At 36.7% G+C, this 72089-nt stretch overlaps 7 protein-coding genes across 8 annotated transcripts; 2 read left to right on the top strand and 5 right to left on the bottom strand.

Moving 5' to 3' along the window:
• The first annotated feature begins 8911 nt into the window (after positions 1–8911).
• LOC139119821 (uncharacterized) lies at positions 8912–13589 on the top strand. The gene is made up of 4 exons (XM_070683731.1): positions 8912–9066; positions 9480–9584; positions 10431–10580; positions 11830–13589. Exons 2-4 carry the CDS (start codon positions 9483–9485, stop codon positions 12316–12318), a joined length of 741 nt encoding a protein of 246 aa, XP_070539832.1. The 5' UTR covers positions 8912–9066; positions 9480–9482; the 3' UTR covers positions 12319–13589.
• Positions 13590–15929: 2340 nt separating this feature from the next.
• On the bottom strand, positions 15930–22303 carry LOC139119820 (uncharacterized). Of its 2 annotated transcripts, none has more exons than XM_070683728.1 (4): positions 22116–22303; positions 21413–21517; positions 19465–19611; positions 15930–18320 (listed from the first exon to the last, which is right to left on the bottom strand). In XM_070683728.1, the coding sequence occupies exons 1-4, from the start codon at positions 22275–22277 to the stop codon at positions 17985–17987; spliced, it is 750 nt and encodes a 249-aa protein (XP_070539829.1). In that variant the 5' UTR covers positions 22278–22303; the 3' UTR covers positions 15930–17984. The 2 variants fall into 2 exon arrangements, with proteins under 2 accessions (XP_070539829.1, XP_070539830.1); XM_070683729.1 differs by lacking the exon at positions 22116–22303 and adding an exon at positions 21676–21853.
• Positions 22304–34647: 12344 nt separating this feature from the next.
• On the bottom strand, positions 34648–35302 carry LOC139120595 (alpha-1A adrenergic receptor-like). The gene has a single exon (XM_070685103.1). The coding sequence runs from the start codon at positions 35275–35277 to the stop codon at positions 34648–34650; it is 630 nt and encodes a 209-aa protein (XP_070541204.1). The 5' UTR covers positions 35278–35302.
• Positions 35303–36859: 1557 nt separating this feature from the next.
• LOC139120594 (adenosine receptor A3-like) lies at positions 36860–37852 on the bottom strand. Its single transcript, XM_070685101.1, has one exon. The coding sequence runs from the start codon at positions 37850–37852 to the stop codon at positions 36860–36862; it is 993 nt and encodes a 330-aa protein (XP_070541202.1).
• Positions 37853–46439: 8587 nt separating this feature from the next.
• Positions 46440–47594, bottom strand: LOC139120593 (adenosine receptor A2b-like). The gene has a single exon (XM_070685100.1). It carries the CDS (start codon positions 47490–47492, stop codon positions 46440–46442), a length of 1053 nt encoding a protein of 350 aa, XP_070541201.1. The 5' UTR covers positions 47493–47594.
• Positions 47595–49677: 2083 nt separating this feature from the next.
• Positions 49678–62337, bottom strand: LOC139119819 (plasminogen-like). The gene is made up of 9 exons (XM_070683727.1): positions 62183–62337; positions 61210–61343; positions 58490–58727; positions 57862–57987; positions 57269–57372; positions 55409–55497; positions 52605–52876; positions 52171–52316; positions 49678–50223 (listed from the first exon to the last, which is right to left on the bottom strand). The coding sequence occupies exons 1-9, from the start codon at positions 62238–62240 to the stop codon at positions 50053–50055; spliced, it is 1338 nt and encodes a 445-aa protein (XP_070539828.1). The 5' UTR covers positions 62241–62337; the 3' UTR covers positions 49678–50052.
• A 6239-nt stretch (positions 62338–68576) lies between these two features.
• LOC139119817 (uncharacterized) lies at positions 68577–70818 on the top strand. Its single transcript, XM_070683726.1, has 2 exons — positions 68577–69363; positions 70334–70818. Exons 1-2 carry the CDS (start codon positions 68851–68853, stop codon positions 70532–70534), a joined length of 714 nt encoding a protein of 237 aa, XP_070539827.1. The 5' UTR covers positions 68577–68850; the 3' UTR covers positions 70535–70818.
• The last annotated feature ends 1271 nt before the right edge of the window (positions 70819–72089 follow it).

The following is a 72089-nucleotide window of genomic DNA, read 5'->3' as shown; positions in this document are numbered from 1 at the left end:
CTTGCACAAATTCGTATGACTCATTGTTAATCCAAGATCTGCTTCCGGGTTATGATATCATTCTGTCTTTTATTTTGACGTCAGCATTGAAATGAAAGCATTTCGTAAAAATAACCATTTACATTAGGACCGAAAATAACGTTTGATCATTTGTATGTAATATCTCTTAAGGCATTGATATTGTTTTTTTGGCATCAATATTCGTAAAATATGAAAATGCAGTAAAAAATACACTTAACCATAGATATTTGTACTTCAGGGTTCAGGAATTCGCGTGTGAGTGTTCGGATCATTGTTCATTACTTTTTTACTTCAGTGTTTTTGAATTCTTGCAATTTACATGACCTTGACCTTTGGCTTTGCTGAAAGTAGATCAAACTATTAAAATCGGTGTTTAAAAAGATAAAATAGAAAGACCAAACATGAAAGAAATCAGTACGTAACATGAACTTTACCCTTCCAGTTAGACTAAATGTATTGAATATTTTTGGATCTATCGGAAAATTGAATATAGAGACATGACCTGTTCCAAGTTTTACTGTTGAAGGATGGTTCAAAACGTGAACATGGCCATTTTTACCTTTCTGTTATGCCATTAAGGAAGAACCTTTATAGCATAGCTTTCCCTGTACATTTTTCTTAAATTTTATACTGATCATCCTTTCTGCCTCACTGTTGATGGTTACAGATGCCAGGCATCTCTATGAAGGGTAGCATTAAAGCAGAATTCTAAATTAGTGAATCGTTTTCCTGCGTTCTTTACACTGTACGAAATCTATTACGGCTCGATGTAAAACTATATTCAAGTTTCGCCCTCCTGTGATTGGAATATTAAATAATATGTTTGTGTATTTTCTGAGCTTCTAATCAGCAATGATATCAACATAGTTCACTTTCCTAACCTGTACCTTCGTATCATTGAGTAATTCACGAGTGATGTCAAAGTAAAATGCGCCTCGTGGGGCAGATATTCGAACTCTCAAACTTTTACAATATCTTTTTGCCTTTTTGGGCTTATTTGCAGCTACCGGAGTTAAAGTTTTCACCAGTTTAGTTTTGTGCGTATTGGGAATTTCCCCCAGTAGAGACAACACAGGGATGGCGGCCATTTTGAATTTCAAATATCGGTAAATATTCGGTAATTTATTTCTCTAATACCAAACTTTGTACAGTGACGTAAAGGTTCTATTATTGATTTTGAAAAAGAATGTTTTAAAGTTTGCTTCAGGAAAGTTTGAGAAACATTTTAGGTCTTTCACTTTCGAGGTGCAAACTACTCTAATCTATGGGCCTCGTTTCAGAATGTTGTGCCTAGTTTCAATGCAATGTTGATACACGTGTATTAGCACAACTGCACCCACCGTCAATAAAGCGGTGCAAATTGATGTTCCTCTAGTGGATGCATCAAATCACGTCTTTTCTCCAGAAATCCAATTTTATAGTCGACAAAACCGCTGAATATGACATAAATGATGTTGTCATGGACGAGATCGGGAGACATCGGAAAACACTCGGCAAACTGTAACCTTTACAACACTCGGTCGCATTCTACTCACGGAAGAAACAAGTACATGTCTCTCATAGCAGTTAGTTGTTGATATATATATATATATATATATATATATATATATATATATATATATATATATATATATATATATATATATATATATATATATATATATATACGTGCATACCTCCTAAGATATTGTTGAATTGCACCACATCACAGCTTAAGTTATAAAATGTCTCATTTTACTCCTTTAATTTTGAGACGCAGACGGTGTCATTGTGGGCCTACATCAGGTTAGAGTTAAATAGAGTTCGATATTGAAGTTCAGAACGATCAATAGATCTATGTATACCGGTAGCTGGACTTTAATTATTCCTAAAATTCTATTCCAGGAGCTGACCAAAATTACTAAACTGCCAATAGGTTGATACCACTCAGGGATATCGATACATGTTCTCTTAGTGTTGAGTATGCGCTATCAGTACTATTGTACTCTCAACACTCCCAACCCCCGTAGTGTCAATGACGTCATCACAATAATACAAAGCCCAAATGATGCCGCACACATCTTCGATAGTGAGACACTATGATCAATATTTCCAAAAATTAATTTCGTGATATTTATACTGGCTTAATTTTCCATCAGTGAGCCATATGTTTATGAATTATTGAAATCAATATTGTAACGATTAGTAGCCCTTACCCTCCCATGGCTGTGTTGTGTTGTGTTGTGTTGTGTTGTGTTGTGTTGTGTTGTGTTGTGTTGTGTTGTGTTGTGTTGTGTTGTGTTGTGTTGTGTTGTGTTGTGTTGTGTTGTGTTGTGTTGTGTTGTTTTGTGTTGTGTCGTGTACAGTTGTGTTAGCTTGGCAACGTACAATTAGGTGCTTCACGTCTTGAAAAACTTGTAGTGGAAAATATTTTAATTTCACAGTTATGAAATATCCCATAAAATCATTTTGATGTGTCATCATGGTTTAGGTTCTTTTTTCAACCCCATAATGAGGAAATCACTGAATTGGTCAAATTTGGCACAGCTCCCTATGACCGCGTGTCTGAATATAGCATGTGCCCCTGGCTTTAGGGTATTATACTATGTTCATATTGATGTTTATTATATTGAAATAATTTTCTGGCATATTTCCCAAAATATTGAACATATTAAATATTGATTATATTATTATAATGCACCCATGGATGGCAGGGCTGTGATATGCACAGATCTTAAAATATTTCCGTCACTCCACAACATGACCATGCTATAACGTACAACGTTTGCTGGTTAATAATTAACCTACACACCATTTTAGAATAATTCCGTGACAGCTGTCAGTCCAGTGCGTATGAAATGTATGGTTTAGGTTTAGACAATGTCTCCGCATATATGATTGGACATTCCACTGTATATTTGAATTTACGAAGCAATCTTGGTCTCTCCACCATTCGGCTTTCATTTTCGTTTTTGTTGAGTTGGTTATGAATTGCCACAGTAGCCAGTACTATTATTATAGCTAATTGGCTACTTAAGACTTTCCTTTAATAAGATATTTTGTTATTTCTAGCGCTATATATATATATATATATATATATATATATATATATATATATATATGTATATATGTATGTATGTATGTATATACAGATAATGTTAAAGTAAGTTGTGTAATTATATTTATATAGTATTGTATATATTGCATACACGCATGCACACGTACACACACACACACATATATATATATATATATATATATATATATATATATATATATATATATATATATATATATATATATATATATATATATATATCAATGGATATAAATATACCTAAATCTATGTATACCTCTCTATCTACCAATCTTACAATCTTCAAACACACACTCACAAACAAACACCCACAAACACACACTCACAAACACACACCCACATATGTACACCCACAAATACACGTGAAGTGTATGTCATCGTTGCAACATATCCTGTCTCATGACGAGTGTTTCATAACGATAAAGTAAACAAAGGGATGAACCATTAAATTATCGTATCTCAAGAACATCTTCCGGATCGACGTCATACTTCACTGCCGTTATGCAATTTTTTAGATAGTGTCTGGCAGATCAATTTAATTTTATTATGTTCTGCCAATAGTATCTATTTCTGCGTGTTGCCATTGGCAATTTGAAAGCCAGTCTCTATTTTGTAAATTTTGACGACGAATCCGATTATTTCTTTCAACAGCGAGTCTTTTCTCAGTGTAAAGAAAAACATTTGTGTTCCAATTTGGTGTTTTATCCGCTTTGGTAAAAAAATGAGAAAATATCCTGCCTTTGGTTACAAAAAGAGGCTACTCTGACGGTTTTCCGACTTTGTTATCTTGAATTTATTTAAGGTAGAAGGCGCCTCGGAGACTGATATTCGGACGCTCAAAGTTTATAATGCTTTGCTGATCTACAACCTGTTTGGGTTCATTTTAAAGTTCTTTGGGTAAGAAAGGTTTAACCTTGGTAGTTTTTCGAATATCGAAAATTGCTTTCCCCATAGAGTTAACACAGGTATGGCAGCCATTTTAAGTTTCACATATCAATAAATTTTGAGTATCTTGATTCTCTTATACAAAGCTTTGCACAGTGACCCCTGATTGTTATTCTTGATTTGCTATGAGAATTGTTGAAAGTTTGAAATTCATTATGGAATATTTGTGCAAAAGTTCCAGTCTTTCTGTTTCGTGACGCACACTACCTTACGTAGAAACTAAAACTAATTCAAAGCTTTGTTTTGATCATAAAATGATTCTAGTTTAATTTTACTCAAATGATACGAAGTTTAGTGAAAAGAGCGAAGCGGTCAAAGCATAGCTGAGAATTAAACCATGTTTCTCTTAATACTCAAGCTATTTACATTATGGTTTAGAATGGTGGTTTGCTCTCGGCGTCCAAATAGGCAAACGGAAATCATAAAAAACGGCCTAGCAGTTCCTGCAATGTGGGCTTCAGAAAATATTTCGAAGACTATAATAGCCTACCTTCAAAAAGTAAAATGAAACAATGATGAATTTATAGTTTGCTGGTATAAATGTTGCACTTCATGATGTCATATCGAACGAAAGCCTATAAAATTGTAGTACATAAATTATATCTTGCAACCTTAACTCCAAAAGAAATTACCAGAATTTCAAACGACTCATTTTTATTTTACCACTAAAAATGATAATTATACTTATTAACAATGTCGGAAACCCTTATTAGTCATGAACCAACTAGTTGCATTACTGTAATGACACCACTGTTAACAAGATCGACGATTTTACAGTTGACCTGATGACCTCAATGTTAACCTATCGACTTCAGATTAGATGGGGAAGTAGAACTATCTTAATGTTTTGCGTCGAAAGTCCAGTTTCTTATCACTTGTCTGCTGGTTTGTTTGATTTCATTTTTACAAATTTAAAATAGTACATTGAAAATAGAGCATTTGACGAAAGACAAACATTGTGAAACAAAAACATGTGGATGGTTCGGTGATTTCATGCAAAATACTGAACAAGTTTGCGTACTTCGATTCCAACTAAAACGGAAATTACATAAGAAATTGTCAATTTCATTTTCTATTTAAGTGAGATAATTTTACACACATTTAGATATCAGAAACGTGATCATGCGTTATATTTTATGAAACTATGCAAAAAGTATCAAGATTCATTAAATAATTCAAAAGTGACTCTTCTTTTAAATTAGCTGGGATCAGGTAATTTTAAACTAATGATGCTTGCACTGCCAATCTGAATGTTTTTATTTGTTCAAATTGATTATCAATTCCAGGTTCAGTGTCACGTTGAATGACAACAGTTAGATGTTTCTTGGGGTTGTCTTTCAGCATATGGCAGGTTTATAGGAAAGTCTCTTTGCCGTGTGATCTCAGTTTAGGACACATCCTGAATTACGTTATAGTATTATTACTCATTTGCATAAGACAATAACATTTTATCGTGATACGGACCCATGTGACCTTTCTTTCAGGCGACCTACAACTCAGTCAACCCACAACGACCATTAAAACGAAAATAGGCACAACGAGATTGATAAAGCGCCCACGCTACTGTATTTGCGCTTGTTATATTTCAAGAGATATGATTAAAGTGTGTTTTAAGTCGCTGACCATTAAGCCAATATAGCTGATATTCTTTATGTTTTTTACATGGTATTGGTGACAGATTTCAATATCCTTCTTTATTAGGTCCATCATTATTCGCTGGTTCCAAACGTGCCCACATCGTTGAGGGCAGTTACTCCTCTCTTGCCGACCAAAATATCAAACTGACTCTTAAGAAATCCGGGTTCACACCAAGGTATAACAAAATCAAGGGGTCAAACTTTATCTCGACATAACTTTGTAAACCGTATCCTTATTCAACGTGAGGATGTATAGCTACTTTATTTGTCAGTACACAGACTAATATAAGGTAGACTGATTCACCTCGGGTACAGTTAGACTCTTGAACTTTCACAAAACTTTCCTCGTCTACAGCTTGTGTGGGTCCATTTTGAACCTCGAGGAACAAATAAAATAGTAAATGTAACATTTTTTTTGAAAATCGAAAATTTAGTTTGTTTCTGATAGATGTCATTTTGCATTTCAAGAATTGCTGATTAGTGGTGAATTTGTTTCTGCCGTACCAAATCTTGCATGGTGTTCTGTGATTTGTATTCTTGACTTTGAACGGAAGATAAACTAGTGTGAAGTTTCCTTGAGGAATTTGTGTAAACGTTCGAGGAACGTACCACGTTATTGCTTGTTGTTTGTCACAATGTATGTTTTCAATTTATTGTTAATGATGTGTAGGTGATATGTATTCACGGATATGTTGAGAGATTTTTATTAAAAGTTTTTCTGGGCCTAGTATTGACATTCGTTTCTGAAATGATTAATAAGTGCTTTAAATTATTCATTAATTCATTTTAGAAGTAAACACTCTCACTAGTTAATTAAAATCCGATGACACTTCGTTTTTTTTGCATGGCGAGAGATTATTGTGATGGACTTCGTTCGCTTTCTTGACGTTCATCAACATAATGACACCAATGATTAAACGCAGTTTTAGATGTCATTTACGTAATAGCGTCGTTACCTTTGAATCATTCTCATGAAGTGAGATATACTCCTGTCGTAAATAATTCTTTTATTTCATAATAATAATCTTTATTTATATCCTTTGCATGATATATTCAAGTGTTTCTTGACGTTCACCAACACAATCACACCAATGATTCAACGCAGTTTCAGATGTCATTGACGTAATAGCGTCGTTACCTTTGAACCATTCTCATGGCGTGAGATATAATCCAGTAGTAACCAATTCTTTTATTTCATAATAATCATCTTTATTTATATCCTTTGCATGAAGTCTTCAGGTGTTTTCAAAGATAACATAAATTAAATGTTCAGGCATCTAGCCTTTATTTAACTTAGGATAACAAGTTAGAAAGCAGCTACCATAGTTAGGAGTGGCAACGAGGCCGAGCCACGACGTTTCCAGGTACATGGTAGTACGAATAGAGAAATGATAGACACAGTCCCATTTTGGAGGTACTGTTGTCTGAACAAAATTGTTTTGCCCAGAGACACAGCATCAGATTAATAGAATCTATTCACTCGAAAGTCATCAAAGAAATTTTGTGTACATATAAGTTTGAAGATGTTTTTACACTGATAATTTGCCATAATTTATTTTTTTCCAATTTTATGAATTTGAATTTGTATATGGAAGTCGAGCCCTTTCAAGTGACTTTCATTATTTCGTGAAGTTGCCGCAGCTTTATTTCATTGAGATCAAGACAACACTTTTGGTAATTATTCATTTTGGACATTTTACATTGTGTCACTAATTTTAATATCAGTATTTTCACGATGAACAGCAGTATGGCTCGAATACCGGCCAAGGAACAATTCTAACAATGACAGGCTAGTAATAGAAGTGAAGGACACATAATTTTACAAGGATCAACCACCATAACAATGAGAAGAGGGACTTGGAAGAAAACCATCGGCTTTTCCTAAAACTGTCATGGTTCACCAACTTCATGCCAGGTAAGGATATTTCATCTAATTACTAACGTTCAGGTAAGTATATGACATAAACTTCACAAACAGAAAGCAAAAACAAAAGTGTGGTTTCCAACCCACGTCAATCTCAAATCAGAGAACATAGTAGACAGAGTTTCCATCTCCTTCCGCCGGTGTAAAAACAAAAACCGAACTGACGGAGTGGTTTGTAGCCAGGTTATGACCGAATCTGCGTCATCGTACATACCCTAGCGGAGAGTGCTGGCAACTCACTGAACTGCTTATGAAAATGCTCGGACATCTACATTTACCTTCTGTCATGTCGAAAACTCTTTTTTTTTTGTATTTCAGTGAATACAGGGAATAAGATATCACACATGAATAGTAACTTGTGAAAATAATCGGGTGAATGGTAACATGAGTAGAATGCTGGTCTCCTCAATTTATTTTGTGGACATCCGTCAATGGTGCTTCCCCTCGGAGCCTGACGTACTGCTGCCACACCAGGTCACAATAAGATGTATTTCCGGATTACATAGTCTTTTTTTGGAACTAGGAGTGACCGAATGCGGTAAAATCCTTAGTTCAACTTGCATCCAATTTAAAACTTTTGAAAATTGGAGTTGTCCCTGGCATAAAGTTTGTATATAACAGAGCGATCGCGGTCTAACTCATTAATATCTCGAAAGCAACTAATCACAGCTGAATAAGTTACCTGTAGACGTATAACACCAAAACTAAGCATGAACCCAGTCATGATTGGTAAGAAAATGCAGCTTCTATATACACTTCGTATTGAGTGAAAATCAAAGAGATGCTAGCAATTGCCCAGGCAAGATATTGGTTGCTGGCAATTAAATCTCCACACATTTTTGCTTCTGTCGTTAACCTTACACTTCATCGCTTCATAGTTCGCACATCTCTCGATCACTATATTTAAATTGACAAATAATATAATCTGCATGTTCGTCTTTCCTCACAGCACCTGTATTGTTAGCTGTTGTTACTCTACTACTAGAGGCATCAGCTCGGCCGGCGGTAGTAAATTTTGAAACGGATGTCTCAAAATCAGCAACAGAAGCAAAAAAGGATGGTAAACGACTAGTAATGGAAGTAAAGTCACTCCAAAGTGCAACAAATGTACAATATTTGAAATATCGGGTTAGTGGTTTAATTCTAAATTTCGCTTCGAGTGACTTTGGTTACTGTTGATACAGATTAGAAATTCACACATGCATGTATGCATGTATGCATACACACCTACCCTATGTCCTAAAAATAGATAGGTGACGTCATTGCGACCCTTTTCGATGGTCATTCATTGTTATGTAAATCAGAGCAAATACCTCTCAGTTGACACATTAAAAACCCGGAATTCACGAGTGTCTGCACTGCCAACCGTCTTCAAAACATGTACATGTACGCGCTTACCCCTGCCTGTCATATCCACATGTATAGTTCCTCCACAGCGCGTCGTATCAGAATTCCTACAGTAGGTGAGTTTCCCAACTGAACGCCATTCGGTTCATGGCTCAGCAGACTGGTGTGGTCACTCAGAGGGGCGCGCCATTGCCTGGAGCATGGCATCCTGAAAGATTCATTGGTGCATGTATGGGTGTTTCACTATCTCCGGGTTGGTGGGAGGCGTACCCATACACGACTGGAATTTTAACTCTATTAGAGCATTGAGACAGAAGTAATGTAGCTCCGCGTTGCAGAGCTTTGTCTTACCGGTTACCCAGGTAACATACAGCTCTGCCGCGCAGAGCGAGAGGCGAGGACATTGAGAGTCCCCCACGCCCATAGCGATGACATAACTTCTTTTTTGAATCATAAAATCCTATATAATTAGGTGATTTTATGATTTTAACAAACATGATATTAACAAACAGTTCATGATCATTTACAGGAGATGTATGGTGGCCGCCAAAATTTTAGTCTTTCTATGGATGGCATAAGGATAATATTGCCCGTCGGTGGCCGTGAGCGGTATGATTTGATTAAAACTCACGAGGTAGGTCCAAACAGCTTGTACAAAGGTCACCACCAGCTCAAATATCGCAGCTGACATGTTTCTTCCGAAAATTGATGTTTAAATCATAGTCAATTGCCAGGTCTCAGGTTACAGAAAACACTTTTATTGATCAATTGAACAGTTGGCAAATTCAAGGCGTGGTATAGCAACAAACCGATGACGTCAATGGAAGCACGCACAAGTCCTGAGTTTTGTCTGTGTCTCACTGCCTTTCTAGGGTACCATGGTTAGCCTAAGCACGATCCCTCCACGTGGCGTAAGGCCCTACTACTTCTGGAACATTGTGTATTGCAATCAAAGGCAGCTTCGCTTTTCTTTTGAAATGAATCAATACTTTATTCAACGACATTACCAGACAAACCCATACGCATACGTAAGATGATGTATGATTGCATTCGTAGTATATTCAGCCAGGACATGAATTGTTTGCCATTGATCACGTTTTCCCCTTTGACCTGTTTGACCCACTTTAATCTTCAAGGAATTACTCGTTTCTTTTCCGTCGTGCCCAACACTTTATTTACATCCCACGCATTTGTGCTCAAGTAAGTCGTGTAAGACACCACGTGCAGTGGTAAAGATCAAATACCACACCTTAGAAACACGTGGTAATACATATACTCGAGATTTAACCATGTGCTTATTACGAATGAAAAGCAGAGTAAAGGAATTCAAATGCTTTCCAAACAAGGAAATGAGACCCATGTAGCAACCAGGATGTAGATTGTAAATCACCGTGTTACCATAGCAACAAGAAATACTCTGACAAAACCAAGGGTTTTATGAATCTTAGATTTGATAACTTTGCTTTTATTCGTGCTACAGGAAATCATCTTACTATTCGAGCAACTACTACGAGATTTTAGTCGTTTTCATCGATTCATCGATGACGTAATGGGAGATGACGACGATGATGAAGACCTTCAGGCAATCAAGACACACATTGCACGAATCAAAACTAAGTTGTTATCCCTGGTAAGTTTGAACATTTCCCTTTCCACAACACCTCGGAAATTTATTGACTTGCGTCATCTTTTGTATTCACACAGATCTAGAATTGAAAGTGTTATTACGATCAAACGACGGTGCATTAAAGGGATATAGTCGTCGGAACTGCGCTCAAAGGTCGTATGGGACCCATACGACCCATGGCAACAATGTATCTAAGGCACAATGGTGACTGATGACAGTTAAAACATGTCTGTCATAATCTATCATCGTATAATTTAAACGTTGCAGCTATGATGATGAGATGCATCTAGATATCGTGCACGAAATACATTGTTTGTAAACAAGACTCGCACAGGCGCAGTTCCGACGATTATATCCCTTTAACTGAATATGTTAAACAAACACACATCATATATATTGCGTACGACAAACCGGAAAATACAAATAAAGAAAAATTGAAAGTATTTTTTACGCCAAATACCTTACGGGTAATTTGATTTTTATTTATCAAAGAAAGTTGAAAGCTTTATAATAGTATTTGAAACAACATTTGTAGTTGACATCGTACAAATTGTATACTTGGTCTGAAACAACATTTGTAGTTGACATCGTACAAATTGCATACTTGGTCTACGTGAGACCGATGTTTTCATATTCGTTCAAGTTCGTGTCCGTTACGTTTCTATCGCCTCGTGCGCATGTCACAATTGGACTTATGTAAAGACGTGAAACAAAATTAAAAACCTCTGATCACTTTTTTAATAATTGTCAGAGTCAATGAAATTTAAATGTGATATTTTGAAAGCAAACGCATAGCATTCGTTTTTCTTCGTGTTGCTTGGTATTCTGTTTTCTTCATGAATATCGTTACATATTGGAATTCATTCTAAATTTCTCGATGTAAGCTTATGTATTAGATATGTAAAAGAAATGAAACACCGATTTCAAAATACCCTTCAATAGAAGGACAGTCGTGCTTTGTTACGTCGTTCTCGGAAGGGCAATGAAAAACTTGAGTACTTTATTCTAATAATGACTTGACAATCATGCATGGGAGGTCAAGTTGGGAACGGTGTCAGTCCTCTACGATCGTCTTCGGAGAGACCTTGGTTGTCTTCGTTATGAAAGAAGACAACCACGTTTGCAAAGGCTAACCAAAGAATTGTTTTATTTTTTTGTTACCATTTAATGAACTGAGACAGACGTCGATAAAGAACTTAATAACTCCCGTATGGCAATGCAACTAAACAATCGTTTGCTTTCACTTTAACAGTTGAGTCAACTGGATGGAAAGTTGGAAGAGCCTGAAGATTGGACTGGACAAGATGAAGATGCGCTAGATGATTATGAACCAGCTGAACTGAAGGGCAAGTTTATCCTTATGCTTCATCTTTACTTATCAAAAGCCAAGAGAGAAGTGGAAAAGGCTAAGGACACTTTGGAAACTTCTCCATGGGAAATTGAAAAGCTGGAGGACAATGCAAAGGATGACGTTAGCGATGATGGTGATGATGATGATGATGATGATGATGATGATGATGATGATGATGATGATTTGAAGGAAAACGAAAAAGATGAAGAAGACAAAGAAGAAAAGAAAAGAAAAAAGAAAGAAAGAAAGGCAAACCGAAAAGGAAAGAAAGGAAACAGGGGCAGAAGGGACAGACAACCGAGGAAAGACAGAAAAAAATCCAAAAAGGGGAAAAATGGTAACCCAAAGAAAGATAGGAGTTCTAAACGTAATAAGAACAAAGACAATTAGACGAAAGATGAAGGGTAAAGTGTACATGGGTGTTATTTCTATCCCGTCTACATTTTCTAAATAGATTGTAGCATATCTCCTATGGAGGTCTATCCAGTGTATTTTATGTGAAAAAAAAACACTGAGAAAGAGTGCAACTTAAAATCGGGAAACAATTTACTGCGAGTAACAACGTTCTCTACAAGGTCAAGGAGACGTTGGTATGGAACAGTGCATGTGTTCTATGGTTTTGTAGGTCTTAAGTCACACTCTCTGTCATTGTTTGGTTACACATTAGTATCTGGGTCTGTGCTAATGGATTTTTTTATCTTTACTGTGTCAGTGTTCCATGACACTCGTTAATGTAGGCTCATGAAGCCTTAAACGTAAACCGATACAAGTCGGTCTTTAGACTTATATTCAATCTTTTAGTTTAGCTTCCTATTTATTATGTCACCCGGGTAGTGTTTATCTATATATTAGTCTAAACATTGTAATTTAAATTTGTTTTAATGTTTACTTTTTAAAAAAGGTCATGATAAGGAATAGCCTCAGTGTTAGCAAGATGTGGCTGATCTAGTTATAAATAATTGGTCACTGGTAGAGTTTGAAAGCGATGGGCATATTTATCAAAAGTGATTTTCTAAAGTGTACCTGTACATGAATAACTGTACAGTTTTTGCTGGTGAATATTCGTAGATTTCATTTAGCTTGTTTAAATATTTATGTATTATTTTATTTATTTTATTTATCAACTATATTATCCTAATTACATATTTATTTGATTGAAATCAATGTCCAAGAAATTTAAAACTCCACAGACAAACGTTGTCAAAAAGATGTTCCATGACTTGACGAAAACATAGAAATACTGAAATATTGTTCTGGTATGCTGGAGACAGCACGCAATGCATTTTATCAGCCGTCAATTTTGTAATGTTTGACTAGATAAGGTTATTTTATTTTATTTTTATCCATAATCCATAGCATTTACGGGTCACGTCCATACAATGTAGTTTCTAATGATGCTCAGTCTTTTAAGAGCGTCTTCATAAAACTTATTTGTTGTTTATGTTTATTCATGGATAACTGTCGATATTTATTCGTTGATGTAACTTATATGAAAGTCGGTGTAATATTTAAAGAATTCGCACTATTTATCTTTTCAAGTCATCTTAAGTCATTTTTCTCTAAATTTCAAAGATTTTTTGAGCTTTATTTTCAGAAATACAGTAGTACTTATCAGCTGATTTTCTGTCACAAAATATAACTTGTGTAATAAAATGCATGATGAAAAGCAAATAATGAGTTGTATTAAACATTGCATAACTATCTCAGGGTTGAATTCAGACTTTAATTTTCATGTAAGATGGAAATGTCTCTATTAGTCAAGGTCATTTCCCAAAGCCAATTTCACCCTTGTGGTTTCTCAATGAGGCCACCCACGTTTTGATCAGGTGCAAAAGTTCTTTCTAGTGGTCTCTTTACGTCACTTGACGTTGTCATCGTCCTTGGTCATTTCCACAGCTCCCGGCAGTTGCCATGGTTTCTTACTTTTGTCACAGTACCTTTCCATGTAACAACTCTTTGGACAAACCTTTATTAAGGTTCCAATACAAGAAATTGACCTTTTTATACTAACAATTCTCTAGTGGTTAATAAGCTCAAAAACCCTGTAAATTATATATTTTCGGAAAGCCTAGATATAGAGGAACATTTTTGTTACAATAGTGTCACCATTGTTTACATAACTATCACGTGACAGGTAATTTGCATAACCTTTCAAAAATCGGTTTTCCGCATGTTTTGTTTCAATGCTTTGAGATATGTGGCTGAAATTTTTGTGAGTGCAAGCTGTTTTCAGGATTTTCCAAAGTGTGTCTCAGAATTTTTTAAACTTTCTCCAACAATTTTTATGCCAGAAAAACTTCCAGAGGGGCAAATTTAACCCTAGTTGATTTCTTTAAATTTGTGCTCAAATAAAAAACTAAGCAAGATATAATAAATCTGAGACACAACTTTGAAGAGCGTTGTAACAGCTTGCAATTCAGCAAGTTTTAGTCACATATTTTGAAGTATTGAGACAAAACATAGGTAAAACCGATTTTTGAAAGGTTATGCAAATTACCTGTCACGTGATGGTTATGTAAACAATGGTGACACTGCGGTTACCAAAATGTTCCCCTATATCTAGGCTCTCAGAAAATGTATAATGTGCGGGGGTTCTGAGCTTATTAACCACCAGAGAATTGTTAGATTAAAGGGGTCAATTTCTTGTCTTGGAATCTTAAGACGGAAGCAAGTCTACAAATTCAAAGACTTTGGTTCGACAAAACATGAGAGGGCACAATTTCGCCTGATGAGGCTTTACAGCCCTGCGCCAATATTCATTCACGACCCCTCCCCCTCCCCCGGCAGAGATCAAAACAGAGTGACAGTGGTAGAGGATCTCGGCAAAAATACTGTGGCAATGGTAAAAAGGGAACATAGCTATGTCTAGGTGATACATCAAGGCACGGTTACTATGACAAGTGACTGTAATATTGATGAGGAGATAGTGCAATGACAAGAGGATGTGACAGTGACAAGGAATGTTATGATATCAAGAAACTGTGACGATGACAAGGGACTGTGACAATGACAAGTGTGACAATGACAAAGGACTGTGACAATGAAAAGGAGATGTTTCTGGTGGAACGAGCAGAGATTATTTACTCATATCAAATGCTGCATTGACGTCGCTGCCTGACCCATATAGGAACATGGGGTTGAACTAACACGTGCTTCGTATTATGAATAGATTTAAGGTAGAATGCGCCTCGGGGATAGATATTCCGACTCTCAAACTTTTACAATTCTTTCTTATCTATAACTTGTGGAGGGGGGCGCTCATTTTAAAGCTCTTGGTACATGGTGTAAGAAAACTTTTCACCATCGTAGTTTCTCGAAAATCGGAAATTTTATTTTTCCCAACAGAGCTAACACACAGGGATGGCGGCCGTTTTGAATTTCAAATATAGGTAAATCTTGGGTAATTTGTTGTTCTAGTACTGAAATTTGCATGGTGACCCCGATTTTTATTCGAGATTTTGAAAGAGAATGGTTGAAAGATTCCGTGAGGAGAGTTTATGATTAAAAGTTTAAGTCTTTCACTTTCGAGATGCATACGACCTTATCAGCAAGAATTACTAAAAACTTCTTGGCAATTTCTCGCAGTCAAGTAACTCTGTGTCTTGTAAGGGGTTCTTGTAAAGAGGCAACTTAGAGTTGGCGTGTTAGGTTTTCTCTGATAACCTCTCGATATGGTTTCATGTGTCCTGTATGAAAATTGATCTAATATTTAAAGAATTCACGTTTTTATCTGTTTTTCTGACAGGTTTTATTGAGAAGAAATGGACGGAATGCCGTTATGCTCCCCTGACGATTCACTGATGTTGGTCGTTTCCATGGTGAAATTAAGGTACCTTGTCAAAGTCACTCTATTACCATCTACTGACAGAGTTCAATTGGAATCAAGGTCACAATAACCAATTAGTATAATTATTCTATAATAATTGATAAATAGTTGATTGATAGATTGACCGTTAATGATAAGAGATCCGGAAAAAAGAAAGAAGGGAAGAAAGAAAAGATCTGTTATCATTTATGGTATTCATAAACCAATATTTAATCAGTAAAACGGCACCAATGCAGAGAACGATAAGTAAATAATAAACAGTATGGTTGCATATCAAAAATATCATTTTATGATTAATGTAACAATATTCATTTTTTTAAATGTAATAAATATAATATTTATAATTCATAATTGGTTCATTTTTTTAAAATACACAACAACAACAACAACAACAACAACAATAATAATAATAATAATAACAATAATAATAATAATAATTTTGTCATTAATACGACATAATTATTGAGGACGTTTTGATTGTACAATAAATAATAAATAAGAATATATTACATCGTCTGCTACATTCGTTTTACAAATCTCTGTAACTCTGTAAATCTCCCAATATACATCTAATAATAACCAATACAATGTGACAGTGTTCTTTTTAAAATTACATTTGACCATGTAAAAGGCCACATTGGGACTGAAATTTCAAAGTGTAAAACTACTACAGATTATGAAACTGTCTTAATAAAACTTTTTAAAACTGCTACTAACTATCAAACTCTCCTCATTGAATTGTTCAATTGCATGTATAACGAATTACAACACGTCACATGCTCATTCCGCGTTGCCATTCGCCAGAATACGTCAGTGGAGTGTCGTCAGACGGTATTTTTGAATAGTTTTTTTTTTACCAAATTTGCATAGGTGCCCGGTCACGTGACCATACGCGTAGTGTCATCTGCAGCTTTGAAACAATGGCGGGTGACTACAACTTGATGAGCGCCCTGGATGAGTGACGATCCTCTCTCTAAAATAGCAAGATTTCCAATTCCAATAGCGTTTGAACATGAACAGTTCATGGACGACAAAGATTCAAGTGCAATTAAGGATCTTTCTATGCATTCTTGGGATTTTCTTGTGAAAAAATTGGTAATACTGTTGCAGCTGTGGATAAATCACCAAGTAAACTTGTCGCAATGGATTGTTGCAGTGTATAATATAAAAACACTGTGCATGAAAAATTATAAATAAACAACATGAGCGTGTGACGTGTTATAAAACACCTATAGCCTGGTCTCAATTCGGGCTTTAGCACCTATTAATTGGCCATCGTGGCCATGCGTTAACAGAAACACATCGCTATACCTATCACTGAGGCTACGACCTCGGAGAACAGCGATGTGGCCCCTCAGAGTAATAAACATACGCTATAGCCCTCATGACCAGGTAAAGGTGTTTACCTTGAAACTGCCCTCATAAAACTGAATACTTATCAATGAATTTCAAACGAATCTTGTTTTTAGTGATTTTTCAAAGGAAATCACCAGTAATGTACTCACGAAAAAACATTCTGGTATAATATAATTTACATTTATACAATAACAAATCTAGAATTAAACATATCTTACTGTTCTCAGAGTAGATGATTTCAAAGCAGTATTACTACAAACTTGAAACAAAGAAAATAAAACGTATAAAACACATGATACAAACATTTTTATACGTTTTCGTTCACAGATACCATACACTGACCTTTAAAATATTAATTTTAATTTATTGAAATAAATATTAATGCAATGTCAAAATTTCGAAATAATTCATTTTAAATTCGTTACTTTTTATCTTCATATTGATGTAAATTTTATCAGGAAGATTTAGATTTAGAATATCTGAATATAGCAAACCGACTTTTATCGGTCAACACTTGATAATTTGCATAACAAATACCGGAAAGGTCTAGGACCTTATTTAAATCATAGGCAGACATGAAACATACAATTGTATGTCACACGCCGCGGGTAAGAACAATAAAAGATCACAGAAGCTAAAAGTGTCACGTGACCAAAGTATTTTTGGCAGAATAGTTTTATCGACTTTATAGTATAACAGTGCCCTTCTCTTACGTGGGATATTAGCCAAACCTTGCGCGGTTTGACCTTTGACCCCAGCCAATAACTTTGATCACGTAACCTATTTATGCATACGAATTTCCATAGGAATCCGTCTGTAATCAAAAAGTACTGACATGCGTACACATATCAGCAATTTGAACTCTACAAGCCCCTTAGTCCATGTTGTCCACTTTCTTTGGTCTTTTTCGTCCACTTTTGCTTTTTTTATTCTTCCTTGTTCTGCCGTCTTTCTTATTTTTCTTGTTTTTCCTATCTTTCTTCTTTCTTCCCTTCCTATTCCCCTTTTCTTTTCTTTCTGTTTTTTCCATGTTGTTTTCCATGAAATCCAGCACCTTTTCAAGATCCTGTTTGGCTAATGAGTTGTACATGTTGAGTTCGAACAAGTACTTTTCTGATGACAGGTCGTCTGGTCTAGTTGCTAGATCCGTTTCGAATTCGTCTGATTCCTCATTTTCTTCTGAGTCCATGTCTAAGTGGACAACGCTCAACTGTAAATAAAAGAAAAACATTCTGAAAAAAATAGTCTTGCTAAACTATATTAACAACTTTTCATGGCAAAGGTCAAGGACGATCATAATCTTGCCCCCGTTAACGAGTCACGAGTTAATATATAACGAGTAACAGTGTTGTCAAAGCAAGGTTGATAAAGGTTTATCACCTCAAACATTGGCGTTATCAATTTGTTCAAAAAGGTGATCTGCCTGTGATTAAATTCTTATCAGAATTTAACACAACTACCGTCACCAAACGTAAACTGTAACTGTAACTTCGAAGTCAGGTAATAACTGTAGGATAGAGCCGAATGTCAAGTGAGGGGTTGCACTGACTTCAAAAATACATGAAGGGAGAGTCTGAGAGATCTGAATTGTAAGCCTGCTTTTCAAGGAATCAAAATAAACATGAAGTGGCGGATCAACATCTCTAAATGCTTCAGTGAAATTATTACTGAAAATAAAACAGACTCATATTTGAGCGTCATGCATGAGATATATGAATTCACCTTAAGAATAAATGTGAGCGGTCAAAGTTGTTTTGCAAGGACTCGACCGTTCTATGAATATCAAGCGAACAAGGGAACAAACAAACAAACAAATTAATTGATGGTGCTTGGACAGTAACCCTCAGAATTAAATGTGGTTATCCAATCAAGTGGCGGTGATTTTTATCCAGATACGGCGACAGCAACTATCAGTTTTTATTATTTTTGTTTTAGAAAGCAAGACAAGTATTGGCCTTGTAGACATAACTCATCATGTACAATATGCAGTACAGTCCAGACTGAAATACAATAGTTAAGTCTGACAAAAATAGTTGTCAACAATATTGTTGGATATTACAACCATCAAAGAATATATTTATAAGTTTTATATAGGGTATTTTGACAAGATTTGGGGAGTATGAAGAAAAATTGTACAAGTATGTCACAAACAGAATACACATGATTGAAATCAAAAGACCTCATGGGTTGCAGCTAAAGCTGTTTAAATCTTGAAATTAGACTTACAAGAAGTCTACAACTTGACTGCGTTTTCATATTTTTCTGGAAAAAAAAGCACAATGAAGATGTGGAAAGCACGAATATTTGACCAGGTCCGAAATAAATTACCGAGGTAATCAAATTCGTTCACTTACCATCGATTTGAACCGAGTAATAGTTTGTCTTACTCTTTTATCAACGGTTCTAATGTCATCATCAGATTCGTATTCTATCAAAATCCCTCCAACAGTTCTGTAGATTTCAAGATCATGGAGAATTCTACGAATTATTGAAATGCTCTCCTGTAACAGAAAAGATAAAATATATTGGTTTTCAAAATATCGTCACATATGGCGTCAATATTTTCAACTAGTTGGCATATTTACCTCACTTGACATTCAGAAATACAGTATGTATATGCAATGATCTGATATTCCGATTGTACATAGATAACTTATATATATATATATATATATATATATATATATATATATATATATATATATATAGTTTGTCTATTGATTTTTATATATATGCATATATATATATATATATATATATATATATATATATATATATATATATATATATATATATATATATATATATATATATATATTTACAGATAGCCTTTTGGGAAATTACAATCCCTTATGCTAAAAGCAGAGCGTTATAAATAATAATACATATTACTTCAAGTACAAAGTAACTTAGAATTATATCTGTTACTTAAGTTTCATGTCTGATGATCGCAACATGCATGAAATTTAAGTAACAGTTCGAAAGTAACTTATATATATATATATATATATATATATATATATATATATATATATATATATATATATATATATATATATATATATTAAGTTATATATGCGCACGCCATGAAAATGGCGTCTCTATCTAAAGTGAGAAAACTAGTGACCTAAAATTGACATATGAGGAATTCGTCAAGCGTTCTAGACGTTCTCAGTTAAGTCATCCTTACAAATTTGAAAGCTATTAATCGAGCTTTTATTGAGCTAATGATGTTTTGACCAAAAGCGATAAATTTTAAAATAACGAATATAGAAATCTGTATGCGCAAATTCTTAAATCATTAAACCGATCTGCGTAGAGGTGTGTTGACCCACAAAATGGAAAAAATCTCCACATATTCTTATTTACATTTCACGATTTCAAGATGTGCCATTATGTATTCAAACTGCTATTTGCAGGGAGTTTACAATCAATATGATTTGTAGACCTCTGTGCATGAATTCCCGCCACGTCATTTTGAAAGACAACTTCCCTCACACCATTGACTCATTTCTTTCTGTGTGAGAGTACCATGTGTTATTTACGAATGAGTCAACGTTCGCAATACGATTGGTGTAAACGATGTCTCCGCCTTGCTTTCAGTATGTCAATGAAATTTTGTCAATAGTCTACGTAAGGGTCTTACTCTCGGTGTTATTTTAGGGTTGTGAAATCTATTGATCGTGTTTTATCCCAGGCGCTCTTTATCTTTCGACGTGAATCAATTATTTAAGAATGTGTAATCTTACTCAGAGGGGCACATGTTCCGTCTTCTATTTTGTAAACAAATACTTCAGTAACTAAACAGAAGTACGAGGACCATTCGTCACGTGACATACAAAAATATCATCAGTATTCCAAAATTAATACATGACCTCTGTTCCTCCATCATGTCGAAGGTACAGTGTTACATTGACGTAATTCAGACACCATTACAGCCACGTAGAGTGACTACCATTATACCACAGTTCCTCCACGTGGGTGGAGGGCGTGTGCAATACAATGAAACAGCCCGCTCAACAGCCCGGAGGTTTGTCTAGCCATGGTAAGATAGCTAGTGGAGCGTGTTCCGTGTGAAATTATTCATACCCAGGGCCTACAATACTCTGCTTTAATCTGGAGTTACCGTTGCTGCCTTAATCAAAAACGTAAAACGAAAGAGGGAACCACCTTAATGAATACTGCAATCGTAAGATGTTTACTCTATTGGACCATAGACGGACTATGGTTGTTATTTCAATAACAATGTGCTGGGTTATTTGGTTGACGCGAGTGAGATCACAGAATTACCGATTGACCTACCTCAAAACTTTTAACTGACTCAGACCGTCTTCTCTCAGGATGGGGGAGTCCCATATCGTCAAGTTCAATCATTTCTGCTATAAAATCATCCTCGCTGTCGTAATCCTGTTGCATGAAACATGCAAAGAAGAGAATTACTCCGTGTTTGTACTATTGTAGGTGTAAACTTCAGATCTGGGTCGCCGTATTAGCGACAACGTAAAACACTATACTCGACGGTACATACTGTATATAGAAAAACAAAGAGGGCATAACACACTTACATTTAGTTCTTCAAGGATGACGTAATATCGATAACCATGAAAATGCCGCCGCCATTAACATTACATCAATCCTTCGAAGAAAACGCGAGATTTGAATGCCCTGACACAGATCGACTTTGCGTGGCTTTCAAACTACGCCCGTGTATCAACCTCATCCTCAGGCAGTATACATAAAGGTAGGACGGTGACCTTTGAACCTAACGTCATCATAATGGTTCGAGTGACGTCAACGTGTGCACGTTCCACTTGCATAGTATGGTCGCCAAGGGTACGAGACTAAAGAGTAAAATATTGTTGATTGCTATGAGTGAGGGATTATTTACGGACTGAAGGTGGGTTTGTCAGGGAAAAGATGTCAACATGTACATGCGAACACATCTTTAAGGAAGACATGACTAAAATGACATCGTGATTTTCTATGGCAGAACTGTTAAGCTTACCTCAACAAGCATATCATATTGCTGGTTTGTATCATCTTGTAAGACCAAAACGCTTCGCAGTAAAGTTTGGACTTCATTCATCATTTCGGCGTTAAGTTGATCGGAGTTTTTCCGCTTAGCTGGTCGAGCGGAAACATTGTCTAACGTCGTCGAAATTATCATTAACAACACAGACTGTAATACAACTCTGAAAGCTTGAATGAAACAAAAATACATGAATATCCATTATTTTATGAGCTGAAATAAATAAACGGCCATAAACTATGTCATTAATAATTTTTGATTTCTCTTTTTTCGCTGTCTTTATAGTTATCATTTTTTACATCCTAGAGAAGTTTTCTGAGCTGAAACCGTTATAAGATTTCATTCATATTTTTTCAATTCCAATTTTAGACTTTCAATTAATCTGATCTGGAAAGGATTTGCATTATCAGAATTTTCAAAAAGTCTTCAGTTTTGACATTGTTCCAGAATTCTATCAATTATGGTCGACACTTACCCATGCTTGTGAGTTTAACCTTGAGCTGAATTGAAATTCAGTGCCCTGTGTTAGAGAGCCGAACGTGTTCTGTAAGACGGCGAGTCACCGCTGATTTAAAAGGCAGCTCAAATTGGATTCGTGCAATAAGGGTTTTACCTGCATTAAAACATTTCCTAGAAAAAGGGAACATCAATTGCAAGTACGCCAATGTAAAATTAAATACCTTAACACCCCCGCCTACATTGGAAGATCCTCTATTCAACAAGTACGGCATTGCAACGCTGCTCAGTGCAGGAAACCCCAAGACTTGCTTTGGAGTATACCTAATTTACATATCAAAAGGATCATGACACAGTTTCTTTTTATGGCGCTGCAATACCAACTTACACGTTATGAATCATGTAAACAGGCACAATGTGCTTTCATTCGCTTCTTCGATTAATTTTAACAGTTCAATGATTTTGGCTTAAATTTTAAGACACTGAGTGTAAAGGATGACGACATCAATAGAGTAGTACGCTTTTCTGTAGTGTCTGTATAAATGTATTTCACGGATATGTCTGTCCAAGAAGGGACAATCGCCAATATCATGGACGGTAGAAGTGATTGTCACTTCTATGCCCACTATACCTGCACGCTACGGTAGTACACTAGAGATTTTTTCGGGAATGCCGCTGATAATGGATTAATAGGTTGGTGACTTGTCAAAGAAGCCCAGGTTATTTCCTGCGGATGCCCGGATGTTGTTACTAGGGTTGACGTAATTTCGTAGAATCTTCGCACACCGTTAAATATTATAGTTTGTTTGAGGCTGATTTGATCAAAGTCACTTTGTCATCAATGAAATATGAAATGTTAATAACATGCTGTCAAGTTCACTTTGTTTCTATCGTTGCTGTGGGTCTATCTGTGTGTATACGTGTGTATGTATGTATGAGAGAGAGAGAGAGAGAGAGAGAGAGAGAGAGAGAGAGAGAGAGAGAGAGAGAGAGAGAGAGAGAGGACATTTAGATAGCTGTGACTTTTGATGAATTCCTCATCGTTTATTTCTACTCCTAAACCATGCCGAACTTTCTCAACGCTGTCGTTTTATCTTATGTGTGCTGTAGCGATATTAAAGGTATACTGTCACCCGTTCCAATTTTGCCACAGTTACCATGGAAAGAGATAATCTAACCAATAACAGATTTTAAGCGGGTGCCCGCTTTTTAAAAACAGCGCCCTCACATGGGCATTTTGAATACCAAGGAACGCCCATTCGCCCATATATGGGCATATGTAGATTACAGGTGACTGTATACCTTTAACAACTGAATTTTCCTCTGGACTAAACCTAATAGCGTCCATGTGTCAACGTCAACACTCTAGTTGCATATTGTACATATTTCGTTGTCTTGAAAGGCCAACACATGGGTCTGATCTTGCACGAGGGAGAAGAAAGAGGAAAGAGAAAAATATTGTCACGGAATTTGCGTTTTTTCGACAGCCACTGGGTGCGCAACAAGCACCCGACGTGAATAGAACGTCACATCGATTCTGTCTTGGTAACACAAAACTGACAGCTAAATTCTTGATGCAATGGATTCCTAAAAGAAATAATGAAAAGTAAAATAATAAAATACAGGACACAAGAAACGTCACTTGAAAAGTTGATGTATTGCGGAACAGCTGCGTACAGAGGTCGACAAGACGTCCAGACAGTAAATTACTTACCATAAAACTTGAACAACTGAAGTTAAATTCTCACTTAGAATAAACAGATCATGCGCACAGCCAAAAATCAATTAGAACAAGCCCACAACGTGTACCTAAAAAGTAAGATTGTGTACAACAGGGTAATAAAATGTGAAATTTCCATCACAATAATTTCTTTTTTGAATTGATCACCCAAAGTTACAGCTATTGTTCATTTGACTATCATCAATTACTGCCCAGCAAGTGAAAGACTTCAATTTGCAGACATGTCTGCCCAGGAAGTAAAATATGTCAATTTGCTCATATCTAAACTATTTTCTATCTCCATCTGCAATACCTTTGCCCATTATTAAATCTTGAAAATCCGATTATTTGCTTAACACATCAACGTTTAACATTGTCACTTGGGCAGTCAGTCTGCCATCATAATTACGAATGAATTTCTTTCGATTTAGGATTTTGTTGTCCTGACATCGGATTTATTTCGTGTGGTTTCGGACTTACTCGGTGATTGTTAGCTGGAACACACACCATTCCCTTCCGCATTATGAAAACCTTCTTAATTGTGATGATTATTGCAGTTGGATTTTACTGAATTGTAAAATGTACAAAGTTAAAACAACACATTTTACAGGAGACAGGATAAGACTGAATTCAGTTATCGCCCTGTACATGGCAGTGAGTATTACAAGAGTATTACAAGAAATACAAGTCATTCTCTCAAAGTATGCCTTGTGTATCAAGTGACTCCATGATATGAAGGCGTCGTCACTTCTCTTTGTGTCAACTTTATATTTTCATATTAGGTTTCACTCGTTATTTTATTGCCTTATGCAGCTACTACATAGGCATTGAAACCGAGCAACACGATGGGTTTGTGGTAACTACGGAAGCAAACAACGGCATCATTAGTACAACATCTGCAATTTCTCGTTATATGTGATTTTGTCACGACGTTTTGATAACTATGAAAAGCATTGCAAATGATGAGCTATTTGAACCAGGTCATGTTCCCTTTCTAAAATTGTCGAAGGAACAGATTCTGTGATGAGAATAGATAGGTGTGTTCCTGGAATCAAAAGTCAAGTCTTCTTTTTTGTTCTCTTCAAACGGAAAGGGAAGACTGTAGAAACAGGAAGTAAAGTCACAGACACTATTCAATTTTATCAGTATTTGAAATTTTACTTTGTACCAGGTTTCGGACTTGCCTAAAATAACCACTAGTATTTTATCCAATCAAATTTTATTCAAATACTACAACGGTAATATGTTAACGGTAATATGTTAATTTTACACCTCTGCCAACTCAAGTTTGGTATGTATCGGTGTTTGAACTGTTTTGAATAAAATGGTTTTCGCTTCCCATTTACTTTATTTGTGAAATAACAAGTTTGATGGTTTTGCTATTTTCTGACTTTTACCATAATATTGAGGTAGACGGGAGAAATCAGGCTTGAAAAACCCGTCATAAAATGCCGTGCGTTAGAGCATCAGATTGAGATGCGATGTGATATTTATTCTGTATCTTTTCCCCTCCCTTTCACCGAAGAGAACTACCGTTTATTTATAGTGGATGTTTGGACTTGGTTCCTCCGAGTGTCGACTAAAGAACAATTTAATAATATTCAAGCTGCCCTTGCAGTGAAATTCGTAATGTTTCTGAAAATATCTACGCCTATTAGGATTTCACCGCCTCGAACTTGGACGTGATGGAATTAGGAAGTATCGCTCGATGAATTCATCACTAAATAATTTGCCTTTCTTCTTGTGAAATAACCGATTGATTTGAAATTCCTAACAGCAGGCACAATAGACAGAAAAAGCTAGGTTGGGATGAGGATAAGACTTATTAAAATGATCTTCTTGGGAAGTATCCCTTTCAACGGATAAGGAATTAACATACAGGGTAGTCGCTTTTGACAAAATGTCTGACTGAGCTTAAGTTAACAATAGATTTTACACATTTTCTTCCCGTGCGGTAGTTTCACAGGTGAGCCTCGTTATCGTGGGGCTCTGTAATCCATGTGCTAAGAAAGCTTTGGATGTGACGTCACAGAATACCGATCTTTTGTAAAAAGAGAACGTAAAAAAGGACCGGTATGATAATTTAAATAATTATTATGAAATATTATTATAGCAGTTGACATACATACGTAGGCATGCATCGACTTTTGATCGAATTATATTTCAATTTTTCATTTTGTGTTCAAAGACAAGCTTTACAAAACAGAATTAAATGATTCATCTTTTGTAAATAATAGATCAAAAGGCATTTAACGTTATAAATATACTACAATGATTCATCTTTGGTAAAGAATAGATCAAAAGGCATTTAACGTTATAAATATACTATCTCTTATCTACCCTTCTCTGTTTCGCGTCCGCTCATATGTCTGTTTGTCTATCAATTAATTTAAGCATTTCCATCTTCTGTTATCACTAGGTTATTTATCATGTTATCCCAACATAATGACTTATTTCCTGAAAAAATAAAACACTTCGTTTAATTTGATTCATTTAGCGGAATTATATTTACATGATGTAGCAACATCTCCTTAAGTTTAATTTGTACAGTTATATTGACATAGATATTCGGACACTCGAAATTTTACTATTCTATTCTGGTCTACCGCTTGTTAGGGATCATCTTGAAAATCTTGGAGTAGGTAAAGTGTTCACAGTCTTTATTTTGTGAAAATCAAAAATGCTTAACATTAGGGAAAGACTGCATTAACTTGCATGGTACCTGAAACCCTAGTCCTTGCCTGACCAACTCGGGTGACAAACAGAAGACTTTTAATCCCCCAAGGTGTTAATGTTCCATTATATTACCATGCCCAGCCCGTCGCATTTTGATTGGCCGAGCTGAACCACGTGACTGACCACAAATACAAAGTAATGGTCTGTTTACATGCCCGTGAATATGAGTAATAACATTAACAACTCAAAGTATTGTAACTTTACAGCTCAAACGTAAATCATAATCAATCACAAAATGAAATGGAGCACTTGTAGGTCAAGTTGAGATACATTTTTCTAAAAACATCTCCGGATTTGCCAAATTTTTACAGCGCGCGTGAATGTTCGTCGCGTATTGCTCAGTTTCTGGGGCCCAGTTGTCGTTCGCTCCTGAAATTTTCGGAAATTTTGACGGTTTTCTTGGGTTCGCTGATAATATAATGGAAATAACAGACTCCGCTCTGACCATTAACGTTTATTTGTGGGCGCGGGCTCGAGGAAAGCCAAATTAACGGGCTTAATAGGGGTTGGATCTGTTATCTGAAATGAGATGTCACGGGGAATTCGAAATGAGTAATGATGTCCGTTCAGATATTTAAACCTATATGCACTGTCCCTCAACGCTACCCACAGAGATGTGCATATTTACGCACACAATAATGGCATATTTGATATGATGTATGTCTACTTTAAGAGTATTATGACTAAGATTAAAATAATTTTCCAAAAGATTGATTGTCTCATGGAGGGTAAATAAAAGGATCTGTTGATATTAATTCTCAACCATATTGAAAAACATATTAAACATTATTCAATATTTAGTAATAATTTCATAATATGTTTAGAATAATTCTGTCTCGGGAGTACCGGTGACTTGTTGTTTGTTTAAAACAATCCAATGGATGATGGTCTGATACCAATGTATTTTACTCGTAAAGAAAATCAAGCTGTAAATTTAAAATATCACTTCCAATGTGCCCACTTCTGAGGAATATAATGTAAACTTGCAATCAAGGAAACACCTCCGTGAAATTCTAGTATCCAATGTAAGAAAAAAAATCATATCATTTTGGAAATGTTTCACACAACCTTTGACCGGGTAAAAAACAGTAACACTTTGAAATAGTGACGAGCACTTTAAGCCATCGACGAACATCCCTTTAACTCTTGAATTGGAGCCAGTGGCGAACATTTTGAGAAAGTGACGAATGATGTAATACTGAGCTACTTGCGGACACTTTGAGACAGTGACAATCATTTTGAGACAGTGACGAAATCTTTGAGACAGTGACGAAATCTTTGAGACAGTGAAGAATTCTTTGAGAAGTAACGAACACTGTTGCACTTTGAGACAGTGAAGAATTCTTTGAGACAGTGACTAATACTTTGAACTAGTTACGATAACTTCGAGACAGTGGCGAACATTTTGGACCAGTGACGAACATTTTGAGACAATGGCGAACACTTTGAGATAGTGAGATAGAGGCGAACACTTTGAGACAGTGAAAAATTCTTTGAGACAGTGACAAACACTTTAAGACAGTGGCGAAAACTTTGAGACAGTGGCGAACACTTCTCGAATGCACACATTTCTTAAACCAGGAATGAATTCTCATTGCTGCAATATCTGACAATTACAGACTTCAAGAACATTATACATCTATTGGATTGTGGAACATTATTATGTTTTAGATTTACGTTTTAAGTTGGCAGACCGTTTAGCTCCATCGTGCAGTTCTATCAGAAATGTCACAAGACAATATACAAGTTGTTAATTGGTCTCCTGAATAGCCATGGGCTGTTCAAGTTCATTTCGTCCCAGCTCAAAAGTCTGATGTATTCGATACAAATCATGGTGAAAAGACAGTGCGCCCAGCTCACTCAGACCGTTGAGGGCACATCTTTTATGGTATGGCGACTTTTCATGAATTGTACCAGCAGAAGGGAAATGTTCGTTTTGTGCTGGGTTTCTGTACTGTTTATACGTAACAGTTATTCAAAACATTATTTAAAAATTCATCCTTGGATATATAAACTGGGGAGTATATATGAAAAATACCTTTGACTTTGTGTAATGTCAATATGTTATCAATATTGGCACATGACGAGTAAGGTATATACAAAGGTGTAACGCTTTTATATTGTAACTCTCTTTAATATCAAATAAATAAATAAATATCACTCAATATGTATCCCGATGAAGTGGTCAGAGTACCCGCTACTTTACGAAGCTTAGCAATCACACATCATGCGGCAGATCTGGAAGATAGACGGTATACTGTATGCTCTAGATCTGGAAGACAGACGGCATACTGTATACGGTAGATCTGGAAGATAGACGGTATACTGTACACGGCAGATCTGGAAGATAGACGGCATACTGTATACGACAGATCTGGAAGATAGACGGTATACTGTATGCTCTAGATCTGGAAGATAGACGGTATACTGTATACGGCAGATCTGGAAGATAGACGGCATACTGTATGCTCTAGATCTGGAAGATAGACGGTATACTGTACTGTACTGTACTAGAACGTACTGGAATAAGAGCAGCGTTTTGGCAAAAAACCTCTTTGCTGTTACTGTTATTGTCAACACAAGGATTATAAGTGTTTTTTGTATCTGGAAGTGACTATTTTCATCGTTTAAAATCCAATCCCATTATTTGGTTTCAACATGTGTACAGACAGTTATGATCAGCCAATCACATATACACCTGACCGCTTCACGAACACAAAGCAGTATTAGACGTATATCATTTACATGTAAGACATAAATTTGTGTCCTAAACCCCAGCGTCGCTCACGTTGATTGGTAGATTTTATGTCCCTATGCCCCATTTGCGTTCATTCATTGGCTGCCTATATGTCCTCATGTCTCATTAATATTTACTGTTCCGAATGCAACTCGTTCATTGGCCGCCATATGTTCTTGTCCTTGCCTCACTTTCGAATGTTCCTTGTCTCGTTCTGCCATGTACTCATTACTGTAAGCTGTAACGCATCTGCGAGCATAGCCAATCATTACCAGACAGCTAGAGCGTAGTCGCAACATTTGTGAAGACAAATTTGTCTTCACAAACGTTGCCACTACGCTCTAGCTGTCTGGTAATGATTGCCTAGGCGCGCAGATGCGTTACAGTAATGAGCACATGGCAAAACGTGACAAGGAACACTCGAAAGTGAGGCAAGGACAAGACGTATATCATTTAGGACATAAATTTAAGTCCTAAACCACAGCGTCGCTCAAGTTGATTGGTAGGTTTTATGTCCCTATGCCCCATTTGCGTTCATTCATTGGCTGCCTATATGTCCTGAAATCTCATTAATATTTACTTTTCCGAATGCAACTCATTCATTGGCCGCCATATGTTCTGCGAAACACCTCAGACTTACCTTGCTCATTTCGATGATATATGTACACCAACATTGGATCTGTAGACGATTGCGAAAATAATCATCAACAGACGTGAATGTACGAACAAACTGAAGACCTAGTCTAATTAAAGATGCTGACTACCTTATACATGGATCATCTGGAATCAATGATGCAGTCCTTTATTATCAATTCCAGTATATGTGTAATGACCATTGTTATTGTTGATAAATGGATTCTAATTCGGACTTGAATACAGTTTTCAACAATAATGCCTAATTATATCCATTTAGACTGCATCGACCAGTTTGTATTTTAATACTTCATCATAGCCCAGGGATTAACACCAGAAACGAGTCAAAACGGAGAACAATACTGAAAAAAGCTAAATAGGACAGCTAATGGAGCTTTAATACATAATCCGATGGCAAGCATTTTGTTGTACAAATAAACCTGTAGGTGAAGAGTGTAACTCCAAAGTTGTATACTTTTCATTTGGTAAGAAACAGCATATTTTTACTGACAGAAATATTTACATCTAATAAGGCCAATATTTCCACGTGTTAGGGTAATGCAGACAACTTTGATGCCGGAGCTTCCTGACAATGAGACTAAGTGCAGTGCAGGTGCAAAGACAAATTTGTCTCCACAAAAGTTGCGACTACGCTCTAGCTGTCCGGTAATAATTGGCTAGGCTCGCAGACGCGTTACAGTAATGAGCACATGGCAGAACGTGACAAGGAACACTCGAAAGTGAGGCAAGGACAAGAACATATGGCGGCCAATGAATAAGTTGCATTCGGAACAGTAAATATTAATGAGACTTCAGGACATAAATGCAGCCAATGAATAAACGCATATGGGACATAGGGACATAAGACCGACCAATCAACGTGAGCGACGCTGGGGTTCAGGACACAAATTTATGTCCTAAATGTTATACGTCTATTAGGACTTACACCAAGAATATAATCAAATTTGAAATGGAATTGATCTAACTGACAACGTAAATGGCAAAGTTAATTACAGCTTAAATGGCAACGTAAATGACAATGTATATGACAGCGTAAATGACAATGTAAATGACAACGTAAATGACAACGTAAATGACAATGTATATGACAGCGTAAATGACAACGTAAATGACAACATTAATGACAGCGTAAATGACAACGTAAGTGACAGTGTAAATGGCAACATAAATGACAGCGTAAATGACAATGTAAATGACTAAGTTAATGACAGCGTAAATGACAGCGTAAATGACAGCGCAAATGACAGTGGAAATGACAGCGTAAATGACACTGTAAATGACAGCGTTAATGACAATGTAAATGACAACTTAAATGACAGTGGAAATGACAACGTAAATGACAACATGTATGATAACGTAAATGACAGCGTAAATGACAACGTAATTGACAACGTGATTGCCAAGCGTAATTGACAACGTAAATGACCGCATAAATGACCGCGTAAATGACAACGTTAATGACAACGTAAATGACAACGTAAATGACAGCGCAAATGACAACGTAAATGACAGCGTAAATGACAACGTAAATGACAACGTAATTGACAACGTAATTGCCAAACGTAATTGACAACGTAAATGACCGCGTAAATGACCGCGTAAATGACAACGTAATTGACAACGTAAATGACAACGTAAATGAGAGCGTAAATGACAACGTAATTGACAAAGTGTTAGGGATCGAAAAAAGGGGATATTACTCGATGGCTGAAGAATTATCATTGTACATATCAAAACGAAGACCAAGAAACCGAATTATTGCTTTACTACGCACTTACAACTTGCTATTCACGAAGTTATTTGAGGACTGAAAATCCTGGAGAAACTGTCATGGTCGTTGAGGGCGCATGATATGTTTTGCTACTGCTCGACAAAAATCTCATTTGAACTAATATCAAGTTTAATTGTACAAGTGGCATCACTTTGTTTTGTGTGGTTTTTTTTGCCATTGATTACAATGTACCGAATGTACGGACGAAAAATAACATGCACCACGTAATGGTTATATTCTGAAGGAAAATGTATCAAAGTTGTGTGAAATTGAGATTGAGAACTGGTTAACTTTTCTTCTACTCATTGTATCAGTTGAATTGTGGATACTTTGATGGTTCAAGTTATTGCTCGAGATCACGTCATTGGCAGTAACCATCGCAACGAATAACTCATTTTATTGATTCGCTTAATTATGTCGAGTAAACTTTGTTGTTCAGCTTGTCTGTCTGTTAACTTACGACTTCAATCTTTATGTATTGGCGGGAACTGACCTTTGCATCTGTTTGATAATTGCATCAATTTATGGTACAACAGCACCCTCTATCGCATGATAGAAACGTTAGAAACGTCAATCAAAGTTTTTTGTGATCAGTTTCTCCATTATAAATAGACAAGAGAAGATGAAAATTCAAAATTTTTCAAAGTAACCATGGGAAAATCAAAGCCTGGCTACAAACTTAAAAGAGTGAGCAGCACTTAAAGAGAGACAGTCTTCGGAACTGCGCGTGCGGGACTTTTTTGTTTACAAACAATGTATTTCATGCATGGTATCTAGATGCATCAAGTCAACATAGCTGCAACATAAATTTGAAATTTTACGATATTCATTGTTAACAAACATGTTTTAACTTTCATCAATCGCCAACGTACCCGAAGATGCAGTTTTCACATCGGTCATGGGGTGGTCCCTGGCAACCTTTGAGCAGAGTTCCGACGACTGCCTCCCTTTAATCTAGGGTGAAAATGGTATGCCGAGGATTTTTGATACATGTCTGCCGCTACTCACTGAAAATCTTTCGTAGAATACTTTAGAGACGTAAGACTCGCTTTTGTTGTGCGGTAAAAAACCGTCAAGACATGTAAAAGTGACATGGAATTCAAGTATAAAGAACAAAAATATCGACAGAGTCATCAAAATTTTTCTTGCAATGGTACGTGATTCTCACAGAAGTGGTGATCACGAACTTTTAGTTTTCCCACCTACTTATAGGGGGGGGGGGGGGTCGTCATTTTTTTTCATGCAGGAAAGATTCACATATTTCGATAGAAGCAAAAGAAGGAAATGACGGTCATAATAACTAAAACGCTTCCGATAATGCTTATCTATACTAATGATTAATAATGTTGTAGATAAAATCATGTGGTAGATAAAATCATGTGGTAGATTTAATCATGGGGTAGATCAAATCATGTGGTAGATAAAATCATGGGGTAGATTAAATCATATGGGGGATTCAGACTTGTATGTATTCGATTTAATAGGATAGCAGTCTGGTTCAGATTGGTTTGTTTTTATCAATGATGGTTTTAATGTCAGCTATCAGAATGCATTAAACACTGTTCAGTTAAAGACTTTTATTCTTCAAATTCTAGCTTCAGATTACATGACAGTTTTTATTTTGAAAATAATATTAGTTTTTGAATTAGGAAAGAAAAATATTCTTTACTGTAAATTTGCTCCGAGGCAAACATTCTATCAACACAAAAACACGAATTAGTTGACATGGAATCCTTTCAAGCCATTTCTTTGCAAGATGTAAATGATTGAAAGCCGTGACATTTTGAAAGAATGGTGCGATCAAATCCCATTATCGGTGATCTATCTATACATACATGTATTGTCCGGAGCATTTGTGTTCAGTTCAACTCCAAAAATTCCATTTGTATAAAAACACAGTGATTTAAACGTACCACATTGTTGAAAATACGAATTAATTAATGTTTGCAATGATTTCTTCTTTGAAGTGATGCCAATCACTGGCTGCAGTGAAAATGACTGATTTAAACAACTAATATATGAATATGTATATAGTAAGGAATCAAAATACAAAACAATATCATCGAATTTTAATATTGGTGAAAGAATTGTAATAGTTGTTTATCAAAGTGACGAGACAGAAACTTTTGAATACATAGACAATGAAAGAATAAATACATGACAAATTGTCCGTATATGTGTCGACAGTACATTGAAACAGATATATCGCTTGTAGGCCTAGACCATTCGTGAAGAGTACTTCCAAAACCACTATAATATACATTTGATCAATACTCCAGCACAGCGCCCTCAATCTACTACTCAGTTTGACCAAGATCATCCACGCAGCGAACCATCGAAAATTCGACGTTGTGCAATCACTTGCGGTTTTACAGTTTCATTTGAACGCGTATTGGTTTCTAGAAAGGTACCATAAAAATAATTCAGTAGTCACTTAACTATTTGAGCATTTCGGCCAAAATGAATGTATGATTTTCTTGAATGCCAATTTAAACTCTGCATTTCTACATCCATAAATGATTGGATTCATCGCTGAGTTACTTATAGCTATCATATACACGTATCTTTCCATGTAATAAAGGGTACAGCTCTGAGAAAACTTCTCCCTTTGACTTCCTACGGTAACGAAACAGACAGTTGGAATCCAGCACACAGCAAAGACGCCAACGATAACCAGAACAGTTTTCACAGCTTTCAGTTCTCTCTTGGCGGGAACATTGCTTGATGTATTTGAGTCGCGCTGTTGTGACGAAATCTGCCGTGTTGTTCTGTATGCTTGCATAAATAGTAACAAGTATAAAACGACGAGCAAGCTGCATGCAGGAACGAAGCCGGCAAATAAGAGGAACCAAGCGTAGGTCGGTTCAAAAAGCTCACCGTACACGCAGATGAACGAAACGGCATTTTCTGGCCTGTCTTTGCGCCAACCAAATATAGGCAGAAGCAACAGAAATGATCCATAGATCCAGCAAAAAGCTATCATTGCTTGGCCTTGTCTTGGTGTCATGATCTGATGATATCGGAGAGGTCGACTGATAGCTATGAATCGATCGAAGGCAATCATGGTGAGATGAAGTACCGACACGAAGGTTGGAATAGCAATCAGTGTGTAACGAATTAAACACAAATAAAATGGATGAATATGGAAATTAATAATCTTTTCTAGCTGTAATAACGCACTGATAAATAAAGTCAGTGCAACCATAAGGTCCGCGCAAGACAAACCGACCAGCATCCAATTATTCGTTGTTTGCAGTCTTACATTTCTACGAACGGCGACGATGACAAGGGTGTTACCGATTAAGATGGCAAGTCCCACAAACAGTACCGCGATGTTTATGAATAATAAATGCATCTTCTGTGATAGGTCGACATGTGATGCCTCGTATGCAGCACATGGTAGGGAGGTCCAAAATGTGCTATTAGAAGAATTCCTGGTCAGATGTGACAGTGTACCCATGGCAAGATGCTGAGATATCTTCGATTGACTGCTTATGTTCTCAGTGCAGCAAAAACCGTGTTTTATATATCATCAAAAACTTAAAAACTAGCATATACAAGATGAATACCGCATGCATTTATTTTGAATGTTTCCATGGTAACGGGTAATAACACACAGGTTGAATATGTGTCAGCATTATCGGGTAAATAGAAACTTAAAAAGAAGACTACTTTCTGTTTAGATTGTTTGCGCTTAAATCTGACCATGGCAACCATATAAATAGCGGACTGTACCAATTTTTGTAACCGCCGGAAAATTGATAATTTAATAAAAAATGTTAAATGTACACATATTTTCTTCATTTTGAGGCACAATAACAGATTTCATTGTGAGCGATACATGTAGCATAGTACAAGGTAATTTCGCGAAGGAAGTATGTAAAATCAATAACTATCTTCAGGGCCAAATTTCGATGATTAAAGAAATTACTTAGACGATGGATAAAGTGTACTGACTCATTTATACAAATTATCTATATCAGAAGGAAGTCAGATTACTCAAATATTTTGGCTGTCTTTAAGTAATTTGTTTTCTTCTTATTCAGAGGGTCACACATACACATCTTAATACGAGACATTGGGAATATAAATAGGGAAGATTAATTTGAAAATTGTGTTTGTGGTTGATCAGGAATAAGAAAGCGTATATAATAGTTAAAATGCTCCTTGAGACATCGTCAATCATTAAGATGGAAATATTGGTTTGTTGTAACGAAGACTGTTCAAGCTAATTCTCATGGTGAATGAATAGCCTGGCCTTTCAAAAGAAAGTTATGATCGAATCACACTATTGTTATCTGTGATGATAATGTCAGCGCAGTTTGTAGGACTTCATTCTGCAGATAAAACGAAGCAAACAACGGCAGGAGAAAATATATCCATCAATTCTTACGCGGAAGTCTAGTTCATTATTACCTGACATGAAGTTATTGTGAACAATTGACTTACAAGAAAACAATAATGCAAGCGATCAATTCGAAGAAGCAAGATTTATCATTTCCTTCCTTGTCAACGGTTTTAGAAGTATTGATAACAGAGAAGTCATATTCACATGTAAATGCATTGAGTACAAATGCACCACAGTACGTATACATACGCGCACACATCCAATACAAACTATTTTCTTGTGTAGTAATTTCGTTACCTCAGCATTTTCTACACAACGAACCTATGATTTTTTTAAATGCCATTCTAAATTCTGCATTTCTGAATCCATAAATTATAGGATTCACCGCTGAGTTACTTACGGCAACCATATACACAAACTGTTCTATGTAATAACTCGTACAGTCGTAATCAAACTTTTTCTTTCGACTTTCAAAGAAGATGAGACACGCTGTTGGAGTCCAACACACAGCGAAGACACCGACGATAACCAGAACAGTTTTCACAGCTTTCAGTTCTCTCTTGGCGGGAACATTGGTTGATGTATTTGGATTGCGCTGTTGTGACGAAATCTTCCGTGTTGTTCTGTATGCTTGCATAAATAGTAACAAATAAAAAACGACGAGCAAGCCACATGCAGGAAAGAAGCCGGCAAATAAGAGAAACCAGACATAGCTTGGTGTGTACACTTCTGCGTAAAAGCAGATGAACGAATCTACAGTTTCCGGTCTGTCTTTGCGCCAGCCGAATATGGGTAGTAGCATTAGGAATGAACCATAGATCCAGCAAAAAGCTATCATTACTTGGCCTTGTCTTGGTGTCATGATCTGATGATATCGGAGAGGTCGACTGATAGCTATAAATCGATCGAAGGCAATCATGGTGAGATGAAGTACCGACACGAAGGTCGGGATGGCCATCAGTGTGGAACGAATCAAACACATGTAGAATGGGTCAAGATAAAAATGAATAACCATATCTGGATGGAAAAATGTGGCAAGAAATGTAATCAGTCCTACCATTAAGTCAGCGACAGACAAACCAACTAACATGCAGTTACTCGTCGTCTGCATTTGCGTGTTTCTATGAACGGCAACGATGACGAGGGTGTTACCGATTAAGATAGCGAATCCAACAAGCAGTACCGTGGTGTGGATGAAAACTAAATAAAGCATCCGAGTCCCGTTGTACTGTGATGCTTCTTCTGCGACACATGGTAGAGACATAAAAAATGTACCGTTTGAAGAATTCATTTCTACACGAAAAGGAATCAGATTGCCTGTCTTCGATTCACCAGACCAGAGTTGCACTCAAAGAAGATGAAGCTCTAAATTATATTTTAAAGTTGCTTATTATGGAAATACCGCCCATTTATTCTAACGAATTACTCAAAATATTAGTCTAAGAATGACCACAAGCATTCCTTAATGCTTTCAAGAAATGACGCTGTCAGTAAATGTTTAATTTTATGGAAATCTGAAAACAAAATACATTTTAATAGTTTCAGTTTTTACTATGGCCAATACATGCTGCAAGTACAATGCCAATATAAAATTTAAATGCCATATAAATGTTTTTTCTTGTAGGTAACACACCAAAATCTCGTTGGAACAAATTTATAGAACTGCTGACGCAGTTGAATGCGGCAAAATCATGGGAAGGGCGGACTGCCAAGAATAAAATCGCTTAAAGCTTATGTTTTCACTTACGCGAGTCATTTTATTACGAATGTCTGTGTGTTTGTCTGCACGATGTCTAAAGAACGTATCATCGGATGGGAATCAAATCTTGCCCATAGATTCGGTTCTGGAATACCAGGAAGCAATTAAGTTACTTAGGTGTGGCTTTTGTAATGAATACTAATTTGCATAGATTATTTCAGAAAGTATGCATTCTTAAGATGACATGTATCTTATATGTCTTTTGTATCTTCTTACATAATTTATATTAATCAAGGAATCATGTGATAGATTTCAAGGTACTTGAGAAAATTTATGATGATGGGATTGGTTATTTGCATATCAACCATTTTCCCAATTCGGAATTATCTTCATTGACTCGACCTAAATTGACGAATCCAGCTACGTACATTGAAGGTAGTAAGATGTAACAGTTCTGAAAAGTCATTTTGCACTTTTACGTTGAGCTTATTAATAAGTTGCACACACACACACACACACACACACACACACACACACACACACACACACACATATATATATATATATATATATATATATATATATATATATATATATATATATATATATATATATATATATATATATATATATATATATATATATATATCACTGATGAACACTTGGGAGATTTTAATGATGTTATTTCTTTGCTGTATATTAATTGTTATAAACTAATCCTGTTGATGTCATTGATGTCATATCTTCATCATTCATATGACACAATCATAGAGAACTCATAATGATCTATTGCTTGCACTTGCATGACGTTACTTTACATCATTGGTGTATTTATTTCCATCCGAGTGAATTTAAACTGTTTAACTACTTTTGACTATATATATATATATATATATATATATATATATATATATATATATATATATATATATATATATATATATATATATATATATGAATACTCATATATTATACAGTGCGTTTCACCTAGGTACCGCTACTCAGCGTATGAGACGGACACAATCCAAGCACAAAACAAACGATTAGCTTGTGTATCATGACACATTTGAAAGTCACCGACTCATTGATTAATTGCAGTTAACCAGCATGGGGCAGCCGCTCTGTCTAGACTGATAGATACACTTTATCTACAATGTGTGGTTTTTTAGTTAGATTATGTTAAGAATACCTTCACCTCAAGCCGGCAAATAAGATGAACCAAACGTAGCTTGATTGGTATACCTCTGCATACAAACAGATGAACGAAGATGTATCGCTGGGTCAGTCTTGCGCCAACCAAATATGGGCAGAAAGATCAGAAATGAACCATAGATCCAGCAGGAAGCTATCATTGCTTGGCCTCGTCTTGGCGTCATGATCTGATGATATCGACTGATAGCTATAAATCGATCGAAGGCAATCATAATGAGATGAAGTACCGACACAAAGGCTGGGATAGCCATCAAAGTTAGGCGAATCAAACACATATAGAATGGATGATGATGAAAATTAATAAGCATATCGAGATGGAAGATTGTAACGATAAGTAGAATGAGTCCGATCACTAAGTCAGCGCAAGACAAACCGACCAACATCCAATTACTCGTTGTCTGCAGTTACGTGTTTCTATGAACGGCAACGATAACAAAGGTGTTACCAATAAAGATGGCGAATCCAACAAGCACTACCGTTGCGTTGATGAAAACTAAATAAAGTATCTGAGTCCCGTTGTACTTTGACGCCTCGTCTGTAGCACATACAGGTATCAAAAATGTACCGTTTGAATAGTTCATAATGTGAAACGCGCCAAGCTGCACAGCAGCTAAAGGCTGGGTTGCTGTAGCTGACTCGGAACGAGATATAATACTCACAGACTTAAGAGTATGACTTATGACAACGTCGTTTATTTATTATTTACCGTGACAACAAGTAATAAAGAATAATGAAGACATCACAGCTGTAACAGGTAAATGAAAGCAATGCAATGTCAATTGTCACTTTTCTGAGGGTGGGGCGCGTTTCGAGTTACACGTAATCATGATTTCGCTCGTTGTATTCCAACAAAAGTGTACTGCGCATAATTTTAATCACTTTATGAAAGGAATGTACATTTGTATGGAAACAAGCCCCATCTGTCGTGATAAAATTACACAAACGATGTCAAATTTCCTTTTAGAGAACAGACTGATTGATTCCTTTTTTCTCTGTACAATCTTTAATAAACACTATCCATCTCATGAACCTGTAGATTTACTGATAAAGGGCCTTGTCACAAAAAATGAAAAACGTAAAATAAACACAAGTTTCACGATGGTAAAGATGATAAAATATGTGATGCTCGTTCGTCGAGAAAATTCTTCAATGCAAGAACACCCATCGTGTTAATGTGACTTTCGTGATCATCGTATTAATGTGACCTTCCTTGGACAATTAGACTGAGGGTGGATATGTTACTGTGAAATACGCCATTCATGTTTCATGCTGTACATATTAACATTTTAACAAGATAATGGCAAGAGTTAATTTACTTATTTAACGCAAATGGATTTGTCGTTTTAAGCTTTTGTATTTCACAATAGGTAGAAAAATACTCTGAGTAAATAGAATCTGTCTTCAAATGTTAGATTCAAAATGATCGGGCCGAAAGATAATGTAGTTTTTATCGAACGGAGTAATTTGCTGGCGGTGCATTAGTATTGACGGTGTCAAAGATGCCATCGTCCATAAAGAAATCTGACTGAGTCCCTGAAGGACATGCACCTCTTATCATGTACGGAAATCAAACCATAATTTTAAATCCATTTGCGCTGAGATTGAGAATGATGAAAAGCCGTGACATTTTGAAAGAATGGGGAGATCTAATCTAAACACCTATGATTTGTGTTTTCATTTCAACTGTCAAAGTTTCATTTGCACAAGGTGAAGATGTGACTCAAATTAATGACAGCAATAATTTATTGATTTTCTATTCATTCCATATCTCCCGCTAGCTGCTATAAAGTATTGAAATTGCATGCAATGAATGAATGAACCTTTCCTCAACATATTAGATACGTTGACACGTGAAAAGAGAAAGATAGATAGATAGATAGATAGGTAGACAGACAGACAGACAGACAGACAGACAGACAGACAGATGTACCAACATAATATATGTGCCTACGTACATTAATACGCACACTACCTACACAGTAGATACACATAGATACATAGTTAGTTGTCGTCTAAACTTTCCGTTCTCAGGATACATAAAGGCATCAATGTGAACTCCAAATATATTCGATTTTATATCACTAGTTGAAATATTTTAGTATAATTTCCAGGAAGCAATTACAACTTGACATCGATATCGTATTTCATAAAAGCAACACTTTGTTCATTGTGGAGGAATAATGTCAGCATAAGCTTTATCTAGGTATTAATAAGTTCGTGTAGGGATGATACTATGCTTGCTTGTACATGACTTGAGAATAGTAAACATAGGAATTGTGTCCATAATAACATCATAAACCACAGGGTACACGGGCTTGTTGTTTATTTGTGTCTGTTTGTTTGTGTGTATGTTTGTGTTTGTTTATTTGTTATTTGTAATAAAATAACAGCGAAAAGCTGTTTTGTTAATATTTGTCAATAAAGAGCAGTTTACTTATTTGTTTTTTTATCTATTTGTTTGTTTGTTTGCATGTTTGTTGATACGTATTTCCGATGGTTAGGGTTAGGGTTAGGCTTAAGTTAGGGTTAGGGTTAGGGTTAGGGTTAGGGTTAGGCTTAAGTTAGGGTTAGGGTTAGGGTTAGGGTTGGTGACCACTGCCTATCTGACTTACAGATTGATATATGGCGGGTGCCACATGTGGGGCGGGATGCGCTTACTATTTTCGAAACACCTGACATCACTTCTTGGTCTTTTGGCCAGAGGTCCATATGTCTTTCTTTCATGAATTTGGCTTTGTTTGTACCGTCTGTTTGCTGTCTGTTCTGTGCTGTTTTGTGTCTGTGTTTGCAGCTGTTGTCTTGCGGGTTTTGACCTAGTGTTGTTGGATTATGGATTGGTATGATTGCGATTATCTTATTCACTCCCTCTATATATCAATATATAGAGGGAGTGAATAAGCCTAACCCTAACCCTAACCCTAACTTAAGCCTAACCCTAACCCTAACCCTAACTTAAGCCTAACCCTAACCCTAACCCTAACCCTAACTTAAGCCTAACCCTAACCCTAACCATCGGAAATACGTATCAACAAACAAGCAAACAAACAAACAAACAAATAAATAAAAAAACAAATAAGTAAACTGCTCTTTATTGACAAATATTAACAAAACAGCTTTTCGCTGTTATTTTATTACAAATAACAAATAAACAAACACAAACACATACACACAAACAAACAGACACAAATAAACAACAAGCACGAGTCCCCTGTGCATAAACTACATCAAAAGTTACTTGTTAGATACACTTTCCGTCCCATTTACTGTTCTTCGTTTTAGCTTAGAATTTCAATAAAATAACCACTACAGCCATGCAACCACTTCTTAGACGTGACAATGATATCGCCTTTCTTAATTTATTTCTTAAGCAAGTCAGAAGAAGGAATAATTGGAAGACTTTTCTCAAAAGTAGTCAGCTTCTAAAACCAGGAATAGCGTGATTTTGTGAGGCATTGAGGGCCAGTGGGTAGAGCAGTGCACGCAGGATCTCAGGACGGTGAGTTCGAGCCCCAACATGGCTATTGTGTTGTGTCCTTGAGCAAGGAACTTTATTCCTCATTGGTTATCCCCATCCAGGAGTGATGGGTACCTGGTAGGACAGTGGTTTAAATGTAGGCGTTTAGTTCTGCTGCGCTGATTGGCTGCACATGTGAGCTGTTGTTTGCTCCCCAGGAAGTTGAGTGGTATCCATAATAGGTCCAGTGACCAGGGGTAATAATAATTGTAAAGCGCCTTGAGCACAATTTGTGGATATGTGCGCTTTAGAAGAACCAATTATTATTATTATTAACAATTGCTGATAATTCTCGATGCAGATGACAGAAATAAGGTTGGAATTAACGTGGAAATAAACGCTGAAAAAGTAATCTAAAACGTTTGCAAAGCGGGTTTCCGACAAACTCTACTTTTTATCTGACAAAATCACCCCTCTTGGCTTTATTCGTACGCGTTTCCAGAAAATGTTCTCGAAACATGATAGTTCACCCGAGAAAATGAACGCATGACATCCATACTAAAACTTCCATTCACAAGCATCATAAAATGCAAAAACACAGTAAATTAAAAGGGTTATAGAAAATCTGACACATTCACCGTTTGTCGCCTAGAGACACTGACCACCAGATCATCAAATTTAGTAAAAAAAAATGGTATTTAGGACTCAGACCACAAGCACGGAATGACGCAAAACTGACAAAATTTGTTTGGATTTTGAATGGGAACAGTCATCAAATACGAGAACCGTAGCTGATGAGGGCATCTCCAGAAACATAGATATTGCTGCAGATCATGACGTAAGAGCATGGAGGTAAAATAAAGATTAACGTCCAAGTGACAATGGTTTTATCGAAACGTCATCGGTGAATTCAGAGGGGATTGGCCGATCAAGGTCAAGAAACGCCCCTGTTGAAGACATCACCACTCAGAAAGTAGACAGCAAAGGAAGAGATGGAACGGATGACGATCGAATCCCCAGTGAAAGTATTAATTGAAATTTTGACACAAGACCAAAAACAGACTGATCACACTGACAATCACTTAGTCTAGGCGAGTTAGATAATTAATATTTCCTACGTGTCTGTTTCATTGTAAACTCATATTTATCAACCATCGTAAAAGATAAATTACATTTGCATATTCTTGAGTGTCATCTTTTATGTCAATAACAAATCTTTTCACAAAACAGTTACCAAGTAGAATATGATGCTTTTTTCTGATGGTCATTTTTACCTCTATTTTCAACGATATACGCCAGCACCATTTTTGATACAAACTAATCATGGTAAGCTCTATAACTTGTGGATCATACGAGCTAACGGATGTATGTCGCTTTGCGGCCTTGTAACTGATGAGAGGGCGCCTCAAACGACGACAATGGTGTGGCGTGAAGAACGATTGTGTAAAGCGTTGAGGCATCGGTATTTTCCAAAACGACAGAACCAGCATACTTGAAGATGTATTTCGACAAACATTGAGGTATATCATACAGTTGTAGAGTGAAACAAATACGATCTAGGACAAAGAAATGCTACATTGTAATGATGAGTTTTATCATAATTTATGTTGATTACTATTTTGTCACCTTGACCTCAGTGTTCTCAAAATTTTTAAAGGTCATCCCAAACACCCTGTCCCTTTTTTCCTCCCACCGGCCGCCGTTCAATTTGTGCTTGTTCCTTAAGTCTAATCCCACTTGAGATACAGTGCATAATTTCTGTATTTGTAAATTTTGACAGCTTTGTGGTTTCTTGCATGTATATCCACTGAATCACGCTCAGTTACTTTTCATCGCTCACACAAAAGTAACATCGTGAGATACAAGTGTCTTTGGCGTTTTATGATAGTCTGTAAATATGATACAAAACATGGATGACGAAACTAGGATAAACTGAAGCTGTTGACAAGGTGATTTAAGGTTCCAAGACAAGAAATTGACCATTTTAAACCAGCAATTCTCTGGTGTTTAATAAGCTCAGAACCCCCGTAAATTGTATATTTTCAGAAAGCCTAGATATAGGAGAACATTTTGGTTACCATAGTGTCACCATTGTTTACATAACTATCACGTGACAGGTAATTTGCATAACCTTTCAAAAATCGGTTTTCCCGATGTTTTGTTTCAATGCTTTGAGATATGTGGCTGAAATTCATGTGAGTGCAAGCTATCCTACAGGTCTTCAAAAGCGTGTCTCAGAATTGTTTTAAACCTTCTTAAACAGTTTTTATGCCAGAAAAACTTCCAGAGCAGTGAATTTTACCATAGTTGATTTCTTTAAAATTGTGCTAAAAAAAAACTAAGCAAGATATAAAAAATCTGAGACACACTTTGAAAGAGCATTGTGACAGCTTGCATTCCAGCAAGTTTGAGTCAGATATTTTGAAGTATTGAGACAAAACATAGGGAAAACTGACTTTTGAAAGGTTATGCAAATTATCTTGTCACGTGATAGTTATGTAAATAATGGTGACACTGTGGTTACCAAAATGTTTCCATATATGTAGGCTTTCAGAAAATGTATACTTTACTGGGGTTCTGAGTTTATTAACCGTTAGAGAATTGTTAGATGAAAAAGGTCACATTTCTTGTCTTGGAACCTTAATACATAGAAACAATGGAAAGAATTAGTTCTATAGTCAGGCGTATCTCAGATGCGTTCAGATAGTCAGTGCTGGGTCTGGCTTTCACCTCAACGCATGTGTTGGGCTTGACCTGAAGCTGGTGTTGGGGTTTGACTCCGTGCACAATGACGCCTAGAAGTCTAGTAATACTGATGTTTTGTGTATCAAGATGCAAGCTGCAGATGATAAGCAAGAGTATTCATCCATCATAAATAATGGAAACACAATACGATACGACTTCTAATACTCACCTCATTCTACATGACGTCACTGTCTCTGGATGAATAGTATTCAATTATTAATGACTTTATTTCCACCACCACCATCACGTATTCTATCAATAGTAAATGAACAATGACTTGCAAAGATCGTCAGTGTCATCAGTGACATAGTTCAATTCGTCGTAAATGTTTCTTAGTTGAGAGTTTCCGGTCATCTAGCTGGCCAGACTGTTTCTCTCTCCTATGACGTCAACGTATTGCTACCTTCGTTTCAGTCGATAAATCTGCCCTCTTTATATCGATAAATATGATAAAACAAAGAGCGGGAATACAATATTTTTCTCTCTAAATAACCGAGTACTTTGATCGTGTATAGGAATGTAATAAACACATGTTCGCCGGAATACGTATCTTTAAAGACCCTAGCGGCAAGAGACCTGTTTTCTTGCATTTTGCAAATATGTAGTCACATGCTCTCGGGCTTGAAACTCGTGTTCAGTTCTACATGTAATACATCAGTACACCCCGATGACTCTAGTGATTGCTCTCTATAGCTATGAGAGACACATGTTATGGTAAATATATGAAGCGTTTACATCAAACGAAGCCGCGGGACGTACGCTTTCTGGTTAATCATTGTGTAGAACTGGAATTATGGCACACATCTGAAGAGAACATATTTTTCTGCACAACGAACCTATGATTTTATGAAAAGCCTTTCTAAAATCTGCATTTCTGTATCCATAAATCACAGGATTCATTGCTGAGTTACTCAGGGCCATCAAAAACAAAAACCGTTCCAAATAATAAGCAGAACAGTCGTAAGAAAACTCCTTCGTTTGACTTTCAATGCCGATAAGACACACTGTTGGAATCCAACACACGGCGAAGACACCGACGATAACCAGAACAGTTTTCACAGCTTTTAATTCTGTCTTGGCGGGAACATTAGTTGATGTATTTAGATTGTGCTGTTGTGACAAAATCTGCCGTGTTGTTTTGTATGCTTGCATAAATAGCAACAGATAAAAAACGGCGAGCAAGCTGCACACTGGAATGAAGCCGACAAATAAGATGAACCAGACGTAGCTTGGTTCGTACACCTTTGCATACAAACAGATGAATGAAGTTGTATCGGTGGGTCTGTCTTTGCGCCAACCAAATATGGGTAGTAGCATTAGGAATGATCCATAGATCCAGCAAAAAGCTATCATTGCTTGGCCTCGTCTTGGTGTCATGATCTGATGATAACGAAGAGGCCGACTGATGGCGATGTAACGATCGAAGGCAATCATGGTGAGATGGAATGCAGATACACAGGCTGGTATTGCCATAAACGTCAGACGAATCAAACACATGTGGAATGGATCGAGATGAAAACTGGTAATTACATGCGGTTGAAATATTACAGAGATTAATATGACCAGTGCGACAGTCAAGTCACTGCAAGATAATCTGACCAACATCCAGTTACTGGTTAACTGCAGTTGTGCAGTCCTGTGGACGGCGAGGACGACGAGAGTGTTGCCAATTAAAATGGCTAGTATGAGTACGATGATAATGGTGACGTAGAACACTGAAACACCTAAATGTAATGAATCGGAATGTGTTACCGTAACCATATTGCATGGTAGGAACTTCCAAAATGTGCCGTTTGAAGAATTCATGACGATCGATGTCATTCGTAGGAAGTAATCGTCGATGTTGTACACTTCTTAGTCCACATAAAAATGACATGTAACTGTCCTTCTTACTATGAAAGTATAGAGCGTTCAATAATATTATTGCCATGGCAACATGTAACAACAAACAAATGGCATGTTCTAACAATGCCATGGCAACATGTAACAACAAACAAATGGCATGTTCTAACAATGCCAACTGAATGAAAATATTCAATGCCAATGCTGCTGGTACTTCGGACCGTGTTCTTCAAAGCTCTAACTTTTCCAAATTTAATAGACATAACAATCTGAGGCTCGTGATTTGATTGTACCGTTGATTCTGGCTTAGACCTGTAAAAAGACACGACGTCGTTTTCATGAAGTCAAAAATTATACTCGGCGGTCATAACATAAAATTTACCATAATTTTATGGTAAAATGAATGTATTCAGATTTTCATTTGCCGCGATAAAAAAATAACTGAACATGTGAGATAAATGCTGCACGTGCACTGATTTCGCATTGTCATATGTCATTGGACAAGACAGTCGATATTGCATGGTACACTCGACATCGGAGTTGCAAGTATATATGTACTGCAATGCATTAAAATAACTAAGGCCGAATAAAAAATATGTATGTTGCCAGTAACCCGACCTCCCCTTGAAAACCCCGCCCACTCTCGACATTTTTCACGTTTTAAGGAAATTTGGAATATTCTTTCAAAAACTTACGATGTTTTGTGGGTCTCGGCCCCCGAAAGTAAAAAAAAAGATTTCTCTAGCTTACCCTTCTTAATTTCAGAGGCATGTGTGCGGAAACGCACATATTTTTTTCTTGGCCCGAAACTGAGGAATAATTATTGAACAATAATGACCTTGTTTACTTTGTTGGATCATCAAATTAGTAACACTCATTCCAAGAAAATCATCGATCAAGAAATCCTAGAAAAACTATCAATTAAACGAAAAAAGTATCCATATCTGTCGCTGATGAAAAGTTTGTCAAAAAATAAAACAAAAACTCTTCAACCCCCCCCCCCGAAAAAAATCCCCAAATAAAAGAGATTTCATGAAATACAGAAACTTGCTTCGACGTCGAATAAACTATCCTGGCAATTTTGAAAATGGTAAATGTTGTGCATTTATTGCCTATTTATTAGGCAAGTTTCAGACAGAATGTCCAACCCTCAAATACTAGATTAATATAAAGAGGGACGATTTGATTATCATAAATGACGCAGTTTGTTGATCATCAGAACAATACGGTACGTAGTTATAAATTTGTTGAGCTATTACGTCTGTTATTGAATTGGGAAAATTAAATCAGAGTCAAATGACAAGCAAACTTTTCAAGTTATTATGGCAAGATGTGCCATGATGAAAAGCATGACGTTCACAATGAAAGGTGAGATCGAAATTCATATTTACTGATGTTGAAAATCGAATTGAGCCAGGATGTCTGCATTGTATTTTACTAACAGAACTACGCAAGTCAAAAGAATAATTGACAGCATAGCGTCTTGTCTCCTTTGATTCTCACGCGGGACATTGTGACCATGCTACAAATGTTGAAATGTTAAGATAGGAACCAATTTTAGAACAGCATTAACCCATTAATTAATCGCTGAAAAAGCAAGATTCAACAGTCTTCTTACTGAAATTGATAAATTGCAAATGTTAATGTAATGCAATGAGAGCAAGTGAATTTGACAAAAGAGAAAGGAACGAATATCCACTCATCCATCCGTCAATACATCCATCCATCATCCATCTTTCCACCTACCCATACATACTAACATACTGATGGGTTGACAGACAGACAGACAGATAGACAGACGGACAGCCAGACACCCAGCCAGCAGTCACACAGCCAGCCAGCCAGTCACACAGCCAGCCAGCCAGACAGGCAGGCAGGCAGGTTGACTTATAGAAAGTCGAGAAACAGCTTCTCAGACTTATGAGGATAACGAGTTCTGGCGAATATCTCATCGCAATTGCTATGCAAAGCAAAATCACAACCATATCTTGCAAGTTCATGATGCCGTTTCATTATTTTGTGATACAGAAAAAAATATTTATATTTTAGTTGTAGTTTTGAAATCAAAATGCGTATTTTCTCTAATTTTGATGTTTTGAGTGACTCATATGAACACTTTACAAGACGATTTGGAAAATCCAAGTGAAGCCATACTAACTCACAATAAACTGCAGAATGATTTTAATCCACACACCCACAATGTTCGCAAGCATATATGCTATTAAATTGTAATAAAGTTGTTTCATTAAGATCACCAAACACAATTGAGTTGATATGCAGAACAGATACATTAGGAAATATTGTTAAAAACGTTAGCTTGTTTGCTTGTGAATTCCTGGCCAGTTGACTGTAGGAAACTACTCCAGATCACGATTTCGCTGACGTTTACTGAACAGTGATGACGCCATGGTCTTCAGGAAAAGGGATTTTTCATAACATTCAACTGTTACGTATTTGAAAGCAGGCAAGAAATCGTGTTGCTTAAAGGACTTGTGTCTTTACGCCATTGTTAGAATGAATTACAATAATATAATGGGATTTAAGGATTGGTTAACATGATTTCATTGATCCAGTTTACGAAGAAGCTGACTTTCGTGTAAACCCCCGGTTTCATAGGAAGGGCGCAACCATCACCCCAGCTGGTCAGACCAGCCAAGATCCATTTTTCGTTGGTAGGGTCTTGCCACACCAATGGGCCACCACTATCGCCCTGCAAGCAAAGAAATCACCATTAATTAACATGCAGCCGTTACTTCTGAATATACATATGTCATTTACAACCATTTTCAGTAATAGAGCGCGAAGCCACTGCAGTGAACTGCAATAAAACTGCTTACACTAATTAGTTTCAGCTGTAGCCGTGGCCACTTTGGTGTTGAACAAGGCTACTTGATAAAGACCAAAACGTCTGCTTGTACAAAGGCAAAACTAGCTCTGTCAGAGGCTCGAGTTGTAAATGAGAGTTTACGATTGGCACCCTGTGTTCAAGATTAAGATACAATGTAACATTACCATGCACTGGTCCATGTACAAATCTTTTTTATTTCAACTTCCCCAGACAAACTGTCTGCATGGGACATACAATGTTGTCGACTTTGCCAGCTGGCTACAGCTGAAACTAATTAGTGTGAGCAGTTTTATTGCAGTTCACTGCAGTGGCTTCGCGCTCTATTACCGAAAATGGTTGTATTTAAATTAGCAGCTGGGGAATTCAGTGATAGGGTTTTGAAGTAAGCGATGAACTTAGTAGCTTGATGCGTGCTTTGAAAAGAAACGCAATTTTGAATAGATGAAAGGAGATCGTTGGGAAACTCACTTCTGTCCGAAATTGCCTTCTCATATTTTGCAAACATTTGTATGTATTAAATTCCATGAACTCAATCGAATAAAACGATATGTCACAAGCTTACAACGCTTTAAATGATTTTTTTAATCATTAAAATAAATTGTATGATTTGAATGTATGTACGGTACTCCATATGACATACATATTAATCTTAAGGCCAAGCTGTGGTAATTCAATGAGAAATATAAGGAAGACACTTGAACTGACGAGCAATGATGTAGAACTTGAACTTGTTTATTGAATACGGAACCATGGCCAAGTCTCAAGGCCCAGCCTCTAATACAAAAATCAGAGTACCTCTCAACGAGAAATTGGGTCAGTGAGTCAGTCTGTGTGTCTCTCTCTGCCTGTGAGAGTTTGTCTGCTTGTGAATGAGTTTGCTGCTGCCAGTCTAGTATCGTGATACCGAGTATATAAAGTACACAACAAGACGGCACACAAAACTCAGATTTCCACTGACATTAGAAAAGATGCCAAAGTAGAAAATGTCTCTTGCCCCAGTGCTGGGCATGCTTCAAATCTATTTTTTCAAACCTAGGCCATGAATAAATTAAAATGACATGAAAAAGCTCAATGTGATAAGTGGTTACGATACCATAAGAACTTGTAGGCATATATGCAAATCTCCCAACTTTCCAAGCGAGAGGACTTTGTCGCTCGGCGAACTTTTGTGAACGAGTTCCGCCATGTTTTTAATCCCCTGCCGGTATTTTGTGGCGCCACTATTGCTTTGCTCGCACCGAGTATGTGATATTTATCGCGTTATAAACAAACATGACAGTAATGGAAAATAACATGCACGAAACATTATATTTTGAGGATTGTGACAAAGCGACAAAACATTGCTCATGAGATTTCGTTCCGAAGAACGACAGTGGAAAGTTAGTTAAATATTTTCTCATATCATTGAGCAGTCAATATTCTTAATAAAATTATGGCATCATTCGCCTTGTTTCAAACAAAAAAAATGCACGAAATGGTAAAAATCTAATTATACCGAATTTATACCAATTAATCACTGAGAAAATAAAATATTCTTATGGGAGACTTTTGTGTCTTTTTAAAAACCTTGCCACAAAAACCGAGCAGTCAGCAGGAACAAAAAGAGTGATACAGAAGAGCAACTTAAGTTGTGTGTTATGGTAGCATTCACGTGTTGCAGCCTGAGCGCATTCACTCGATCTAGTTGTATAGCGCCCTCTAGGTACACATCGATTCTGTCTCAGTACGTGCAGCATTACGTCTCCTTCCACACGGCATTCATGGCACTGCCAGCGGCAGAGTTAGGAAAGGGAAAAAACTAATACTTACCTGACATGTATCTATACCGCCCTCAAGGTATCCAGCGCAGATCATTGTCTCCGTTACCTCTCCATTGTAGGCATCGACATCGTTACATTTCTCCGTGTCTATAAATGGAGCTTTGGCTTGTCGTAGAACTCTCCAATCACCAGTACCTACAGTGTAAAAGTAGAACACTCCAATCATCGATATCTAAATTGTAAAAGTTGGGCATGTCATTTCATTGCTACCAGTCTTTGAGTGATTAAAAAGTATTGATATTGTGGAACCGGTGTATTCAACGAATCTTATGTAAAGCTGTTCAAGGTTTATCTCATTGAAAGGTACATGAATCTAAGAGCAAAACAAGGGTCTGATTAAACAGGATTTTGGAAGACCTAGTATACTGTATGTCAGGGGCAAGCTGTTTGAGCACAGGCTAAAATTAGGATATTCGCATTTACCTTTTGTGTCTCCCCAGCCAGTAATGTAAGCATCGTCACCATCAGCGAACTCGGCATCCTGTTCTGGGAGACATATTTCACTGATCTCGTCTGACATCTCAATTTGACCTCTGACCTTTATTAAGGCTATGTCATTATCATATGTGAAGGGATTATAGTTGTGGTGGATGAATAATTCCTCCGCTAGGTATTTTCTGTTGGATGGCTCACTCGCGGTCAGGCTGTGTTCACCAGCCATGACGTCAAATATTATTATATTGTCGGCGTCCCCTCTAGTGGAATTAGAGCGAAAGGAAATTTCAGGTAGAAAGTATGAGTATACTTCACATGGGCTATCTTTAAGTGGAATTCTTACAAAAATAACTTTTACAATCAATACACTCGTTTTCTACAGATGTAAACATATTTTTTCACATGCCCCATTTATCTGACGTCCCATTCTCCATTATTTCTATTGAAACTTCTTAATATTACAAAAAAGTCAAATTATATTTATTTTGGACATTCCAGAAGACGATGCATAAAGAGAAGCCACTCAAAACATTTAATAGGGTAACATAACAAAATTTGACAATTTATCAGATCAATATATAAAGAATGTATATTGTCGAGTGGACAATGGGTTTAAGCAGGACTTTGCCACTGGTCGTCTGTCAGCTGCCAACTTGCAACATGCTATATTACCATGCCCTGTCCGTCGCATTTTAATTGGTCGAGCTGAACCATGTGACCGATCAAAATACGCAATAATGGTTTGTTTATGTGCCCGTGAATAGGAATAATATAGCAAACATCGTAACTTTTCAGCTTAAACGTAAATTTTAATTTTTACAAAGATCATAATCAATAACAAAATAAAATGGAACACTTGTGGGCCAAGTTTAGACACTTTTTTGGAAAAAATCTCCGGATTTGCAAAATTTTTACAGCGCGCGCAATACTCACTGACAAGTTCCGGGCCCTGTTGTCGTTCGCTCGGGAAATTGTCGTAATTTTGATGGTTTTCGTTCGTTGATAATATAATGGAAATAACAGACTCCGCACTGACCATTAACGTTAATTTATGGGCGCGGGCTCGAGGAAAGCCAAAATTAACGGGCTCGGCAAGCCTTGATCGTTAATTTTTTGCCTTTCCTCTCGCCCTTGCCCATAAATAAACGTTAATGGTCAGCGCGTCGCCCGTCATTTCTATAATATATAATAACAGGTGTTCTTACATGTAATTATGATACTGTAGCGTATTTTGAGCAGCGTTAATATTTTTTGGGGAGAGGAGGGATCTTAGCTGTCCGTAATCGTCCTCCCCTTCGTAAGCTTATATGTATGCCGATATTGCAGTGCTATAGCCCCGATGCTTCAGTGCTATAGCCCTGATGCTTCAGTGCTATAGCCCTGATGCTGCAGTGATATAGCCCTAATTCTGCTGTGACATAGCCCTAATATGCTGCAGTGATATCGCCCTGGTGCTGCAGTGATATCGCCCTGGTGCTGCAGTGATATCGCCCTGGTGCTTCAGTGATATAGCCCTGATGCTGCAGTGATATAGCCCTAATGCTGCAGTGATATAGCCCTAATGCTGCAGTGATATAGCCCTAATGCTGCAGTGATATAGCCCTAATTCTGCTGTGATATAGCCCTAATATGCTGCAGTGATATCGCCCTGGTGCTGCAGTGATATCGCCCTGGTGCTGCAGTGATATCGCCCTGGTGCTGCAGTGATATAGCCCTAATGCTGCAGTGATATAGCCCTAATGCTGCAGTGATATAGCCCTAATACTACAGTGATATAGCCCTAATGCTGCAGTGATATAGCCCTAATGCTGCAGTGATATAGCCCTAATGCTGCAGTGATATAGCCCTAATTCTGCTGTGATATAGCCCTGATGCTGCAGTGATATCGCCCTGACACTGCATTGATATTGTCCTAATGCTGCAGTGATATAGCCCAGAACATCAATTTTATTCACTTCAAGTTTAAAGAGTGATATCTACGTTCCCATTTACAGACTGAAGACCAAGAAGATACATAGCTGCTATTCCACAAAATTTAAAATGTGCATTTAAAACCGATCTACCTACTGTTATATAATCCCAAATGACATGTATAAAGAAAACGATGCAATGTAATATACCATATGCCTTTCTCAGTTTTGGCAAACATACGTGACACCAGACACATGTAACATGCGAAGTTCGTAGCCAAAGTGTGAACATAGTTGCTCAGGCGTTTGTCAAACACGAAGACGCTTTAACTATCGCAATGCAGTTTCAGTCCCGTCATAGGATTTAACTTAAGGTAGAACGCACCTCGGGGACAGACATTCGGACTCTCAAACTTTTACAGTTCTCTTCTGATATACCACATGTGGGGGTTTATTTTAAAGCTCTTGATGAAAGAAAACTTTTCACCGGCTTAGTTTTTTGAAATTCGAAAATTTTTATTTTTCACCATAGGCTTAACACAGGGATGGCGGCCATTTTGAATTTCTAATATCGGTAAATCTTGGGTTATTTGTTTCTCTAGTACCAAAATTTGCACGGTGACCCCCTATTTTTATTCTTGATTTTGAAAGAGAATGATTGAAAGATTCCTTGAGGAAAGTTAGAGCAAAAGTTTAAGTCATTCACTTTCGAGGTGCATATTACCTTAAAAGAATTTTATGAATTTGTGTTGTGATGTGATTCAGGTGATGCAAAAACCATTTCATATTTCTTCCATAGATGCGACTGTACTTCCATATTCATGGAGCAATGCAAAAAGCTGGCACGGCTGTATTGAGAAGAGATAAAGAGTGGATACGTACAGGCCTATACAGTGAGCAGCGGTGATCACCCATTTGTCATTCAGAACGGAACCTCCACAAGAGTGGCCTTTGTTGTAGTACAGACTGATCTGAAAAATAAGGAATCGCATTGTCTTTACCCATACAGTTATTTCACTGTATGTACTTCATAATATGTTTCATTATTCATAAAAGAGATATTTTGAGATTAATAGTCTAGATGTGTAAGGCTTATTGAGCACAGTGACCACAACAAAATATAAATGTGCTAAATATTGACATGTTGGATACACTCTATGAGTTTCTATTCATACAGTGCACTTTGATGTTTGTTTGAAAGATGCAGTTACTCGTAAATTACCCACAATGCCGTTTGATTTTTACAAATGAAATTGCTGCGGTGCATATAGAATCAGTAATGTGAAGCACCAAAATAATATCTTGAAAACGTATATCAGATATTTCAGTGAAAATTTCAAGTCGACTATTACATAACTAAATTACGGTTTGCAGGTACTGCAAACGCCATACCTCCGCTCTTGGAAACATGCCATGACGAACTTATGGGGTCTTGTGTCAAAGTTCAACAGTACTAATCTACCTACTTTCATTCCACTATTCTGTATAATAAAATCTCAGGAAAATTACAGAAACACTAACTTATTACTTCTCCCAAATGACAATAACTTTCTATAGATCTTTAAAACTGGGAATGATGGGAACTGAGAGGAATGTCGGATAAATCTAAACAAATCATGGGAAATCTCCAGAACTGCTATAGGGCACGAGTGCTTCGGAACATTGCTCCAGAGGATCTGAAGATACTATTTATTTATTTTTAACTCATTTACAGATACCAATGCAATCTTCCATAAAGTCCTACCAAGTTCAGATCAGAAAAACTAGTAAAACACTAAAAAGTATTTAGGGAAATGACATAAAATAATAAGCAGCAACAAAATAAAAATTATAATGGAAAAACAGCTTTTTGTCAATATTATCTTTATTAATACAATGCTTCAGTTCGGTTTTAAAACTCGCAAGACTTGGGCTACATCGAAGATTCTCTAGCAGTGAATTCCAAATCCTGGAAGCACGCATAACAAAAGATCATTGACCAGACTCGGTTCGAAACTGTACATGTGGGAAGTTGCAGTTTGCGTGTAGAAGAGTCGCGTGTATAGGATGAATATGGACTAGACATTCATTAATTGAACAAATATGTCAGCAAATATACGTCGGAATAGAATTCTCGAAATATTCAAAGACTAAAATACAAGTAAAATAAAAAAATACGTTGTTTTACAGAGAGAACATCGGCGGTTTCCAAAAGGTAATTACTCGAAGTGTCAAAATCTGCATTTAGGACCCTTAGAGCCCTTTTCTGCATTTTATAAACCCTGTCGATATTTTTCATGGTTGATAGATTAAAATTATTACTATACACGAGAGTTTAAAGAATCTCATTTTTAGTCAAATCTCGGGATTTTTATCACATGATTTGCATACAATCATATTCCTGAAATCGTAGAGAACCTGGAGCCCCACAATGCCGTCATTCTTCGACATATAGCGCGAGGACGAGGCAAAATGAGGAACGAGATCACAATCGTGCACGAGCCGAAAATATTTTACTACGTAGGAGTAACTAAATTAATATACACTAAAATTACTATAAACAAAAATTACTATATACACTAAAATTATTGTCCCGTGAGCCTCTAGCCATATGTATGTCTAGGTGTTAAGATAACTCCCTAGGATGGTGATAATTAGTGCTAAATGATCTGTTCTGTTCTATATCAATCGTCAGACTAGTACAAATCATGAGTAAAAATAAACAATTTTGTATTACTCCATGAAATTCACTAGAAGACCTACCTGCCAGGGCCAACTGTGTGGAATTGCTTCGGTGCCGTTGACAATTTTGACAGAAAACTCAGTGCTTGGAATAATGCTAGGTTCCCCACATCTTTCAGGGTTTCCTTGTATAGGTTAAAAAAACCCATTTTTTTAGGTTTAAGTCGATAATTAAACAAATAAATGACCAACAAGAAACACAGTTAATTTGGAAGTAATGTTGGCTTAAGTTTCAAAACCATCGAAACATAGGGCATGCTATTTAATAATGACAGCTTTGATAATATAATATATTTGGGATATGGTACAGGACGTGCTATTTCATAGTACCACAGCGGCTTTGACAATTGAAGATATTCGGGGTATTTATTTGCATAGGTAATGTTGTCTTGTTGGATCGTCTTTTTACAATACAAGTTAGTTGCATGGGTCAGAGCTGAGAAAGCTGCACTAGATTTACTTTTCACTTTCTACTGGCAAACTTCTTTCCTGCGAAAATTCAAATTACGATTTGTAAAATCAGTAAGGTAACTGCAAATGATATGTTATGCAGACTTTGTTACTCTATTCACAAGAAGAATCTGAATGGTTTTGTTTTTAGTCATATTATTCACCTGGGCATCCATTTTCATCGGCACCAGTTGATAAACAATTTACTTTTTCATCACATCGCTCTGCGACATCCCGACAAGTTCCGGTCGTGTCATCTCCACACAAATAGGTACCAATCGCACAGGTTACTAACGCCGACAAAATAAGCAAACGATATTTTTTTTTAAGTTTGATAATGTTTTCTCATTGTGAGATATTGGTCACAAGTTATAAGGAGTCTCATCTTTCTGTAACATTTTATTATTATTCATAGCATGGACATGATGAGCGTTGTAGTGCTGTTTCGTGTTTCTAGAGCTTGAGGCTGAGCATAAAAAATTATTGGAGAATCAATGGTTCAAGGGCTACGTGCATGAGTGCTCTTTCTTCCTTGTAAATACTGGTATGAATTTTATAACTTTATGATTTTCCTTTTAACTTTTCATCGATCTTGGAAATACAAAAATATCGTTCTTTTTGTTCCTGATATATATATATATATATATATATATATATATATATATATATACACACACACATATAAATATGTGTGTGTGTGTGTGTGTGTGTGTGTGTGTGTGTGTGTTTGTGTGTGAGTAGTGGTGATATTTGCCGATAGGCCTATGTATTGTTTCACGTACACTCACTCACCTGATGGGTCACGTTCGGTATAATACGCAGAAAATCCTGCCCTTTGAACCGAAAAATCAGTTCTAAAGGTTACGTACATGACGGTACCAGTACTGACAATCGGTAATGGAAGATTGTGGCCACACAAATTTTCCAACAAGGGCGCTGTATCGTCAATACCGTCATAAACTTTGACGCTATCGTAGACACAGTTCGGTGCGCCCTCAACGTCAAAAAGGTTGAAATTTAATTCTACGACCTGAAACGATATCGTATGTCGGGTGAAAATCTTTTATTGGGGAAGCTTGTCAGGGGATCTCTAGGATTTAGCTCCCTTTTGTGTTTTGAAACAATTGTTTTGTATTTTGTCCTGTAAGAAGATCAAGTCATGTCACGTGTGTGTGAGATAAGTGATTTGTACGAAGCAGACAAGCAAAATATTGATTGCGTCAACGGAAACGTCAGTCCGTAGCTAATTGCAGCCAAGTAAAATTCTACTATTTCCAGAAATCGACGAATTCGTTTTTTGGGATAATTTCAATTTTCGGGGTTAGTTTTAATTCAGGCAGTTCATGTGTCTGTACTCACCATTCAGAATTCGACGCGATTTTCGAATTTGGTCTTGTCGTTATGATCTCGAATTTCAAGTTCGTCTTTGAAATTCAGAAATCAAAATCAGAAAAGAACAACGTTAAATTTCACATGGGTGCTAGGGAGTCTTGCAATCAACAGAAGATCAGAGAAAAGCGATCCTAATTAATGTCTGATACTTAGAACCTTCCTGTCGCCTTTAAATGGCGATGATTTCCATAATATTGGCACTGGTCGATATTTTAGATGAGTTGTACATGTTTTAATCTGTAGACACCACATATGCCTAGTGAGTAATTCCAAAAGTTATTGACAAAGCAATTTTGAAATTCTAGAGCAATACTGCAGAACCAACTTTGAAAATCGTTAAAAATTCTTAATAATGAGTACAACAACGCAATATCTGAATGAAAACTAACCCAAAACATTAAAATTACGCCTAAAACCGAATTCGTCATATTCAGGAAATATTAGAATTTTACTTAGCCGCCATAAGCCACGGACCAAACGTCCCATTGAACGTATGGACAGTTTGACTATAGTAGATTATCGATGATAATCGGCAAAGTCACAGTCGTGGTTTTGACCCATTCTTGACCTCCACACAGGAAGAGAATGTTTGTAATTAACGATCTATTTCCTGAATATCTGCATTAAATATGATGACACTTGCTACACATGTTGATCATTAAACAGTCAAGAAAGGTGTTATATCATATCAATATTTAATTAAAGTGAGTCTTCTTCTGTGATGAAAATGGGGCATTTTTGGCTCTAATTTTGTGTTCTGATTTTTTCATGTGAAGAGCCATGAATTGGACATGCCTGGACCAGTTTCTTGCAGATTAGTTGATTTTGACATTTGAAGAGCCAGTACATAACATACCTAATTCTGTTTAACTTGATAAAAGGACATGTACCGCTATGCCATTCATACTATTACTAATGTCTATTCTTTTACAATGCAATCCAATCTGGGTGTCAGTCGCAGACAGGTCTTTGGTACCCTCATTTCTTTCTTCCTGTACATCATACTGATTTCAATGTAGTTACTTCCATGGACAACCCCTAATGTAATTGTCAATGATTTGTTGTAATAAGGAAGAGTGTTCATCTAGCTTACAAAATAAAATAAAACAAAATCTTTGCCAACGAGCGTAACAAATTTGAACTATCAGTGTCAAATAAACCAGAAAATTTATTTTAAGGTGGAGCTGCATGTTGTCAACACGGTTTTTTTCAGAGCTATATTTCTCATCAAAGATGACATGGAAACCCCCTCATACTATATATTTCCGCAAAGCAGAGAATCTAAAGTTTAGTATGGTAGCAATAGTTAACTCGAAGGAGGTATAGATTTGGGGTAAAAAAACCTCAATTTTGGTATTGACGATAAAAAATTTAAAAACTTGACACTATTTTCTGAAATGTAATATTTCACTTGAAAGAAGAGTATATGAATAAAAAAATGACTATTTTGTTTTACATTATCTATCCCCATTCTTAAATGGCATAAGTCGAAAGACTGACTCTCAAAAAATCATGATAAGCAAAATTAAAATGTGAAAATTTCAGAAAATTTGATCCAGCCAGAGTGGAGTTAAATTCTTTGGAAATCTTGAAATTGGGAGAAGAGAGAAGCCAGAAAATCGGGTAATTTGCATACATTTGCAGACACTTCTTTATCACGCAACTTACGACTGATTGACAAGCTGAAAGGTGAACCCAACCAATATTTTAATCTTTTGCTGACAAATTAAGTAAGTTTAATGTATATTTTTAAAAAGTGATTTTTGAGCAAAAACACACTGTGTTGCGTGCAGCGGCCCCCCCCCCCCTTAATGAACCGCATCGTTGGACAGCTAAATGAGATTCCAAGGTCCTCTAACAGTCATTGCCCGAAGAACGGGATAAATGCGTTCCCGCGTGAAAAAATTGCGATGGGTTAGGGTTAGGAGTCAATATATTTTATGTTGCACTTCCAAAACTATACTCAATTAGGAGAAAATTAAATGTTTACTTTGAAATAGAGCTTGGATATACATATGGTGATTTTTACAGCCATTATATCAACACTTGGAATTTATTAGAATAAACGTTACTCAAGACGTTGTGTACACACTATGTAAACATCTAGTCTACTGTTTTACCTTCAGCGGATCAGGAAGGTCAATGTTCCATTGGCAAAATGCATTGTTGTCGTAAAAAGTACTGCCATCAAAATTCATCGAAGTAAAAGTGCCCTGGGGTTCAGTCATGTACCTGAGGTTACCACATCCCGAATCTAGACAAAACAAAGAGATATATTACGATTCAATAACTCAGAGTCTGCATACTGAATTATGGGATTGTTTTCGACCCTTGGCTATCCTGACCTACATTAGAAAAAAATGCTGAGGCTGTTTAAACCAAGGCAAGTCAGTCAATGCTTATCACTACCGTTTACCCATGCGTGTTTTTATTCTCATTGTGTACCATATGGTCATAGAAGAATTTTCGATGTATATTACAATTAATCCCAATCTGCAGGAATTATTCAGACCCAAGATGTTTACAACTGAATATTTCCTTCGGCGCCTTAAGTAACTGTTCACGTTTTCAATCTTTGATATTTTGGCATCATCATTTCAACAAAATTTGTCCATCTGTTCTAAATATACATGACCAGCTCTTTATATTGTTCTAACGAATGCATTTTATCTGATTATTTGAGCATTTTTGTTCTTATATTAATAATTTGTGAATCAGTAACTATGTCGTTGATTGGATGGGGACTCCTCGACAAGGCTTACTGATGAAATATTTCTGTTCTCGGTATTTTAAGAGTTCCTCAGTCAGAAACGGTCTAAATGAGTTGTGTAACAACAAACAAACAACACAAAACAACTCAATAAATTGGAAATTTCAGAAAACGTTTATGTTAAGTTGCTTTTCAAATCGTGTATATTTTTCGATGTAAAAAGTATTTTTGAAATTTTAATCGTGTCCGAATATAAAAGTCTCATTTTTGAGTTCATGACATTAGTAGTCGAAGTATTCCATGGCTTTGTATACCATTGAAATAAACAAAAGAGGTGAAAGGGAACATTTGTATAGTAATGAAAAGTTAAAGTGCAAGCATACCTTCTGAAGTAGCAAATGCTATCCCAAAAATAATAAAACAAATTTCCAAGCATTTCATGGCGTTGGTTGCGTCGACAGATTGTCTATAGCTGTAGTCGCAACTCTCTTCCAGGTTACACTGAGAATTATCGATATGTGTCAATACTTTACCAGCTGCGACATGTGAAAATAGTATACTTTATCATCTTGCTATCAGACATCCTGTATTATCTTTGGTAAACATGGCTATGTGGCCTGAAAGCCCTCTAAGTGATGCAATATCACCTCCGGAAGCAGACACCAAGTGAAGGGGTCAGTCACTCGCCCAACAAAGACACTTGTTTTCATTTTTTGCCTATTGTTTTCCATTCTTCAAACGGCTGCACACCATTCTACAAGATATTTTGTTCCAAATGACAATGTTCTTCTTTGAAAATCAATATCAAATGAGTCATTGGATTTCTCAAAATAGCTATCCATATGTTTTCTGATTCAAAATTCTCCCTTTACCGCTGTCAAATTAATATGCTATTACAGTTTCAGCGAATGTTGAACTCTTCCCGCTGATATTTATGACGAAAAGTAAGTCTCTTGATTCGCTGAAAATACTTTTTCTCTAGTCTCTAAATTGTCCATCCGCTAACTGGTCAGCAGAAAATATTCAGTTGCCTTTAAGATGCCCTGTGAGATTTGACGCCCTTTGATTGGGTATATCTGTCATAGTTAATGTGATAAATAGGGATAGGCAATGTGAATATCCAACAACAAATCAACTTTGTAAGTCGAGCCAAGTCATCACCAACGACTACAAGTGACATTCGCTGATGCAAATGCGGCGCTGTCACTTGTGCAACCAGTATTACACAAAATTCACCGCAGAGAGCACATGACGAAATTTCGTGTTTTTTATTCAGTAGAAATACGCTGTTGGCAAAACAATCGAGGTTGCCTAATCGTATGTTAAGCTTGGCCAGATAGACTGAAGAAAACCTTTAAACCATTAATCATAAAAGTAGTCATCCATCATGAATGGCTGATTAGCACCTGGTGGGTGTGCAGTTTGAAATTATCAATAGGCTATCATAGTAAATAAAACATTGCACAGTTGCTACATGGCTTGTTGAAGCAGCTGGATGTTTTCAGCTCCGTCCTCAGTATTTAAATACAAATAACGGCTTTCATTATCCTCTGCAGCTCTATGATCCACGACTGCAGTTCCATTATTCAGTGCAGTTCCATTATTCAGTGCAGTTCCATGATTCATTGCGGTTCCATGCTTGGCTTGCTGTTCCACGATATATTCGTTGAAAATGCAACATAAATTACGCAGAAAATCATTAAAGTAAGACGAAACTGAGAAAGACTGGTTAATAGTCAGGAATTAAAAGACAGTGACAATCGCTCCGTTTAATTTCTTTTGCCGTCTTTTGATCCAACTTCTCAACTTATATTTTCAGAATAATTGGTCCGATTGCGCACAGAACCAATCTGCGTCAAATCTACGGCAATGATCGACCAATAATGTGATTCAGGTCGGGGCACATGCACTTTTGCATTCTTAACCAAACTGTATCATCAAAGACGGCAAATGTATTGATTATATAGTGCTTTATGTATAATGCATGTATTTATCTTACAATCCAATGATATGATAATACTTGATAACGTACAGACATGCAGCACTAACCCAGCTCTACACCAACCAAAGGCACCATAGTTACAACATCTAATAAGGAAGACAGACATGGGCGTTGACTTCTGAAAGATGTTCATAGAAAATGACGTCCTTAAATAGTGGCAAGCGAGTGACCTCAAAATGACATCTGGAGAGTGACGCATTTATTTGTGATTTACCTATGCAGAGCATGTACATGTCATAACAGTAACGTGTTGAAATCGAGTATCCGGGTAGAACGTGTTGATATCAGCAAGTAAACTCCAGTGGTAGTTATGCACAGCGGAGTGTAAAGTCAACAAACTGCTGGTTCTGTGGAAAGTAAAGCGATACTTTCGTGGAAAGAACATATACAATTACACTGCATAGCTGTGGAATGATCGACCAAAGGTATTCCAATTACTGAATCGTGACGTCATCAACTGATAAAGTTGCGACTCAATTTTAATTTGTGTATCAGTGAATTGACCTCTTGTCAACCCCGCCTGAACAATGTCTCCGGGTTCAACAAGTGTTGGAAAAGAAGTAAAATAGGAATGCGCGATGATTTTATTTTTATTTTATTTTATTTTATTCTCAACAGCGCCAGCTGGCAGCCACTTACAGACAAGTCAAAAAGTGAAATATAAAATATATATCTATTAAAAGACAAAATTGAAAATCAAGAAACTACTTACAAGAAACATACGACAGAAAGACTAAAATCACATAGACAAGACCCCAAAGATGTTTGATTGTAATGTTGCATTGAATTGGCAAAGACGTCATTATTACTCGTAATGTTAAGCGGGAAATGCGACCAATAAACCCTCTCTTTGTAACAACGACTCCATTATGAAGTATAATAATTAGGCCGCTTCTTCTGGCACTCAAACGAGGAATATTGAGACTAAAGAAAGATATATTATCTGTAGAATTAAATGAGACAAAAGACATCTACGTAGGAATACACGATCAAAAATATCCCTACGAACATGCAAATGTGGAATATTGTAAAAATTGCAGAGTAGGTCGCAGTCACGATTACACCATACACTGTTGTCCTTATGAAAACCATGTTTGACATATAAAAAGTGGAGAAAGCGTTTTTGGATTGATTTTGGATTTATAGAATTGTAGTTCTATTTTCCATATCAGATGGTAAAATGAAGATAACTTGTAGTTTAGACTTTGTAGAAGAGAGCAGTGATTTAAGTTATGAAATAACCAAACATTAAAGAATGGACGAGCTATACCAGACTGATTTTCATTATAATGTAATTGAACTGCAAGAATAGATTTCTTTAGGCTCACATTCAACTTGAAGTCTCTACAGGCTTGAAAATGTAACCACAAAATCATTAGCTTATTTTGTAAACTAAAAAATAAAGTACAAAGTTCACCATTAGCGACAGATATCATTGTGTGAGTTCGAACCCGACTGAAAACACCTAATTACGTAGGATTGAACACGAACATATAAACTTCCTTTTTTTGAAAAAAGATAAATTTATTTCCACATAGTCACAAATAAAACAAATCTACATAACTGTGAATGCATTAAAATTACAATGCGTCTTGCCTGAAAACAAAAAAAAAACCCACAAATAATTAGCTGTTTAATTACAAAGATCATCATATGAATGCATTTAGAATGCATTCTTCTCCTTCAAGTCGTCTTACAAGGCTTGAAAACTTTGTGATAAAATCCTCAGTTTTGTTCATTATCTTATAAGTGGAATACAATGTATTCATCCATGAGGAGAGATAACATTTCAATTGCATAACATAGGATTGAAGGGAAACGTTAATCCAATCAAGAGTAACCGAATTTCGAATATTCCAAACTGTATATTTTACAAAGGAAGTAATACAGTAAATAATGTCAGATGTTGCATTATTATCATTTTCGATTCCTCCAATTGCTAATCTTTTGATATTGATATTATTATCAAAGTTGTGTTTTCTGACAAAGAAACAAATACATTTCTGCCAGATTTCTTTTACATATTTACACTCAAATAAGTGTTTCTTCTTTGCCACAAATAAGGCATTTCCCATCACTTAAATTGAAAGTTTTGGCCAAGCTTCCTGTGACTATGCCTGGATGGAAAGTCTTCCAATTTAAATCATTTACTGAATTGCTGACAATTCCTATTGAATTAAGACTGCTGAATAGAGTAGCTTTGTAACTGTCAGTGAGATTAGATTCTCAGCCCATTTTTGACCAATCTGACCTTTGACTGCATGCCATTTCTTATCAACTAATTTCCAATAAAGTGACTTGGTTTTGACACCACTTTTTGTCAGACCATAATTCTCTAAGTCTAAAATATTATAGTTTTCTTCATTTTGGATGTTTGAAGAGATGATTTGTTTCCAGGAATCTGGAATAGCATTGAGGAGTGTTTCATACTCTGTCTTGATTTCCTCTTGCACATGTCTATTTGTACCTCTTCTAATTTTTGCAATTATTTCCCATTGTTGAAGCCAGTCATTTCTGTCATCATTCCAGATGTCCTTAAGCCTTAAATTCCGCTCTTTGACCATTTTTCATAAAAGAGAACACTTCCTTTATTCTTATTCTTCCTTTATTCTTTATCCTTGTAATATTGTCATTATACCACAGAACTTCTCTAAGAAGATTCTGTTTTGATGTTGGTAAATTCACTCTTGTGAGTCTAAGTGACTTCCAGGTATTTAACATATTCCCATAAACCATTGGGGTTCGTTTGTTGTTGACTTTGAAATTGAGATGGAGGTAGTGATAATCACTATTCAGTTTATTGTCATAATTCGCTATGAAATATTTTGATAAGCTGGCCCATTTAGGGGTCCCTTTATCTGGATTTTTCTCAAATAATTTCATAAGCCACTTTAATTGGAGTGCATTAATTTTTTCTTCAATTGCCACAGTCATCATATCTTTAAATGAAATGCCCCTTTTTATAACTTCTCGTTTGCCCCTCCAAATAAAATTCCATAATTTACTATTTGCTTCATTAATAATTTCCTTAGGTACGTGATCAAATGATGCCAGGTACCATAATTTTGATGCAGCCAGCATATTAGCTACTATTGCCCTGCCTTTAAACGACAGATTTCTAGTATTCCAGATCTTAAGACAATTCGTAAATTTTTCCATCACTGTTTTCCAGTTTTCTCTAGATGTGTTACTTTTTCCAAACCCAACTCCAAAGACTTCCATCTTCCAACTTCCATCTCTCAGTACTATGTTAGAGCGCCCTCTAGAATATCGTTGAACTTGTATACTCTCTCTCTCTCTTTGGAAGTCGAAACGAGCCGAAACGAAGTTTTCTGTTTTATACTGCATTCAAGTAATGAGGCCGTTTTGCAATGGCTTCGTGTTTCACTGGTTAATGATGATTGCAAACTCTCTAGCTATTTATAACATTTGTGAATTCGTGTTGATCATGATATTTCAGTCTTACAATTTGCTCGGTGTATTTATGTTTTTCAATGAATTTAGTCATAGACAGACCATAGGGATATGTCTTTTCAGTCTATGCTTTAAATAAATCCATAATTAATGACGGAGACGTACATGTGACTCCTAGGATGTGGCTTCGTTGGGACACACTTCCGCAACGTACGGCCCACGCATTACTATCGTGTTCAACCACCGTCACGTGACCTCGGTAACTTTCAACAAAGGCAATCCTGATTGTACGGCACCGCCCAACATCTTCCTTGAAACAGCACTTTCACTTTAATTACGCCGTAAAGGGGTGTAATGATGGACATTCCTGAAACGTGACGTTTCACTCGACAAGTGGAAGAAAATTTTCCCATGGCGTTGGAGCGTGGAGAGTTTAGCTTTAAAAATAACTAAGATATATTGTCCTTGGGAAAAAACATCTGCATATGTCGTCAGACGCGTATATCCCAGATGAAAGTGGGTCAATGTATCTTGAGGTCAGTACCTCATCGTTTATCTTGTTATCAGCAATAATTCTGAGCTGCTCTTTCATGTACCTAATACAGGTCTTTGCAGAAAAGAAAACCAAAGATGCTTTTTACAAAAACTGTGTTAGTCGAATAATTCGGCGTCGCATTGACCTCGTTTTTTGCTTTTCTGCTTTGCATTATGATACTCACTCAGGTAAATACGCCTATCGAGCATGAATTTTGCAAGATTTGCCCTCAATACTTTACTGTGTTTTTTTTCTAAAGGAGTTGTCTTAAAATCACCAAACATCACTCCGAAGAACAAAAGTAGTTTTGTTGTCGTTGAAGTTGAAATGGTGGCGCTTTCGAAGGTTTCCATTTTTTACGATCGTACAAAAATCCGATCGTGGATTTTCAAGGAAATGGGAAAACTACTGCTAAATTTCTCTTCACTTTCCAAAATGAGAAACACAAAGTTTTACAAAATGAGAAATGGAGTACGACGAGAGGGAATTCAGTCACCTGTATTTTTGGGGACGAGTCGACGATTTGCATTTTTTGCTGACAACGCAGACTCTGCCTTGCCAAAACTCGACACGTTGCTATTTGACGTTTCTGACACTCCTCTCTGACCACATATTGATACATGCAAATTGAGGCTATATGATTGGACAAAATGCACTTCTCCATTTATAGAACATGTCCTTGATCATAAAGAGAATTAACACAAAATGTGGTAACGGTGTTAAGGTGTGATTTAATTCCGAGAAAATTACATCATCTTCTAGTTTCGTCCGATGACATCATCTAAAATTGCCGTTTCACATTTTCCCTCGATGTTAACAGTCTAACAGTTTGTCAGAAACAGAGTACTCAGAGTTAATAATAGAACGCACCTTTTCGAGCACGACAATGGAAGTACATGTAGTCGTACAAAGGAAAATCCGTCCCCCCTTCCCGAGGAATGGTTGATCCGAAGGAGAATAGACGTTCTTGACCGGATATGATGTAAGATTCTTCTACCCTCTCATGTTTAAAAGCACTGCTGACAGTACGCCGCACTGCATCGCACTGAGAAAGTCAAACCGAGATACTGATTTTCTCGAACCTTTTAGTGCCAGTCGAGATGAATCGTAAATTTCTTGCCGTACTCTTGACGACCGTGGCTGTTTTACAGAGCAAAGCTGTTTTTGGACAGTTGAGCAGAATTATTTCACGATTTGAGGAAAGACTCCCAAGAGTGGACGAAAGACTTGAGCCAGAGATTGTAACCGAGGGTGTAGTCAGAGAAGTGCTTCCACGGTCAGTTCTCACCCTTACACCATCACAGACGAATTTCATCGATACACATCAAGATGAGATAACTAAACTGGAAGGAAACCCGACACTTGTCGCTGCAAACCGCGAGAAGGAATTCATAGCACTTACGGTTGATCAACAGAAGCAAATTTTTCGCCAGTACGGCCAATTCTTCAAGACTTCGACACCAAGCCAGGATTTCTCTAGAACGAGCTCAAATGCCCGGATGAGTATTGATGTGATGCAGGAAAATGGTGTTCGTGTTTGTCCAGTGTCGACAGAAATGAGGGCTATTACGTTAGCTCTGACCTCTGACAGTGAACTTGTACAGGTAGTCCAGGTGAGAAAAGACGAATTTCATTTTAATATCTAAATGTACGCCCCATCTTGTTCAGCACGTTTCCTAATACTACTTGACCTCAGAGCGTCTCAGCGACACTCATCAAACAACATTTTCTAACAACCTTGCCAAAGTCGAACTCGTATTTGTCATTGCAAGAGCGAATGCCGCACCTGATTACGGTGAACAATAAACATCCTGTTTGTTGACATAAATCTTAAATTACCAGATAAGTGTTAATGTTCTGGTTGAAGGCCAAATTCTGTTATGAAATAATCTCGTACGGAGCAGCGGACAGCTCAAACTCAGAAAGTACGCTTGTAATTTTCATCATGATTCTTCTCCCCTGTTTCTGGATATATGTAAAGTTTACTCAAGTAGAGTAAAGAATTACGGAACAAGACCTGTGGGTTTTAAGTTTCGGCTTTTTCCGTCACAGCTCCTGCAATCGAGTCATAACACTGTAATCCAGTCACGCTGGCGAAGCACTTTGCTCGCGTCATTCCCTAAGGGTCGTAATTCAATAGTTTTGAAATCCCCCCAACATGGATTAATTAATGATACACGGAACTGCCCATTTGGAATGCACAAAACATTACAGAGAGACAGCATGCACTTTCGACGGAGATACCGAATGATGGCGCCATCACCACTGTAAATGAAAGGCTGGCAGCTTAAAGTTCGTGAGACCGTGGTATCACATTTCCATGGCCTTGCCAAATTTTTAGTTTTTCTGTCATGCTGTTGACGGTTGCAATGTGGTACCAATTTGAATGTTTATGTATTTCGAACTCAAAAGAATGTGAAGTTGGAGAAAATTTCTGTTTACAGCAGTGATCGCACGTAATTGAAGGAAATCGTGACCTGAAATTACATGTATATTTTTGTCGTAATTATAATTTGAATGTAAGCCTTCAATTTTCAATGAATATGATTTTACGAGTACCATTTTCTGTTATCTTTTCTCTAGCTCCCTGATCTACAGTATCAACAGCTTGTCTTCGAAGAGCAGTGTTTAAATACAAACTGCCACGGTGTTCTCAACAGCAGATGTGTTGCAGTTCCACGATTCGTCCGTGCCTGCGTCATCGATCTCTCAACCAATAAAATCACAATGACTGATATTCAAGTCGAGTGCTGCGCATGTCATGTTTCGTTTCCCTGGCAGTAACCAACCATGGGCCGCCACTCTAATAACTTCCACTAAAAGATACATCAACTGGTCAAACGGTAACTGATACGTAATCAAGCGGTAGTGTAGTAATGAATTATAGTTTTCTGTTTCTATGCAAAGCACCAATGGAAGTGCATTATATCGTTAGGCCAAAAAGAGGAAAATAAATTGTTCATCGGAATCGCCGCTTCTACTTGCCCGATTTGGAGTTTTTTGTTTTCGGCAAATTCATACTTCTGCATTGCAAATACTTTAGTACCGCCGCTGGCGGCGCTAACACTTCGTCGGTATGTGAATGCGACTGTTGTGCAAACACCGACTGTATATGAAATTCGAATTCCCTATGTTATTGTTGAGAAATATAGTGTTGAATTCAATAACCAGTATCAGCGTATCGTGTCTGAAATATTTCTGGTTAGCCTAAAAGGGGAAAAGATTATTTTGCCTTGACTGCATCCCGGCGAAAAAGTCCGAGGGGCCGCGGTTACCTTTGGCCTAAAATTAAAAAAATAAAAAAACTTTGCTCGCCGCTCCTGAACCTTGGTCCAAAAAATCCGATGAACAAGATTTTTTTTCTCTGGCCTTATCAGAATTTTCACCGTATGTCACTTCCAAAACTGTTTGTAAATGATGTCTCTGCGGAGGCTGCCCAATTTTTCCTCAGTAGCCAGTGTGAGAATTTCAAAATTGTTTTACTCACGAGGGCAACTTTAAAACAGTCCAATGCTGAAGCCGGGAGTGTGTTGCGGTTTCCCGAAATGTGTCAATGAATACGGAAAGAAGCTTGTAGCAAAATGACAGAAGCCAGGATTGTGTGTCGGAACTGAAACTTTGACGATTTTAAGCTTCGAGGCGCAGAAGATTTCCTTGGAGACGGAGAGAAGGACACAAAGTAGCAGGATTTGTCACGTCTCTGTAATTTAATTTGTAGAGGGAGGACATTTATGAACAACTACAATTTCCAATCTCAACTTCAATTATATTCAATTACTTCAATTAAATTACAGTTGTATATTCACATGTAAAACGCCTCTGATTACAACAATTTCGTAAAATCGGCTTTCATACACAGACATTCAGATACAATGACAATCCCGATGGTCATTTATTCACTGTACAAATTCCATACCATAGACAATGACTAGAGAGTGTACTTTCAATATGCTCCTCAATGTAGGTACCGTTGCAAAGACATAATGTTCCATTATACTCTAATGCTTGCTTTATAGATGATATCTTACGGATTTTTTTATTAAATTAATATCAAAAATGTTGTTATCAATGGATTGTAATTGTCTGAGGGAAATGTAGAATTTCACAGCTTTGCGCAAGTTTTTACAAATGGTATTACAGAAAGGCTGTCTTCAAGTAGTTATCTCATTTTTATCGAAGATTTCATGTTTGAAGTCAGGTAGGATGACAATATATGCAATTTACCTAACACATTTATCGGAATTCATGCATTTGCATTCATCTGTGTATTTTAAGTTGGTATTCTTTTCATAGTCATAGATTAACATAAAAATATAAAAGTAACTACACACAAACTTCC

The sequence above is a fragment of the Ptychodera flava genome, chromosome 20 (genome assembly GCF_041260155.1).
Source record: "Ptychodera flava strain L36383 chromosome 20, AS_Pfla_20210202, whole genome shotgun sequence".
NCBI lineage: Eukaryota > Metazoa > Hemichordata > Enteropneusta > Ptychoderidae > Ptychodera > Ptychodera flava.
The sequence above is the reverse complement of the archived record's forward strand: the minus strand, read 5'-3'. Positions and strand labels throughout refer to the sequence as shown.

Excerpts from the sequence above, each read along its gene's own strand:
- LOC139119821 (XM_070683731.1), top strand. The coding sequence starts at position 9,483 with ATGTATGGTGGCCGCCAAAATTTTAGTCTTTCTATGGATGGCATAAGG. Across the intron at positions 9,585-10,430 it reads ATTTGATTAAAACTCACGAG|GAAATCATCTTACTATTCGA; the intron begins GTAGGTCCAAAC and ends TTCGTGCTACAG. Across the intron at positions 10,581-11,829 it reads AAACTAAGTTGTTATCCCTG|TTGAGTCAACTGGATGGAAA; the intron begins GTAAGTTTGAAC and ends TCACTTTAACAG.
- LOC139119820 (XM_070683728.1), bottom strand. The coding sequence starts at position 22,277 with ATGATAATTTCGACGACGTTAGACAATGTTTCCGCTCGACCAGCTAAG. Across the intron at positions 21,518-22,115 it reads AATATGATATGCTTGTTGAG|GATTACGACAGCGAGGATGA; the intron begins GTAAGCTTAACA and ends TTCATGCAACAG. Across the intron at positions 18,321-19,464 it reads TTACTCGGTTCAAATCGATG|TTGAGCGTTGTCCACTTAGA; the intron begins GTAAGTGAACGA and ends TTTTATTTACAG.
- LOC139120595 (XM_070685103.1), bottom strand. The coding sequence starts at position 35,277 with ATGATTGCCTTCGATCGATTCATAGCTATCAGTCGACCTCTCCGATAT.
- LOC139120594 (XM_070685101.1), bottom strand. The coding sequence starts at position 37,852 with ATGAATTCTTCAAACGGTACATTTTTTATGTCTCTACCATGTGTCGCA.
- LOC139120593 (XM_070685100.1), bottom strand. The coding sequence starts at position 47,492 with ATGACATCGATCGTCATGAATTCTTCAAACGGCACATTTTGGAAGTTC.
- LOC139119819 (XM_070683727.1), bottom strand. The coding sequence starts at position 62,240 with ATGAAATGCTTGGAAATTTGTTTTATTATTTTTGGGATAGCATTTGCT. Across the intron at positions 58,728-61,209 it reads ACCTTCCTGATCCGCTGAAG|GTCGTAGAATTAAATTTCAA; the intron begins GTAAAACAGTAG and ends ATATCGTTTCAG. Across the intron at positions 50,224-52,170 it reads GCGGTATAGATACATGTCAG|GGCGATAGTGGTGGCCCATT; the intron begins GTAAGTATTAGT and ends CTTTGCTTGCAG.
- LOC139119817 (XM_070683726.1), top strand. The coding sequence starts at position 68,851 with ATGAATCGTAAATTTCTTGCCGTACTCTTGACGACCGTGGCTGTTTTA. Across the intron at positions 69,364-70,333 it reads AACTTGTACAGGTAGTCCAG|CTCCCTGATCTACAGTATCA; the intron begins GTGAGAAAAGAC and ends TCTTTTCTCTAG.